The sequence below is a fragment of the Triticum aestivum genome, chromosome 5B, assembly GCF_018294505.1.
Source record: "Triticum aestivum cultivar Chinese Spring chromosome 5B, IWGSC CS RefSeq v2.1, whole genome shotgun sequence".
Lineage (NCBI taxonomy): Eukaryota > Viridiplantae > Streptophyta > Magnoliopsida > Poales > Poaceae > Triticum > Triticum aestivum.
In genome coordinates this window covers 547624190-547696278 of record NC_057807.1, presented here as the reverse complement: position 1 = coordinate 547696278, position 72089 = coordinate 547624190, and positions in this window count along the sequence as shown.

Here is a 72089-nt window from a genome sequence, read left to right as displayed (position 1 = left end):
TCTTGAGGTCTAAGGTCAAAGAAATTCAGAACTTCCCTGGAGAATTTTGAGCCAGGAGGGACAAATCCCCGGTTCATGTGATCCATGAAAACTACTACCTCCCCATCTTTGGGTTGAGGCATTTCCTCATACGGGTTAGGGGCACGATAAGACATGATCTCCCTCTTCGGCAGATGGCCGGACTTCACGAACTCGGCAAGTTTGCTTTTGGTCACTGTGGATGGAACCCAATTGCAAGTCACCGGGGCTTTGGCCGCTTTAGGAGCCATGACAACAGTGGCCTACGATAAAATAAGAAAGCTCCGGTTCAACTTTAACCCAGGAGAAATATCTAAAACTATTTAAAGTGGCGGCTTAAAGAAAAGGGGCCTAATGATATAAGGGTGATCGTGCAATAATATTTAAGCCGCTAGCAGTGTCAAGAGCAATTCAAGAATTCTTAAGATCATGAGAAGAGGGCAAGGCTTACAGTTTAGTATTTCTTATTTAAACTGGACACCTGGATAGTGGTGTTTAAAGGGCATTTTCCAGAAGAAGTTTTCCGGGTGATAGAAACAAGTTTCACAGACGACAGCTATTATTCTGGATTAAATTATTGTTCTGAAAGATGAATTTTCTAGACCTAAAAACCGGGCAGAGAAGTTCATACACTTGAAGAGGGATTCTAAACAAGGGAAATGAGATTTATTTTATGCAAGATCAACACAAACAACTACCGCAGCAGTTCTGCACAGTTTTTACGATCTAAACAAGGCATTGGAGATGAAAGCTAACGAGGGTTTGCGTCGGGCAGTGATGAACGCCGACGAACTCAGCAGATCTTCAATGTAGATCTAAGAAAAGGGGAGGAGAGGAACTCACAGATAAGGACGAGCTGCGGAGGTTCGCCGTCGATCTCTGGTCAAAGTCAGGTCGATGCAGTGGCCTGAGTCGAGGAAGACGAGCGGGTCGATGGCGACGACGGCGGAGCTCGAATGGCAAAGAGGAGAGGAAGAAGACGACTGAAAGGATAAAAAGGAAAAGACCTAAGTTGCGGCTATTTATAGGGAGAGGATAACTGAGACGGCGAGGGAAACGAGGAGATAAGAATTACTATCCAGCGGCCCCGATGCCTCGATTCTCAGGATAGTCAGTAAAGACAAAGATCCGTTGAAGACATGGCGGAATAAAAATAAGTTTTATTGAAAATGATGTCACGGTGATTTAACCCGGATCCAGATGATGACGTCACGGCGGGTTAAAATTCTTCGTGCAAGACAAAGGACTGCAGGACAGTTCATAAGGTATTTTAAGATAGACATGAACAGGTTCAAATCAATCTGGGGCCTAATGTTGGGGATATAACTATTTGTGTAAGCCGCCCAGGAGGGGCCGGGTTACGCAAAGAAGACTCACCAGAGAGAAGCCCAAGACCAAAGTATGAAGATGGCGGTTCATAGAAAGCTTAAGGCCCCACGGTCGACTTAAGGCCCGTTGTAGTAAACCGCTGTAATAATATTACTTGTATCATAAGGTAGACTTAACTAGTCACCGAGCCGGACATTGTTTATAAGCCGGCCGGGACTCTGTAAGCCGCAGGGCGTCCACCCGTGTATATAAGGGGACGACCCGCTGGCGGCTTAGGGCAAGAAACAACTCATCGAGAGCCAGGCATAGCGTATCTCGCTCCCTGGTCATCGAAACATCAATACCAACCCAACTAGACGTAGGCCTTACCTTCACCGTAAGGGGCCGAACTAGTATAAAACCTCTCGTGTCCTTTGTCCCGATTAACCCCTTCAAGCTTCCTAGTTGCGATGGCTCCACACCTATGTCCTTTCACGAGGACATCTGACGTGACAATTCCACGACAGGGAGCGTATGAGTTTCATTGCATCCTCAATGACACTCAATGCCTTGGTGCCAATTTTGTAAGTCCTTGTAGTGTTCCACAATATTCTTCTGATGCGTGGATTCTTATATTCACTGTAATTACATATAATATCTGAGAATCATGAAAACATAAATAATAGTGAGATTATATTTGTAATGCAGAGGATATTCTAATATAGAGGCGCCCCTATAAACACTTGTGTGCTACCACTGGATTCTGATGAGAGAGCTCACGTGTGTTGTAATATGGTGCGTGCATTAATATAATCTGGCACAAGTACACAAAAAATAGGCTCCAGGAGTAAGGATAGTTGGCAGATGATAAGTTCATATACTGTATAGAGAGTTTATTGCCAAACCATGATAACAAGAGCACACAGCAACTAGGCAGATCATAGTGTACATAAAAGGGGTACACCATAACCACGATATATAAATCGGGAAAGTGGAACTGGCTTGAAAATACGGTGTTGTATTGCCACTAGTAATTGAAAGCCTGTCGATCACGTACAGGCCAGCTCTATAAGCTGTTGACTGCAGATGTCCCTGCTCCCCTTCCTGACATGGAACATACTGTACGTACTAAATACAAAATAACAAAAGAGGATCATGTTAAAGAACAGAAGAGGAAGCATATTCTTGAGGTTCCACTTCATTGCATACAATGTTGGTTGCCCACTCATGATGAATCACAACGCCCAAAGAAATGCAATTCCATGTTGTCTCTCTATATGTGGCAATTTTGAACAAGAGTCATTAGGATCATATCCTGAACAAAGAGTCAACAGGTGGGGAGCGTATGAGTTTCATTGCATCCAGAATGGCACTCAATGCCTTGGTGCCAATTTTGTAAGTCATTGCAGTGTTTAGCTTCAAGAGCGGACTACCGCTAGTGCGACACACAGTAGCTACAGAGATCATAGTGTAGATATAACGGGAAAACCTTAAGCATCAGAGTAAAATTAGCGAAGTGGAACTTGTTGGAATATATGTGCTAGTATTCTTGTCTTAGGTGTGGCTAATAAAAAAGACTTATATTTAGGAACAAAGGGAGTAGAAAATATAAATAATAATGCATGTTGGGGCAACCCACGTTTCCGATAATTTTAGCCATGGGCTTGTTCATAATTTTTACGAGGGGGTGGTTGTACATTTAATGGAGGGACTTGTACCAGAACTGAACGATAGAAAGTGCGACTTGGCACACCGTAACACCACTTGGAATAAGCGGGTAGCTATCTCAAAAAACAATCAACAATTAAAAAAGGCGACCTGACACATAGTACACAATTTTTTTGAGGACATAGTACACAATTTTAAACGATTGTTTTGATGGAGTGAAAAAGGAAAACTACCCCACTACGTATAAATAGGCCAGAGCCTCCGTGCTTGCTTGCTAGGGTTGCTCTATTCACACACTCTCATCCTCTCCAGATCTAAACAAGATAGCGGTGGTAACATTGTCTTTCTCCCTTCAAAAAACACTATCTTTCTATCCTCACCGCTGGTTACAGATCCGGACGTATCCCCCTCCACCAGTGAAGGAGAGGAGGGGCAGCGTTTAGGCCGCCGTCAACAGTGAGGGAGGAGACCCACTGCCTACCGCATCGTTATCTCTGGCCGAGCACCGGCACGGGAGGTCCTCCGATCCCTTCGTCGTTGCCCTAGTGTGGGCGGATCCGGCCTCCCGCCGCCCACCTATCCACATCCCGACGAACTTCAGGTATATGTTCCTTTGAAACCGCCTTAGCTCTACTTCCCCAGCTCGCTACGTCGCTGCATGTGCATCATTTTCTACCTCTTAGCCCCTCTCGATTGGATGGTCCAACGTCACCTATTTGTTTTCTACTATTTTTAGAGGTAAAGCTACTTCATGGAGTCGAATCTTGTACTTGGTTCAAACAAGAAATAAAGTGGGGGTGGGGGAATTTAGTATGTACATCGGACTTGGTACAAACAGGAAGGAAAGGGGGTGAAAGTAGTGTCTGGTCATCAGACCGGTCTCTTGGTCGAAAAGGGAAATATAGGGGTAACGCTGTACACAGTGGTATGACCAGGACTAAATTTGCTATCCACACATAGGAGTAGGTGGCTAGAGTGAACAAAAATGGGACCAACCCAGATATGTTTCTTGGATGTTTGTTTCTCGGGGCAACAAACTATGAATCACCACTTTATGCCCCTGTTTAGGTACATGGTGCTGGACTACTGGTGCACCCACTGTCCCATGCCCTTATACCAAATATTTAGATGTTCTTAATCTAATGCCCCTGGTAAAATGAAGCCATGCCACAATTATAAGCCATGACAAGTTTAGCCAAATATTTTTGCCTGTAATTGTTTGAAACTCCGACTGTTTCCACTGTAGCTTTTTGTGCAAACAGGGATACCCATTTCACTTGGTTGCTGTTGTGACCTTTTGGTGCACTGCACAAAACACTTCTTAAAAGAAGTGACTTTTGTGCTGTTTAACTAGAATGTCAAAATGGAAAAGTTGGTTCATTTCAGTGGAACTGCACAAAGGGAGATCTGTGTTCCAATCCTCATCATCCATATTGGCACCATTACCTTCCTTTAGGTAAGAATGATATTTAATGCATTTGTGCATCTCTATTTTGCGACTACCATGAGAAGAAAATGCTATTTTTTACTAGTACACTTGTACTCCCTCACTGACAAAACCAATTCTGAAAAAGAAGGCCAATTATGTACTTGGTTTCACCAACTGGTGAGGAGAAAGATAAACAAAACATGAAGAGGAAGTAGAAGAAGAATAAACGGTGCCAAGGTGATCTTGCTGAAGCCAGAGGCCTCAGTCGAGGCCACTCAAGGGCTCCGATAACGACTACCTTATATGTGAGACGATCCTCCAGGGAGCCCTTCCACTTTTGCAAGGTCACTTAATTAATTAGGAGTACTTAAGTACCACTAATTTATTGCTGCCTAATTTTCCTGTCGGAGTTAAATAAATCTTTAGTAGCACCCTATGCTGAATCATGTACATGTGTATGTTTGTCTATGGAGGTGAATCATGTGGTGGAGCAGGGAGGGAATATCATTAGTGTCACGACATAATAGTGCTATTGTTTTGCATGTCAATTTATTGCCATTGGTTCAATGAGGCAATGTTTTGCGTATTGTCCATCATGAATTTGATGCTGCTATTAGAGTAATATGCTAATGTCTTTCTATCCTTTCTCACTAAGCTAATGAAGGTTTCACCTTGTTCCTGCTTGTGCAAACAGGGATCATTTTGTGCCAATCGTACGTTTTAGTGGAACTACACAAGACAATACAATGAACTGTATCCTAGCTAGTGCTTTAACTCTACTGGAAGTTCTTGATAATCTTTTGATATAATCTCAGCACTGCTAAACAAGAGTGATTTCAACCATACATTTGAAGTGCACCAAAATATATACTATTGAGTGATTCCAGTGAGTGCTTTATCATCTCTTATGGGACTACATGAATAAGCTTTTTTCCTCAGGTTGGTACGGGCCTAAGGCCTTCATCCATATTAGTTTGTTGTCATCTCTATTTGTATCATGCTACTGTCATGAGAAACTCCTTTATCTTTGCACGTTAAAGTTTTGCAACCTATGATATATGGCAATGCTTTGAGTGTTGAGCTAATTGGCACTGATTAAATAAACTAATACCTCTCTTTAAGCAAGACTACTATGTTGCTAACTTTACCCATTAAGATAATGAGGGTGCTTCTATTTGTTAGTGTATGTTTCATCAACTAGTCCCACCATTACAGTAATCTCACTCTCTCAATATATGTGCCAACAGGGATGCTCGATTTTGGTGGAACTGCACAAAAACTTTGGGTGCTTCATTGCCTCGACAGCTTTCGTCCTTTCCTGTTAGTCGCTAATTTGGGCCTGCTTCCTTCCTTTGATGTCAGTCGCTTCGCTTATCTCGGCTTCCAGTCAAAGGAAATAGTAATTGATATGCTACCTCACACAGGTTGGTACTGGTCTTTATCCTGATTATTGTGCTTGTCATGTATTGGTAATTTGGTATTGTGCTACTGTTTGCCGATTTTATAAAGGAGTAACTTGGAGCCTAATCTCGCAGCCGAATCATTGCATTGGGTGATTTCAGTAGAACTGCACAAAAAGATGAGCTGGACAGATACTTATGCTGCTGCTATGTACTCCAATATTTACTCAGACAAGCATTGATGTTGACAAGAAGAAGTGCCTATATTCATTCAAGTATCAACCGGCGTCAACTAGTTGTCAAACTCCAAGTATTAGGAGAGTGAACGCCAAAAATATTGCTTGGCACATAGCCCAGAAAAACACAGTCCAGTCTTTGGTTCCAACTTGTGCCTTTTGGTTATCGGCAGATATGGTAGCAAACTGTATTGCATGGAGTCTAAAGATTTCAGACATGTTGGTTGGCGCACATATTCATCTAGCACTTAATCAGTCTGCATGCCAGGGATGCTCCATTTCAGTTGAACTGAACAAAAAAATTTGGTGGTTCATTTTCTCAACCGCCTCCTTTCTTGTCTGCAATGTAGAATTTTGGCAAGCTGCAGGACCAAGATGAGCCAGTAAACTAGTTGGATGAAAGTAGTGGCCAAGTTGCTCAAACCTCCCTTGGCATGAGGCCACTATTTGAGATTGTCTGTGTTGCCTCTTATGTACTCAAAAGTTTACTCGTACAAGCATTAATTTTAGGAAGAAATACCTCCGACTGAACACCATTTACCAATCTGTACCCTAGGTAATTAAAGTTCGTCCATGGATCATATTGGCTATGATCTCAATCATTTGTATGCACAAACATACTGAACATGTGTATATCTGAATCTTTTTTTGAATTATTTGTGAATATTTTCATGTGATCTATCAATCATTTGGATGCATAGACATGGTGAAATTGTGTATATATGAATCTTTTGAGTTGTTGATTGTGAATGTTGGCTATGAATATGAATGTGTCCTGTGAACCTGAGTTTGATACGAATGTTTACCTTTTCTGTTGTACTTGTGTGTGAACTTGTTAGTATGCCTACTGTGGGATATGTGTCGTGTGGGTGTCAACGACACACCTTCTTCCCGAGAAGAATTGCACCTGCTTTGTTAGGGTAGCAACAGCGCATCAGCTCATTTTAATCTTTTTGCTCTGTCTTCCCCCTCCCCCGCCAACCCCTGCTGTAATGTTTTCGTCCTCAAAACAAACATAGTACTGCGTTGTTTTGGGGGCTTGATGAAAAATCGAGTGCTGGTTTCTGTAGGTTACCCGCCCAACAAATGGGCTGCTGGTCCACCACGGACTGAGAGGCTAAAAATACAAGTTGTATGGTGCAGAGGCAAGTAAAAAACGCCATCGAGAGCGATCCACTGAAGAAAAAAATCGCTCTGATGTGCTTCTTTAGTCGTGCTGCCGGCCCCTCTTTAATCCAGTTTGCTCGGGGATCTAGCTGGTATCATTTTTTTCCAGAGGGCGAACAAGTATCAGCTAGGCCTAGGTTTTGTATTTTAACATGCGTAGCCCACGATATACGGAGACGGTTTCAACTTATTTTTTTAGGTCCACGCCGGCCTATGGGCTTTTTCTTAAAGATAGGCGACCCAATGTATTTTTTTAATAAAACGTAGGTCTCTGTTCTATTTATTTATATATAAGAATAATAATGTTGTGTCCAATTTATGTTTTCCCTTCTAACCACATTATATATATTTATATTATTACTATTATCGTATATTTTATAGAGATTTATATATACATTATAAAAACATCCCACGTGTTATTAACTTATAAAAGTAAATGTTTAACAGAAGTTGGCAAGGAAAATCCTGGTTATTTTTGACTCACGGGCAAGGAAAATCCTGGTCATTGCGTAAAAAAGCTTGCGAAGATTTTAAGGAACAATGTAATAATAAAGCGCTCATTTTTATTTTGAGCAATAACTCGCAAATTTGTTAATTTTATATATAAAAAATGTGCCTCTCCAGTGATATTAATTGCTCCTTCTAACACAACATTATATATATAATGAGCCCAGCTAATTCGTGTATTTCAAGGAAGTGCAAATGGGCTGGAATTTCTTAGAAAATATAAATGGGCCGCATTGACGCGAAATTATTTGTTCACCCAGCCCAGCAAATGGAATGTACATTCTAGAAAACATGGGTTAAATATATGCCACATTTTTGCAGGCTGACATGTGGACAATAGGTCGAAGCCTATGCAGGACATTGTCAACTTGGTCAACAAATGATTATGACATCCACAGCCATTGGATTTATATCCAACGGTCGGCATGCACCTTCAATCTCTCGTCTTCTTTCTCCAGCGTCGCCGGGACTGCCTGGTCCAGCCTCCGGCAGCTAGCGGCTCTGCTTAGCATGCATCGCTACGAAGCGCTACCCCACCGCCGGCCAGGCTACCCTCCACCACTCCACACCTCCTATTATTCTCCACCGACTGCAACCCCATGCCACACCAGAACTAGTTATAACCTTTCTCCTCCTCTCAATCTTTGACTCCACTGCCGCGTCTTCTCATCTCCGAGTCGTTCCCGTCCAGGGCCTCGCCGTCGTCCACTGCCTCGCTGCGCTCGGTGTGGCATGGTCAACAAACGAGAGTCATCCGAAGAGGACTGTACGTGGAGAGCCTGATGGTTGGGACCCACGAGGTCCATGGTCGCAAGCAAGAAAAGTTCCTCCTTATTAAGCTGGAAAAAAAGTTTCCTCCCCCTGACAGCTGGGACCCACTGGCTGTATCTTTGCATGGAAGGAAGTTCCTCCTTGTTATGCGGAAAAAAATTATTCCTCCTGTTGACAACTGGGATCCGTCAGATTTGCTGGCTGACTTCTGGGCCTACTAAGTGGACGTGTACATAGGGCTTTGTCAACTTAATCAACAAATGACTCTAGCAGCTGGACCGTTGGATGTTAATCCAACAGCCGTGCTCCTTCTTCAACCTCTGCTCTTGCTCCTGTCTCCCGTGGGCGGCACCACGGCTGTGCTGCCGCGCACCCGAACCAGTCAAGTTTCCCACTCCTCTCCATCTGCGACTCCACTGTCATGCCTTCCCCATCTTCGGGTCGTTCCAGTCTGGGGCCTCGCCGTCGTCCACCGGCCTTGGTGCGCTCGGCACAGTGTGGTCAACGTGGTCAACAACCGAGAGTCATAGAAAGATGACTATACGTGAGAGGCTGATAGTGGGGACGCACCACACCCATGGATGCATGCATGCAACGGAACGCGGCATGGTCCACGTGGTTAAGGAACGACTTCCATCAGAAGAGTACTGTACATGGAGAGGCTGACATCTGGGTCCACGGCCGCAGCAAGGAATTCCTCCTTATTACACGGAAAATAATGATTCCTCTACCTGATAGCAGGGACCCACCGGACAGGCCACCGTATTTCACGAAAAAAACGTTTCCCCCCTGACTGCTGGGACCCACCAGCTACATCTTCGCACGCAAGGAAGTGCATCTGAAAAAAAAAACAATTCGCCATCCTGACTGCTGGGACCCATCAGCTACATCTTCACACGCAAGGAAGTGCCTAACAGTCGGGACCCACCTGGTCGAAGCGTACATAACATTGTCATTCTGGTCTTGAACGTGTACGTACATACTGGACGATGTAGAGGCGCACACGTGTCGTAGTAGAGGCGCGCACGTAGCATGTACACGTACGTACAATGGCAAGTGTGCAAGAAAGAAAATACAACCACGTAGGTACATATGGGCAGGATCTCGAACGCCTACTCGCGCATACGTACGGCCAGGGTTCGTGTACATGGCTGGGTCAGAATGGAGAAACTGCGTCGTCGTCATGTTCATGGGGAGCCAACCAGCTGGGTCGGAACGGAATCTGTTGTCGTGTTCATCGGGAGGGCTTGGACGAAACAGCCGATGGAAACAAGGCCTGGCGTACCGCAGAACAGAGGAAACGGCCTTGTGTTCGACCGGCCACATTCGAAACGGGATCCTATTCATCGGGAGGGGTCTGGTGTACCGCAAAACGGAGGAAACAGACTTCTTTTGGACCTCCTATAGTCGAAATGGGGTCTTGTTGATCGGGAGGGGTGTGGCGTACCGCAAAACGGAGGAAACGGACTTGTGTTGGAGCGCTACGGTCGAAATTGGGGTCCTGTTCATTGGGAGGGGTGTGGCGTACCACAAAACGAGACTCCACGGGGTACTGTTCATCTCCACCGTCGACCTCCTCCAGCCTCCACGGGCTACTGTTCATCCATCGTCGAGCTCCTCCAGCCACCACATGTGAATGTTCATCCACGGGCTCCTGTTCATCCAGCCTCCACCGTGCGCTCCTCCACCGGCTACTGTTCAACCAGCCCTCGCCACGGGGTCCTGTTGAACTACCCCTCCATGGGCTACTGTTCATCCAGCCCTCCACCGGCTACTGTTCAACCAGCCCTCCACCGGCTACTATTCAACCTTCCCTCCACGGGGTCCTGTTCATCCAGCCCTCCACGGGGTCCTGTTCATCCACGCCCAACCGGCTCGATCGATCGGGGTCCTGTTCATCTAGCGGGAACACCACGGGGTCATGTTCATCCAACCCCCATCGGGAACTGTTCATCCAAAGCCCCCAACAACACTCACTGTTCATCCAGAGGCAGCATTGATCGGCTTCAGTTAGCAGCAGTAGCGAAGGAATCGCTCGATCAGGTTAAGTTAACAGCCATCGATCGATCGCTCGGGTTCAGTAACACGTAGCCTGCAGTGCAATCGCTCGGGTCCAGTAGGCGAACGCCTCGCTCAGGTTCAGTTAGATCCCAACGCCTCGCACCCACGCGCGTGCATATACGAGAGAAACATGCAAACCTCCGTGCATCACTCGGCCCCGACCACCCACCGTAACCGAGAATACCCGATATTTTCCTCGCCCACGCTTCTACCATGGTTTTTTCCGTCATGGACGGCCCAAAGAATGTCATGCAGCTGCATCTCCGGCCCGCCCAGGATGAAAAGCCCATTTTCTGTCATGATTTTTTTCATAGAAGTAGGAGCCCACCACACCTAGGATGATACCGGGTTTTTTCACAATTATCGTCACAGAAGTGTCATAAGTATGACAGGAAAAAAATTTGTTCGGCCCAAAATGTCACGAATGTGTCTTTTTTTTGTAGTGTATGGCATTTCCATAACCATTCTTAGATATATTGCCATGCAACTTTCCATCGTTCCGTTTATTATGACACGCTCCATCATTGTCATATTGCTTTGCATGATCATGTAGTTGACATCGTATTTATGGAAAGCCACCATTCATAATTCTTTCATACATGTCACTCTTGATTTGTTGCACATCCCGGTACACCTCCAGAGGCATTCACATACAGTCATATTTTGTTGTAAGCATTGAGTTGTAACTTTTCGAGTTGTAAGTAAATAGAAGTGTGGTGATCATCATTATTAGAGAATTCTCCCATGTGAGGAAATAAAAAACAGAGGCCAAAGAAGCCCAAATAAAAAAAAAGAGGCCAAAGAAGCCCAAATAAAAAAATGAGAGAAAAAGAGAGAAGGGGCAATGTTACTATCCTTTTTCCACACTTGTGCTTCAAAGTAGCGCCATGATCTTCATGATAGAGAGTCTCTTATTTTGTCACTTTCATATACTAGTGGGAATTTTTCATTATAGAACTTGGCTTGTACATTCCAGCGATGGGCTTCCTCAAATGCCCTAGGTCTTCATGAGCAAGCAAGTTGGATGCACACCCACTTAGTTTCTTTTGAGCTTTCATACACTTATAGCTCTAGTGCATCTGTTGCATGGCAATCCGTACTCACTCACATTAATATCCATTGAGGGGAATCTCCATAGCCCGTTGATATGCCTAATTGATGAGAGACTATCTCCCTCCTTTTGTCTTCTCCACAACCACCATTCAATTCCACCCATAGTGCTATGTCCATGGCTCACGCTCATGTATTGCGTGAAAGTTGAAAAGGTTTGAGAACATCAAATTATGAAACAATTGCTTGGCTTGTCATCGGGGTTGTGCATGATTTGAGTATTTTATGTGACGGGGATGGAGCATATCCAAACTATATGATTTTGTAGGGATAAGCTTTCTCTGGCCATGTTATTTTGAGAAGACATAATTGCCTTGTTAGTGTGCTTGAAGTATTATTGTTTTTATGTCAATATTAAACTTTCGTTTTGAATCTTTCGGATCTGAACATTCATGCCACAATAAAGAGAATTACATGGATAAATATGTTAGGTAGCATTCCACATCAAAATATCTTTTTTATCATTTACCTACTCGAGGACGAGCAGGAATTAAGCTTGGGGATGCTTGATAAGTCTCCAACGTATCTATAATTTTTGATTGTTCCATGTTATTAAATTATCTATTTTGGATGTTTAATAGACATTTATATGCTATTTTATATTATTTTTAGGACTAACCTATTAACCGAGAGCCCAGTGCCAGTTTCTGTTTTTTGTGCCTATTTTAGAGTTTCGCAGAAAAGGAATACCAAACGGAATGAAACTTTCGCAATGATCTTTCTTGGACCAGAAGCAAACCAGAAGACTTGGAGATGAAGTCGGAGACGCAACGAGGCGGCCATGAGGCAGGAGGGCGCGCCCCCTACCTCGTGGGCCCCTCGTGGGTCTCCTGACCTAGTTCCTTCACCTATATATACTCTTATACCCTGGAAACATCCAGGGGAGTCGCGAAACCACTTTTCCACCTCCGCAACCTTCTGTACCCGTGAGATCCCATCTAGGGGCCTTATCCAACGCCCTACCGGAGGGGGATTCGATCATGGAGGGCTTCTACATCAACACCATTGCCTCTCCTATGAAGCGCGAGTAGTTTACACAGACCTACGGGTCCATAGGTAGTAGCTAGATGGCTTGTTCTCTCTCTTTGATTATCAATACCATGTTCTCCTCGATGTTCTTAGAGATCTATCCGATCTAATATTCTTTTGCGGTGTGTTTGCCGAGATTCGATGAATTGTGGATTTATGATCAGATTATCTATGAATATTATTTGGTTCTTCTTTGAGTTCTTATATGCATGATTTGATATCTTTGCAAGTCTCCTTGAATTATCGGTTTAGTTTGGCCTACTAGATTGATCTTTCTTGCAATTGGGAAAGTGCTTAGCTTTGGGTTCAATCTTGTGGTGCCCTTTCCCAGTGACAGTAGGGGCAACAAGGCACGTATTGTATTGTTGCCATCGAGGATAAAAAGATGGTGTTTCATCATATTGCTTGAGTTAATTCCTCTACATCATGTCATCTTACTTAAAGCATTATTATGTTCTTCATGAACTTAATACTCTAGATGCAGGCAGGAGTCGGTCAATGTGTGGTGTAATAGGAGTAGATGCAGAATCGTTTCGGTCTACTTAACACGGATGTGATTCCTATGTCCATGATCATTGCCTTAGATATCGTCATAACTTTGCGCTTTTCTATCAATTGCTCGGCAGTAATTTGTTCAACCGCCGTAATATTTGCTATCTTGAGAGAAGCCACTAGTGAAACCTATGGCCCTCGGGTCTCTTTTCCATCATATAAGTTCTCTTTTACATCATACTACTTTTCGATCTACTATCTTTCAATCTTTACTTTCGAATCTATAAACCAAAAATACCAAAAATGTTTACTTTACCGTTTATCTATCTCTACCAGATCTCACTTTTGCAAGTAATTGTGAAGGGATTGACAACCCCTTTATCGCGTTGGGTGCAAGTTGTTGATTGTTTCTGCAGGTATTCAATGACTTGTGTGTTGTCTCCTACTGGATTGATACCTTGGTTCTCAAACTGAGGGAAATACTTATGCTACTTTGCTGCATCACCCTTTCCTCATCAAGGGAAAAACCAAAGCAAGATCAAGAGGTAGCAATCCACATTAAACTTTAACACATCCAGGGCGGCAGGGACCAGTGTTGTTGATTCTCGACTCACTTTGGCAATTTGCAGAAGTAGCCCTAGTATTCCGCAACAATGCATGCATCTCTAAAAGCAAACTGGCCGGCTTCTATCGGCTTCTCCCCTTCCCGCACCTTGTTCTGCTAAGACCACCACTGCCACCACATAACAATGATTTGCATATGTTCTTTCTCTGAAAGCTGCCACAACATATCGAGGGTATAGCCAACAGAAGCACATTCAGCAAGTTGTTGTCTGACATGTTTCAGGTTCAATTTTTTCCACACATGTTTGACCTCATGGCATTCAACAAACAGGTGGTTCCCTGACTCGTTGGTCGAGTTGCATAGAAAACATGTATGGTCCTCAATATCCATTCCCCTCCTACATAAAATGTCCTTAGTGGCTAGTGTATTATGCACCATTTTCCACAGCCATGGGCAAGGAATCCTCCAAATTCTTTTCCATTTCGCTTCGCCTCCCTCATTTAAGTTACCCACCACCTATGGCACACCACCATGGCCTTCAACTTGGTGCTCGGAAAAGACTCTCTTTAGCATGTAGGCCCGTCTAAGTGAGAAAACGCCCTTGGTATCAAAATGCCAGGCCAGGCTCCATCCCGCAGTGACATTTGAAGGATTAACATGGCACCCTCCTCCCAAAACATATCTCTGATGAGTTCCACGTCCCACTTCCCAGTAAGCTGGTCGATAAGCTCTGAGACCCTGGTTAACAAATTACCCCCTCCAGGTGTTATAACCCTCCTCGACCAGGCTCTAGGGATCCACGTATCATCCCAAATATGTATATTTTTCCCATCTCCCACGCGCCATATCACACCTTGCTTGACCAGTTCAATACCATGAGTGATGCTTCGCCATGCATATGACATATTTGCATTCTGGCCCACCTCCAACACAGTGCAGTTTGGATAGTATTGGGCCTTCATGAGATGTGCACATAAGATCTCTGGTTGTTGGATCGGTCGCCACACTTGACGGGCCGGCATGGCAATATTGAAGTAGTGAATGTCCCTGAACCCGAGCCCTCCTCTGCCCTTTGAGCTTGTTAGTTTCAGCCATCCTACCCATTGGATCTTATTCTCATTCTCCTGTTAGCTCCACCAGTAATGGGTGATCATAGGACTCAGCTCCTCATAGAAGGTCTTGGTGAGATAGAACACTGACATCGCAAAGGTTGGGATCACCTGCGCCACACCCTTGACCAAAATCTCCTTGCCTTGTCGAGACAAGGTTTTTTCGTTCCACCCTTGCATGTGATTCCAGATGGAGTCTTGATACGTCTCCAACGTATCTATAATTTTTGATTGTTCCATGCTATTATATTATCTGTTTTGGATGTTTAATGGGCTTTAATATGCTCGTTTATATTATTTTTGGGACTAACCTATTAACCGGAGGCCTAGTGCCAGTATCTGTTTGTTTGCCTATTTTAGAGTTTTGCAGAAAAGGAATACCAAACAGAGTCCAATGGAACGGAACCTTCGCGAGGATCTTTCTTGGACCAAATGCAATACATAAGACTTGGAGTTGAAGTCTGGGACTCTACGAGGAAGCCACAAGGCAAGAGGGCGCACCCCAACCCTCATGGGCCCCTCATAGCTCCACCGACGTACTTCTTTCTCCTATATATACTCTTATACCCTAGAAACATGAGGGAAGCCACGAAACCACTTTTCCACCGCCGCAACCTTCTGTACCCGTGAGATCCCATCTTGGGGCCTTTTCTGGTGATCTGCCGGAGGGGGAATCGATCACGGAGGGCTTCTACATAAACACCATTGCCTCTCCGTTGAAGCGTCAGTAGTTTACCACAGACCTTCGGGTCCATAGTTATTAGCTAGATGGCTTCTTCTCTCTCTTTGATTCTTAGTACAAAGTTCTCCTCGATGTTCTTGGAGATCTATTCGATGTAATATTCTTTGCGGCGTGTTTGACGAGATCCAATGAATTTTGGATTTATGGACTTGATTATCTATGAATATTATTTGGTTCTTCTCTGAATTCTTATATGCATGATTTGATATATTTGCAAGTCTCTTCGAATTATCGGTTTAGTTTGGCCTACTAGATTGATCTTTCTTGCAATGGGAGAAGTGCTTACCTTTGGGTTCAATCTTGCCGTGTCCTTTCCCAGTATCAGTAGGGGCAGCAAGGCACATATTGTATTGTTGCCATCAAGGATAAAAATATGGGGTTTATATCACATTGCTTGAGTTTATCCCTCTACATCATGTCATCTTGCTTAATGCGTGAACTTAATACTCTAGATGCATGTTGGATAGCGGTCGATGTGTGGAGTAATAGTAGTAGATGCAGAATTGTTTCGGTCTACTTGACATGGACGTGATGCCTATGTTCATGATCATTGCCTTAGATGTCTTCATAATTACGCGCTTTTCTATCAATTGCTCGACAGTAATTCGTTCACCCACCGTAATACACGCTATCTTGAGAGAAGCCACTAGTGAAACCTATGCCCCCCATGTCTCTTTTCTATTATATTACATATCTTTTATTTACATCACATCTCAGTTACTATTTTGCAATTTTTACTTTCCAATCTATACAAACAAAATACCAAAAATATTTACTTTACAATCTTTATTAGATCTCACTTTTGTGAGTGACCGTGAAGGGATTGACAACCCCTTTTTATCACGTTGGTTGCAAGGTTCTTGATTGTTTGTGTAGGTACTAGGTGACCTGTGTGTCGTCTCCTACTGGATTGATACCTTGGTTCTCAAAACTGAGGGAAATACTTATGCTACGTTGCTGCAGCACCCTTTCCTCTTCAAGGGAAAACCAACGCATTCTCGAGAGGTAGCGAGAAGGATTTCTGGCGTCGTTGCCGAGGAGATCTATGCCAAGTCAAGACATATCAACTACCCATCATAAACTCTTCTCCCTCGCATTACATTATTTGCCATTCACCTCTTGTTTTCCTCTCCCACACTTCTTTGCCCTCTTTCCGTTCGTCTCTTATCGCTTGCTTCTTGTGTGCTTGTGTGTTGGATTGATTGTTTGTCACGATGTCTCAAGATAATACTGAATTGTGTGACTTTTCCAATACCAACAACAATGATTTTATTAGTACTCAGATTGCTCCTACTACCGATGCTGAATCTTGTGATATTAATACCGCTTGAATCTTGTTATGAAAGATCAATTTTCTGGCCTTCCTAGTGAAGATGCTGCAACCCATCTAAACAACTTCGTTGATTTGTGTCATATGCAAAAGAAGAAAGATGTGGATAATGATATTGTTAAATTGAAGCTATTTCTGGTTTCTCTTAGAGATCGTGCTAAAACTTGGTTCTCTTCTTTGCTTAAAAATAGTATTGATTCATGGAATAAGTGCAAAGATGCTTTTATCTCTTAAGTATTTTCCTCCCGCTAAGATCATCTCTCTTAGGAACGATATTATGAATTTTAAGCAACTTGGTCATGAGCATGTTGCACATGCTTGGGAGAGGATGAAATTAATGATACGTAATTGCCCTACACATGGTTTGAATTTGTGGATGAATATACAAATTTTTTATGCCGGATTGAATTTTGCTTCTAGAAATCTTTTAGATTCGGCCGCGGGAGGCACTTTTATGGAAATCACTTGAGGAGAAGCTACTAAACTTCTAGACAATATTATGGTTAATTATTCTCAATGGCACACCAAAAGATCCACTAGTAAAAAGGTTCATGCGATTGAAGAAATTAATGTTTAGAGTGGAAAGATGGATGAACTTATGAAATTGTTTGCTAATAAAAGTGTTTCTTCGGATCCTAATGATATGCCTTTGTCCACTTTGATTGAGAATAATAATGAATCTATGGATGTGAATTTTGTTGTTAGGAACAATTTTGGTAACAACGCGTATAGAGGCAATTTTAATTCTAGGCCGTTTCCTAGTAACTCCTTTAATAGTTATGGTAATTCCTACAACAATTCTTATGGAAATTTTAATAATATGCCCTCTGATTTTGAGAATAGTGTTAAAGAATTTATGAGTTTGTAAAAGAATTTCAATGCTTTGATTGAACAAAAATTGCTTAAGATTGATGAGTTGCTAGAAACGTGGATATAATTTCTCTTGATGTTGATTCTTTGAAACTTAGATCTATTCCACCTAAGCATGATATCAATGAGTCTCTCAAAGCCATGAAAAATTTCATTGATGAGTGCAAAGAAAGAACTGCTAAGATGCGTGCTAAAAAAGATTGCTTTATGAAAGCGTGTTCTTCTAGTTTTCACGATAATAATGATGAAGATCTAAAAGTGATTGATGTGACTCCCATCAAATCTTTTTTCCAATAATAATCTTGATAAATATGGGACTGTAGATGAGTCAACTTTAGTTAAAAGCGTCCCAATGATTCGGAGTTTTTAGATCTAGATGCAAAAATTGATAAAAGTGGGATTGAAGAGGTCAAAACTTTACATAGCAATGAACCCACTATTTTTGATTTCAAGAGATTTAATTATGATAATTGCTCTTTAATAGATTGTATTTCCTTGTTGCAATCCGTGTTAAATTCTCCTCATGCTTATAATCAAAACGAAGCTTTTACTAAACATATCGTTGATGCTTTAATGCAATCTTATGAAGAAAAGCGTGAACTAGAAGTTTCTATCCCTAGAAAACTTTATGATGAGTTGGAACCTACTATTAAAATTAAGGTTAAAGATTATTAATGATATGCCTTATGTGATTTGGGTGCTAGTGTTTCCACGATTCCAAAAACTTTGTGTGATGTGCTAGGTTTCCGTGAATTTGATGATTGTTCTTGAAATTTGCATCTTGCGGATTCCACCATTAAGAAACCCATGGGAATGATTAATGATGTTCTTATTGTTGCAAATAGGAATTATGTGCCATATATTTCATTGTTCTTGATATAGATTGCAATCCTACATGTCATATTATTCTTGGTAGACCTTTCCTTAGAATGATTGGTGCAATTATTGACATGAAAGAAGGAGATATTAGATTCCAATTTCTGTTAAGGAAAGCCATGGAACACTTACCTAGGAAGAAAATTAAATTGCCTTATGAATCTATTATGGGAGCCACTTATCTATTGCATACCAAAGATGGCAATACCTAGATCTATTCTTGTTTTTATGCCTAGCTAGGGGCGTTAAACGATAGCGCTTGTTGGGAGGCAACCCAATTTTATTTTTGTTCTCTTTTCTTTTTTCTCCTGCTTAGTAATACATAATTCATCTAGCTTATATTTATATGTGGTTTTATGTTTTAATTAGTGTTTGTGCCAAGTATAACCTTTGGGAAGACTTGGGTGAAGTCTTTGCGATCTTGCTATAAAAAACAGAAACTTTTGCGCTCACGAGATTAGCTGTTATTTTTTACTGGAGAGTGATTTGAGGTTGATTATTTTTTCAGATGATTAATAGACAAATTAGTCACGTCCAGAAATTTATTTCATAATTTTTAGAGTTACAGGAGTATTCTAATGTTACAGATTAATACAGACTATTCTGTTTTCAACAGATTCTGTTTTTTTGTGTGTTGTTTGCTTATTTTGATGAATCTATGAGTAGTATCGGGGGGTTATGAACCATACATAAGCTGGAATACAGTAGGTTTAACACCAATATAAATAAATAATGAGTTCATTACAGTACCTTAAAGTTGCGGTTTATTTTCTTATACTAACGGAGCTCATGAGATTTTCTGTTAAAGTTTTGTGTTGTGCAGTTTTCAAGTTTTTGGGTAAAGATTTGATGGATTTTGGAATAAGGAGTGGCAAGAGCTTAAGCTTGGGGATTCCCAAGGCACCCCAATATAATTCAAGGACAAGCAAAAGCCTAAGCTTGGGGATGCCCCGGAAGGCATCCCCTCTTTCGTCTTCGTCTATCGGTAACTTTACTTGAGGCTATATTTTTATTCACCACATGATATGTGTTTTGCTTGGAGTGTCTTGTATGATTTGAGTCTTTGCTTTTCAGTTTACCACAATCATCCTTGCTGTACACACCTTTTGGAAGAGACACACATGAATCAGAATTTATTAGAATACTCTATGTGCTTCACTTATATCTTTTGGGCTAGACAATATTGCTCTAGTGCTTCACTTATATCTTTTTAGAGTATTATGGTGTTTTTTTATAGAAATTATTGATCTCTCATGCTTCACTTATATTATTTTGAGAGTATTTTAGAACAGCATGGTAATTTGCTTTGGTTATAAAATTAGTCCTAATATGATGGGCATCTAAGATGGGTATAATAAAAACTTTCATATAAAGTGCATTGAATACGATGAGAAGTTTGATTCTTTATGAGTGTTTTGAGATATGAAGATGGTGATATTAGAGACATGCTAGTAGAGTAGTTATAAATTTGAGGAATACTTGTGTTAAAGTTTGTGATTCCTGTAGCATGCACGTATGGTGAACCGTTATGTGATGAAGTTGGAGCATGATTTATTTATTGATTGCCTTCCTTATGTGTGGAGGTCGGGATCGCGCGATGGTTAACTCCTACCAACCCTTCCCTAGGAGCATGCATCTAGTACTTTGTTTTGATTACTTGTAGATTTTTGCAACAAGTATGTGAGTTCTTTATGACTAATGTTGAGTCCATGGATTATACGCACTCTCACCCTTCCATCATTGCTAGCCTCTCTAGTACCGCGCAACTTTAGGTTGTACCATACACCCACCATATACCTTCCTTAAAACAGCCACCATACCTTCCTATTATGGCATTTCCATAGCCAGTCCGAGATATATTGCCATGCAACTTTCCACCGTTCTGTTTATTATGACACGCCTCATCATTGTCATATTGCTAGCATGATCATTGAAGGAAATATGCCCTAGAGGCAATAATAAAGTTATTATTTATTTCCTTATATCATGATAAATGTTTATTATTCATGCTAGAATTGTATTAACCGGAAACATAATACATGTGTGAATACATAGACAAACATAGTGTCACTAGTATGCCTCTACTTGACTAGTTCGTTTATCAAAGATGGTTATGTTTCCTAGCCATGGACAAAAGAGTTGTCATTTGATTAACAGGATCACATCATTGGAAGAATGATGTGATTGACTTGACCCATTCCGTTAGCTTAGCACTTGATCGTTTAGTATGTTGCTATTGCTTTCTTCATGACTTATACATGTTCCTATGACTATGAGATTATGCAACTCCCGTTTACCGGAAGAACACTTTGGGTGCTACCAAACGTCACAACGTAACTGGGTGATTATAAAGGAGTACTACAGGTGTCTCCGAAGGTACATGTTGGGTTGGCGTATTTCGAGATTAGGATTTGTCACTCCGATTATCGGAGAGGTATCTCTGAGCCCTCTCGGTAATGCACATCACTATAAGCCTTGCAAGCAATGTGACTAATGAGTTAGTTGCGAGATGATGTATTACGTAACGAGTAAAGAGACTTATCGGTAACGAGATTGAACTAGGTATTGGATACCGACGATCAAATCTCAGGCAAGTAACATGCCGATGACAAAGGGAACAACGTATGTTGTTATGCGGTCTAACCGATAAAGATCTTCGTAGAATATGTGGGAGCCAATATGAGCATCCAGGTTCCGCTATTGGTTATTGACCGGAGACGTGTCTCGGTCATGTCTACATAGTTCTCGAACCCGTAGGGTCCGCATGCTTAAGGTTTCGATGACAGTTATATTATGAGTTTATGAGTTTTGATGTACCGAAGGAGTTCGGAGTCCCGGATGAGATTGGGGACATGACGATGAGTCTCGAAATGATCGAGACGTAAAGATCGATATATTGGACGACTATATTCGGAGTTCAGAAAGGTTCCGAGTGATTCGGGTATTTTCGGGGGTACCCGGGAGTTACGGGAATACGAGGAAGAAGCAATGGGCCTCATGGGCCAAGTGGTGGAAGAGAGAAGGCAGGGCGCGTGGCCCCCTAGCCCAAACCGAATTGGACTAGGGGGTCGGCCCCCCTTTCCTCCTTTTCCTCCCTCTCCTTCCTTCTCCTTCTACTTCCCTTCCTTCCCCTCTCCTAGTTGGACTAGGAAAGGAGGGACTCCTACTCCCGGTGGGAGTAGGACTCCTCCCTGGCGCGCCCTCCCTTGGCCGGCCGCCCCCTCCCCCTTGCTCCTTTATATACGGGGGCAGGGGGGCACCCCATGACACACAAGTTGATCTTTGTGATCGTTCCTTAGCCGTGTGCGGTGCCCCCCTCCACCATATTCCACCTCGGTCATATCGTTGTGGTGTTTAGGCGAAGCCCTGCGTCGGTAGAACATCATCATCGTCACCATGCCGTCGTGCTGGCGGAGCTCATCCCCGACACTTTGCTGGATCGGAGTCCGGGGATCGTCATCGAGCTGAACGTGTGCTGAACTCGGAGGTGCCGTACGTTCGGTACTTGGATCAGTCAGATCGTGAAGACGTACGACTACATCAACCGCGTTGTCATAACGCTTCCGCTTACGGTCTACGAGGGTACATGGACATTACTCTCCCCTCTCGTTGCTATGCATCACCATGATCTTGCGCGTGCGTAGGATTTTTTTTTGAAATTACTACGTTCCCAACAATCATGTAGTTGACATCGTATTCGTGGCAAAGCCACCATTCATAATTATTCATACATGTCAATCTTGAATGATTGCACATCCCGGTACACCGCCGGAGGCATTCACATAGAGTCATATTTTGTTCTAAGTATTGAGTTGTAATTCTTGAGTTGTAAGTAAATAAAAGTGTGATGATCTTCATTATTAGAGCATTGTCCAGTGAGGAAAGGATGATGGAGACTATGATTCCCCCACAAGTCGGGATGAGACTCCAGACTAAATAAAAAAAAGAGGCCATAAAAAAGAAAAAAGAAAAGGCCCAAATAAAAAAAGAGAGAAAAAGAGAGAAGGGGCAATGCTACTATCCTTTTACCACACTTGTGCTTCAAAGTAGCACCGTGATCTTCATGATAGAGAGTCTCCTATGTTGTCACTTTCATATACTAGTGGGAATTTTTCATTATAGAACTTGGCTTGTATATTCCAATGATGGGCTTCCTCAAAAGTGCCCTAGGTCTTCATGAGAAAGCAAGTTGGATGCACACCCACTTAGTTTCTTTTGTTGAGCGTTCATAAACTTATAGCTCTATTGCATCCGTTGCATGGCAATCCCTACTCACTCACATTGATATCTATTGATGGGCATCTCCATAGCCTGTTGATACGCCTAGTTGATGTTAGACTATCTTCTCCTTTTTGTCTTCTCCACAACCACCATTCTATTCCACCTACAGTGTTATGTCCATGGCTCACGCTCATGTATTGCGTGAAGACTGAAAAAGTTTGAAAATATTAAAGTATGAAACAATTGCTAGGATGAAACCGGGGTTGTGCATGATTAAATACTTTGTGTGATGAAGATATAGCATAGCCAGACTATATGATTTTGTTGGGATAACTTTTTTGTCCATGTTATTTTGAGAAGACATGATTGCTTTGTTAGTATGCTTGAAGTATTTTTTTTATGTCAATATTAAACCTTTGTCTTGAATCTTTCGGATCCGAACATTCATGCCACAATAAAGAAAATTACATTGATAAATATGCTAGGTAGCATCCCACATCAAAATTTTTGTTTTTATCATTTACCTACTCGAGGACGAGCAGGAATTAAGCTTGGGGATGCTTGATACATCTCCAATGTATCTATAATTTTTGATTGTTCCATGCTATTATATTATATGTTTTGGATGTTTAATGGGATTTAATATGCTCTTTTATATTATTTTTTGGACTAACCTATTAACCGGAGGCCCAGTGCCAGTTTCTGTTTTTTGTGCCTATTATAGAGTTTTGCAGAAAAGGAATATCAACTGGAGTCCAAATGGAATGAAACCTTCATGAGCATCTTTCTTGGACCAAAAGCAATCCAGAAGACTTGGAGTTGAAGTCTGGGACTCTATGAGGAAGCCACGAGGCAGGAGGGCGCATCCAGGGGTAGGCGCGCCCCCACCCTCGTGGGCCCCTCGTAGCTCCACCGACGTACTTCTTTCGCCTATATATACTCTTATACCCTAGAAACATCATGGGGAGCCACGGAACCAGTTTTCCACCGCCGCGACCTTCTTTACCCATGAGATCCCATCTTGGGGCCTTTTCGGCGATCTGCCAGAGGGGGAATCGATCATGTAGGACTTTTACATCAACACCATTGCCTCTCCGATGAAGCGTGAGTAGTTTACCACAGACCTTCGGTCCATAGTTATTAGCTAGATGGCTTCTTCTCTCTCTTTGCTTCTCAATACAAAGTTCTCCTCGATGTTCTTGGAGATCTATTCGATGTAATATTCTTTTGCGGTGTGTTTGACGAGATCTGATGAATTGTGGATTTATGAACTTGATTATCTATGAATATTATGAAGGAAATATGCCCTAGAGGCAATAATAAAGTTATTATTTATTTCCTTATTTCATGATAAATGTTTATTATTCATGCTAGAATTGTATTAACCGAAAACATGATACATGTGTGAATACATAGACAAACATAAAGTCACTAGTATGCCTCTACTTGACTAGCTCATTAATCAAAGATGGTTATGTTTCCTAACCATAGACATGTGTTGTCATTTGATTAATGGGATCACATCATTAGGATAATGATGTGATTGACATGACCCATTCCGTTAGCCTAGCACTTGATCGTTTAGTATATTGCTATTGCTTTCTTCATGACTTATACAAAGTTCCTGCAACTATGAGATTGTGCAACTCCCGTTTACCGGAAGAACACTTTGTGTGCTACCAAACGTCACAACGTAACTGGGTGATTATAAAGGTGCTCTATAGGTGTTTCCAAAGGTACATGTTTGGTTGGTATAATTCGAGATTAGGTTTTGTCACTCCGATTGTCGGAGAGGTATCTTTGGGCCCTCTCGGTAATACTCATCACCTAAGCCTTGCAAGCATTGTAACTAATGAGTTAGTTATAAGATGATGTGTTACAAAACGAGTAAAGAGACTTGCCGGTAACGAGATTGAACTAGGTATTGGATACCAACGATCAAGTCTCGGGCAAGTAACATACCGATGACAAAGGGAACAACGTATGATGTTATGCGGTTTGACCGACAAAGATCTTCATAGAATATGTAGGAACCAATATGGGCATCCAGGTCCCGCTATTGGTTATTGACCGAGAATGGTTCTAGGTCATGTCTACATAGTTCTCGAACCCGTAGGGTCCGCACGCTTAACGTTACGATGACAGTTTTATTATGAGTTTATAAGTTTTGATGTACCAAAGTTCGTTCAAAGTCCCGGATGTGATCACGGACATGACGAGGAGTCTCGAAATGGTCGAGACATAAAGATTGATATATTGGATGACTATATTCGGACACCGGAAGTGTTCCGGACGTTTTCGGAGAAAACCGGAGTGCCGGAGGGTTACCGGACCCCCCCCCCCCCCGGGAGAGGTAATGGGCCACATGGGCCTTGGTGGAAAGAGAGAGGGGCGGCCAGGGTGGACCGCGCGCCCCCTCTCCCTCTAGTCCGAATTGGACTAGGAGGGGGGGGGGGGGGCGCCCCCCTCTTTCCTTCCCCTCTCTCCCGCTTCCTTTCCCCTCCTAGTAGGAGTAGGAAAGGGGGAGTCCTACTCCTACTAGGAGGAGGACTCCTCCTCCTTGGCGCGCCCACAAGGGCCGGCCGGCCTCCCCCCTCCCTCCTTTATATACGGGGGCAGGGGGCACCCCAGGACATAGAAGTTGATCTACGGATCGTTCCTTAGCCGTGTGCGGTGCCCCCCTCCACCATATTCCACCTCGGTCATATCGTCGCGGAGTTTAGGCGAAGCCCTGCGCCGGTAGAACATCATCATCGTCACCACACCGTCGTGCTGATGGGACTCATCCCCGAAGCTTTGCTGGATTGGAGCCCGGGGATCGTCATCGAGCTGAACGTGTGCTGAACTCGGAGGTGCCGTACGTTCGGTGCTTGGATCGGTCAGATCGTGAAGATGTACAACTACATCAACCGCGTTGTCATAACGCTTCCACTTACGGTCTACGAGGGTACGTGGACGAACACTCTCCCCTCTCGTTGCTATGCCATCACCATGATCTCGCGTGTGCGTAGGAATTTTTTTGAAATTACTACGTTCCCCAACAGTGGTACCAGAGCCTGGTTTTATGCATTGATGTTATATGCACGAGTAGAACACAAGTGAGTTGTGGGCGATATAAGTCATACTGCTTACCAGCATGTCATACTTTGGTTCAGCGGTATTGTGAGATGAAGCGGCCCGGACCGACATTACGCGTACGCTTACGCGAGACTGGTTTCACCGTTGCGAGCACTCGTGCTTAAAGGTGGCTGGCGGGTGGCTGTCTCTCTCACTTTAGCTGAATCAAGTGTGGCTACACCCGGTCCTTGCGAAGGTTAAAACAACACTAACTTGACGAACTATCGTTGTGGTTTTGATGCGTAGGTACGAACGGTTCTTGCTAAGCCCGTAGCAGCCACGTAAAATTTGCAACAACAAAGTAGAGGACGTCTAACTTGTTTTTGCAGGGCATGTTGTGATGTGATATGGTCAAGACGTGATGCTATATTTTATTGTATGAGATGATCATGTTTTGTAACCGAAGTTATCGGCAACTGGCAGGAGCCATATGGTTGTCGCTTTATTGTATGAAATGCAAACGCCCTGTAATTGCTTTACTTTATCACTAAGCGGTAGCGATAGTAGTAGAAGCAATAGATGGCATAATGACAACGATGCTACGATGGAGATCAAGGTGTCGCGCCGGTGACGATGGTGATCACGACGGTGCTTCGAAGATGGAGATCACAAGCACAAGATGATGATGGCCATATCATATCACTTATATTGATTGCATGTGATGTTTATCCTTTATGCATCTTATCTTGCTTTGATTGACGGTAGCATTTTAAGATGATCTCTCACTAAAATTATCAAGAAGTGTTCTCCCTGAGTATGCACCATTGCCAAAGTTCGTCGTGCCCAGACACCACGTGATGATCGGGTGTGATAAGCTCTACGTCCATCTACAACGGGTGCAAGAAAGTTTTGCACACGCGGAATACTCAGGTTAAACTTGACAAGCCTAGCATATGCAGATATGGCCTCGGAACACGGAGACCGAAAGGTCGAGCGTGAATCATATAGTAGATATGATCAACATAGTGATGTTCACCGTTGAAAACTACTCCATCTCACGTGATGATCGGTTATGGTTTAGTTGATATGGATCACGTGATCACTTAGAGGATTAGAGGGATGTCTATCTAAGTGGGAGTTCTTAAGTAATATGATTAATTTAACTTTAATTTATCATGAACTTAGTCCTGGTAGTATTTTGCAAATTATGTTGTAGATCAATAGCTTGCGTTGTTGCTTTCATATGTTTATTTTGATATGTTCCTAGAGAAAATTGTGTTGAAAGATGTTAGTAGCAATGATGCGGATTGGATCCGTGATCTGAGGTTTATCCTCATTGCTGCACAGAAGAATTATGTCCTTAATGCACCGCTAGGTGACAGACCTATTGCAGGAGCAGATGCAGACGTTATGAACGTTTGGCTAGCTCAATATGATGACTACTTGATAGTTTTGTGCACCATGCTTTATGGCTTAGAATCGGGACTTCAAAGACGTTTTGAACGTCATGGACCATATGAGATGTTCCAGGAGTTGAAGTTAATATTTCAAGCAAATACCCGAGTTGAGAGATATGAAGTCTCCAACAAGTTCTATAGCTAAAAGATGGAGGAGAATCGCTCAACTAGTGAGCATGTGCTCAGATTGTCTGGGTACTTCAATCGCTTGAATCAAGTGGGAGTTAATCTTCCAGATAAGATAGTGATTGACAGAATTCTCTAGTCACCATCACTAAGTTACTAGAACTTCGTGATGAACTATAGTATGCAAGGGATGACGAAAACGATTCTCGAGCTCTTCGTGATGTTGAAATCGACGAAGGTAGAAATCAAGAAAGAGCATCAAGTGTTGATGATTGACAAGACCACTAGTTTCAAGAAAAGGGCAAAGGGAAAGAAAGGGGAACTTCAAGTAGAATGACAAGCAAGTTGTCACTCCCATGAAGAAGCCCAAAGCTGAACCAAAGCCTGAAACTGAGTGCTTACACTACAAAGGAAATGGTCACTAGAAGCGAAATGCCTTGAATATTTGGTGGATAAGAAGGATGGCAAAGTGAACAAGGGTATATTTGATATACATGTTATTGATGTGTACCTTACTAGTGTTTATAGTAACCCCTGAGTATTTGATACTTGTTCGGTTGCTAAGATTAGTAACTCGAAACAGGAGTTACAGAATAAACAGAAACTAGTTGAGGGAGAAGTGACGATGTATGTTGGAAGTGGTTCCAAGATTGATATGATCATCATCGCACACTCCCTATACTTTCGAGATTAGTGTTGAACCTAAATAAATGTTATTTGGTGTTTGCGTTGAGAATAATTGTTGTTCTGTTTAAATGAATAAAACCTTTGATGGTCATACACCCAATGAAAATAGTTTGTTGGATCTCGGTCGTAGTGATACACATATTCATAATATTGATGCCAAAAGATGCAAAGTTGATAATGATAGTGCAACTTATTTATGGCACTGCCGTTTGGGTCATATCGATGTAAAGCGCATGAAGAAACTCCATAAAGATGGATTTTCGGAATCACTTGGTTATGAATCATTTGATGCTTGCGAACCGTGCCTTTTGGGCAAGATGACTAAAAACTCCGTTCTCCGGAACAATGGAACAAGCTACTAACTTATTGGAAATAATACATACCGATGTATGCGATCCAATGAGTGTTGATGCTCGTGGCAAGTATCGTTATTTTCTGGCCTTCACAAAATGATTTGAGCAGATATGGGTATATCTTCTTGATGAAAAATAAGTCTGAAATAATTGAAAGGTTCAAAGAATTTCAGAGTAAAGTGGAAAAATCATCGTAACAAGAAAATAAAGTTTCTACGATCTGATCGCGGAGACGAATATTTCAGTTACGAGTTTGGTCTTCAGTTAAAACAATGTGGAATAGTTTCACAGCTCACGCCACCTGGAACACCACAACGTTATGGTGTGTCCGAAGGTCGTAACCACACTTTATTGGATATAGTGCGATCTATGATGTCTCTTATCGGTTTTACCACTATCGTTTTGGGGTTGTGCATTAGAGACAGCTGCATTCACGTTTAAAAGGGCACCATCTAAATCCGTTGAGACAACACCGTATGAACTATGGTTTGGCAGTAAACCTAAGCTGTCGTTTCTTAAAGTTTGGAGTTGCGATGCTTATATGAAAAAAGTTTCAACCTGATAAGCTCAAACCCAAATCGGAGAAGTGCGTCTTCATAGAATACCCAAAGTTAACTATTGGGTACACCTTCTATCACAGATCGGAAGGCAAGTTATTCATTGCTAAGATGGATCCTTTCTAGAGAAAAAGTTTCTCTCGAAAGAAGTGAGTGGGAGGAAAGTAGAACTTGATGAGGTAATTGTACCTTCTTCCTTATTGGAAAGTAGTTCATCACAGAAATCAGTTCCAGTGATTCCTACACCAATTAGTGAGGAAGTTAATGATGATGATCATGAAACTTCAGATCAAGTTGCTACCAAACCTCGTAGGTCTTCCAGAGTAAGATCCGCACCAGAGTGGTACGGTAATCATGTTCTGGAAGTCATGTTACTAGACCATGATGAACCTACGAACTATGAGGAAGCGATGATGAGCCCAGATTCCGCGAAATGGCATGAGGCCATAAAATCTGAGATATGATCCATGTATGAGAACAAAGTATGGACTTTGATTGACTTGCTCAATGATCAGCAAGCCATGTTAAATAAATGGATCTTCAAGAGGAAGACGGACACTGATAGTAGTGTTACTATCTACTAAGCTCGACTTGTTGCAAAAGGTTTTCGATAAGTTCAAGGTGTTGAATACGATGAGATTTTCTCACTCGTATCGATGCTTAAGTCTGTCTAAATCATGTTAGTAATTGCGACATTTTATGAAATCTGGCAAATGGATGTCAAAACTGCATTCCTTAATGGTTTTCTTAAAGGAGAGTTGTATATGATACAACCAGAAGTTTTTGTCGATCCGAAAGGTGCTAACAAAATGTGCAAGCTCCAGCGATTCATCAATGGACTGATGCAAGCATCTCAGAGTTGGAATATACGCTTTGATAAGTTGATCAAAGCATATAGTTTTGTACAGACTTACGGTGAAGCCTGTATTTACAAGAATGTGAGTGGGAGCACTACAGCATTTCTGATAAGTATATGTGAATGACATATTGTTGATCGGAAATAATGTAGAATTATTCTGCAAAGCATAAAGGAGTGTTTGAAAGGATTTCTTTCAAAGAAAGACCTCGGTGAAGCTGCTTACACATTGAGCATCAAGATCTATATAGATAGATCAAGACGCTTGATAAGTTTTTCAATGAGTACATACCTTGATAATTTTTTTGAAGTAGTTCAAAATGGAACAGTCAAAGAAAGAGTTCTTGCCTGTGTTGCAAGGTATGAAATTGAGTAAGACTCAAATCCCAACCACAGCAGAAAATAGAAAGAGAATGAAAGTCATTCCCTATGCATCAGTCATAGGTTCTATAAAAGTATGCCATGCTATGGACCAGAACTATTGTATACTCTGCCCTAGTTTGGCAAGGGAGTACAATAGTGATCTAAGAGTAGATCACTGGACATTGGTCAAAACTATCCTTAGTGGAATAAGGAGACGTTTCTCGATTATGGAGGTGATAAAAGAGTTCGTCGTAAAAGTTACATCGATGCAAACTATTACATTGATCCAGATGACTCTAAGTCTCAATCTGGATACATATTGAAAGTGGAAGCAATTAGCTAGAGTATCTCCGTGCAAAGCATTGTAGACATAGAATATTTGCGAAATACATACGGCTCTGAATATGACAGACCCGTTGACTAAGCTTCTCTCACGAGCAAAACATGATCATACCTTAGTACTCTTTGGGTGTTAATCACATAGCAATGTGAACTAGATTATTGACTCTAGTAACCCTTTGGGTGTTGATCACATGATGATGTGAACTATGGGTATTAATCACATGCAGATGTGAATATTGGTGTTAAATCACATAGCGATGTGAACTAGATTATTGACTCTAGTGCAAGTGGGAGACTGAAGGAAATATGCCCTAGAGGCAATAATAAAGTTATTATTTATTTCCTTATTTCATGATAAATGTTTATTATTCATGCTAGAATTGTATTAACCGGAAACATGATACATGTGTGAATACATAGACAAACATAAGTCACTAGTATGCCTCTACTTGACTAGCTCATTAATCAAAGATGGTTATGTTTCCTAACCATAGACATGTGTTGTCATTTGATTAATGGGATCACATCATTAGGAGAATGATGTGATTGACATGACCCATTCCGTTAGCCTAGCACTTGATCGTTTAGTATGTTGCTATTGCTTTCTTCATGACTTATACATGTTCCTGTAACTATGAGATTATGCAACTCCCGTTTACCGGAGGAACACTTTGGGTGCTACCAAACGTCACAACGTAACTGGGTGATTATAAAGGAGTACTACAGGTGTCTCCAAAGGTACATGTTGGGTTGGCGTATTTCGAGATTAGGTTTTGTCACTCCGATTGTCGGAGAGGTATCTCTGGGCCCTCTCGGTAATGCACATCACTATAAGCCTTGCAAGCAATGTGACTAATGAGTTAGTTGCAGGATGATGCATTATGTAACGAGTAAAGAGACTTGCCGGTAACGAGATTGAACTAGGTATTGGATACCGACGATCGAATCTCGGGCAAGTAACATACCGATGACAAAGGGAACAAAGTATATTGTTATGCGGTTTGACCGATAAAGATCTTTGTAGAATATGTAGGAGCCAATATGGGCATCCAGGTTCCGCTATTGGTTATTGACCAAGAATAGTTCTAGGTCATGTCTACATAGTTCTCGAACCCGTAGGGTCCGCACGCTTAAGGTTTCGATGACAGTTATATTATGAGTTTATGAGTTTCGATGTACCGAAGGAGTTCGGAGTCTCGGATGAGATCGGGGACATGACGAGGAGTCTCGAAATGGTCGAGACGTAAAGATCGATATATTGGACGACTATACTCGGAGTTCGGAAAGGTTCCGAGTGATTCGGGTATTTTTCGGAGTACCGGAGAGTTACGGGAATTCGCCGGGGAGTATATGGGCCTTATTGGGCCATACGGGAATAGAGGAGAGAGGCCGAAAGGAAGGAGGCGCGCAGCCCCCCTCTGGTCCGAATTGGACAAGGGGTGCGGCCCCCCTTTCCTTCCTCCTCTCCCCCTCTTTCCCCCTTCTCCTACTCCAACAAGGGAGGTGGAATCCTACTAGGACTAGGGAGTCCTAGTAGGACTCCACACTTGGCGCGCCCCCTCCTAGGGCCGGCCACCTCCCCCCTTGCTCCTTTATATACGGGGCAGGGGGGCACCCCATGACACACAAGTTGATCTACGGATCGTTCCTTAGCCGTGTGCGGTGGCCCCCTCCACCATATTCCACCTCGGTCATATCGTCGCGGAGTTTAGGCGAAGCCCTGCGCCGGTAGAACATCATCATCTTCACCACGCCTTCGTGTTGACGGAACTCATCCCCGAAGCTTTGCTGGATCGAAGCCCGGGGATCGTCATCGAGCTGAACGTGTGCTGAACTCGGAGGCGCCGTACGTTCGGTGCTTGGATCGGTCGGATCGTGAAGATGTACGACTACATCAACCGCGTTGTCATAACGCTTGCGCTTACGGTCTACGAGGGTACATGGACAACACTCTCCCCTCTCGTTGCTATGTCATCACCATGATCTTGCGTGTGCGTAGGAATTTTTTTGAAATTACTACGTTCCCCAACAGTGGCATCCGAGCCAGGTTTTATGCGTTGATGTTATATGCACGAGTAGAACACAAGTGAGTTGTGGGCGATACAAGTCATACTGCTTACCAGCATGTCATACTTTGGTTCGGCGGTATTGTTGGATGAAGCGGCCCGGACCGACATTACGCGTACGCTTACGCGAGACTGGTTTTACCGCCGTGCTTTGCACACAGGTGACTAGCGGGTGTCAGCTTCTCCAACTTTAGTTGAACCGAGTGTGGCTACGCCCGGTCCTTGAGAAGGTTAAAACAACACCAACTTGAAAAACTATCGTTGTGGTTTTGATGCGTAGGTAAGAACGGTTCTTGCTCAGCCCGTAGCAGCCACGTAAAACTTGCAACAACAAAGTAGAGGATGTCTAACTTGTTTTTGCAGGGCATGTTGTGATGTGATATGGTCAAGACGTGATGAGATATAAGTTGTTGTATGAGATGATCATGTTTTGTTGAAGTTATCGGCAACTGGCAGAAGCTCTATGGTTGTCTCTTTGTTGCATAAGATGCAAGTGCCAAATAATTGCTTTACTTTATCGCTATGCGATAGCAATAGTTGCAAGAGCAATAGTTGGCGAGACGACCATGTGACGACACATTGATATAGATCAAGATGATGAAGATCATGGTGTCGTGCCGGTGACGATAGAGATCATGACAGTACTTTGGAGATGGAGATCAAAGGCGCAAGATGATCATGGCCATATCATGTCACATATTTTTATTGCATATGATGTTTATCTGTTATACATCTTATTCTGTTTTGTTTGACGGTAGCATTATAAGATGATCTCTCACTAATTATCAAGAAGTGTTCTCCCTGAGTATGCACCGTTGCCAAAGTTCGTCGTGCCCAGACACCACGTGATGATCGGGTGTGATAAGCTCTACGTCCATCTACAACGGGTGCAAGCCAGTTTTGCACACGCGGAATACTCAGGTTAAACTTGACGAGCCTAGCATATGCAGATATGGCCTCGGAACACGGAGACCGAAAGGTCGAGCGTGAATCATATAGTAGATATGATCAACATAATGATGTTCACCATTGAAAGCTACTCCATTTCACGTGATGATCGGTTATGGTTTAGTTGATTTGGATCACGTGATCACTTAGATGATTAGAGGGATGTCTTTCTAAGTGGGAGTTCTTAAGTAATATGATTAATTAAACTTAAATTTATCATGAACTTAGTCCTGGTAGTATTTTGCAAATTATGTTGTAGATCAATAGCTTGCGTTGTTGCTTTCATATGTTTATTTTGATATGTTCCTAGAGAAAATTGTGTTGAAAAATGTTAGTAGCAATGATGCGGATTGGATCCGTGATCTGAGGTTTATCCTCATTGCTGCACAGAAGAATTATATCCTTGATGCACCGCTAGGTGACAAACCTATTGCAGGAGCAGAGGCAGACGTTATGAACGTTTGGCTAGCTCAATATGATGACTACTTGATAGTTCAGTGCACCATGCTTAACGACTTAGAATCGGGACTTCAAAGATGTTTTGAACGTCATGGACCATATGAGATGTTCCAGGAATTGAAGTTAATATTTCAAGCAAATACCTGAGTTGAGAGATATGAAGTCTCCAACAAGTTCTATTGCTAAAAGATGGAGGAGAATCGCTCAACTAGTGAGCATGCGCTCAGATTATCTGGGTACTACTATCGCTTGAATCAAGTGGGAGTTAATCTTCCAGATAAGATAGTGATTGACAGAATTCTGTAGTCACCACCACCAAGTTAGTAGAAGTTCATGATGAACTATAATGCAAGGGATGACGAAAACGATTCCCGAGCTCTTCGTGATGCTGAAATCGACGAAGGTAGAAAATCAAGAAAGAGCATCAAGTGTTGATGATTGACAAGACCACTAGTTTCAAGAAAAGGGCAAAGGGAAAGAAAGGGAACTTCAAGCAGAATGGCAAGCAAGTTGTCACTCCCGCGAAGAATCCCAAAGCTGGACCAAAGCCTGAAACTGAGTGATTATACTGCAAAGTAAATGGTCACTAGAAGCGGAAATGCCTTGAATATTTGGTGGATAAGAAGGATGGCAAAGTGAACAAGGGTATATTTGATATACAAGTTATTGATGTGTACCTTACTAGTGTTTATAGTAACCCCTGAGTATTTGATGCTTGTTCGGTTGCTAAGATTAGTAACTCGAAACAGGAGTTACATAATAAACATAGACTAGTTGAGGGTGAAGTGACGATGTGTATTGGAAGTGGTTCCAAGATTGATATGATCATCATCACACACTCCCTATACCTTCGGGATTAGTGTTAAACCTAAATAAATGTTATTTGGCGTTTGCGTTGAACATGAACATGATTTGATCATGTTTATTGCGATACAGTTATTCATTTAAAGTCAAAGAATAATTCTTGTTCTGTTTACATGAATAAAACCTTCAATGGTCATACACCCAATGAAAATAGTTTGTTGGATCTCGATCGTAGTGATACACATATTCATAATATTGATGCCAAAAGATGCAAAGTTAATAATGATAGTGCAACTTGTTTGTGGCACTGCCGTTTGGGTCATATCGGTGTAAAGGGCATGAAGAAACTCCATAAAGATGGATTTTCTAAATCACTTGGTTATGAATCATTTGATGCTTGCGAACCATGCCTTTTGGGCAAGATGACTAAAACTCCGTTCTCTGGAACAATGGAACGAGCTACTGACTTATTGGAAACAATACATACCGATGTATGCGGTCCAATGAGTGTTGATGCTCGTGGCGGGTATCGTTATTTTCTGACCTTCACAAGATGAATTAAGCAGATATGAGTATATCTACTTGATGAAACATAAGTCTGAAATAATTGAAAGGTTCAAAGATTTCAGAGTGAAGTGGAAAAATCATCGTAACAAGAAAATAAAGTTTCTACGATCTGATCGCGGAGACGAATATTTGAGTTACGAGTTTGGTCTTCAATTAAAACAATGTGGAATAGTTTCACAGCTCACGCCACCTGGAACACCACAACGTTATGGTGTGTCCGAAAATCATAACTGCACTTTATTGGATATGGTGCGATCTATGATGTCTCTTATCGGTTTTACCACTATCGTTTTGGGGTTGTGCATTAGAGACAGCTGCATTCACGTTAAAAGGGCACCATCTAAATCCGTTGAGACGACACCGTATGAACTATGGTTTAGCAGTAAACCTAAGCTGTCATTTCTTAAAGTTTGGAGTTGCGATGCTTATATGAGAAAGGTTTTCAACCTGATAAGCTCGAACCCAAATCGGAGAAGTGCGTCTTCATAGAATACCCAAAGGAAACCGTTGGGTACTCCTTCTATCACAAATCCAAAGGCAAAACATTCGTTGCTAAGAATGGATCCTTTCTAGAGAAGGAGTTTCTCTCGAAAGAAGTGAGTGGGAGGAAAGTAGAACTTGATGAGGTAACTGTACCTGCTCCCTTATTTGAAAGTAGTTCATCACAGAAATCTGTTCCTGTGACTACTACACCAATTAGTGAGGAAGTTAATGATGATGATCATGAAACTTCAGATTAAGTTACTACAAAACCTCGTAGGTCTTCCAGAGTAAGATCCGCACCAGAGTGGTACGGTAATCCTGTTCTGGAAGTTATGTTACTAGACCATGACGAACCTACGAACTATGAGGAAGCGATGATGAGCCCAGATTCCGCGAAATGGTTTGAGGCCATGAAATCTGAGATGGGATCCATGTATGAGAACAAAGTGTGGACTTTGGTGGAGTTGCCCGATGATCGGCAAGCCATATTGTATAAATGGATCTTCAAGAGGAAGACAGATGCTGATAGTAGTGTAACTATCTACAAAGCTAGACTTGTCGAAAAAGGTTTTTGACAAAGTTCAAGGTGTTGAATACAATGAGATTTTCTCACTCGTATCGATGCTTAAAAGTCTGTCCGAATCATGTTAGCAATTGCCACATTTTATGAAATTAGGCAAATGGATGTCAAAACTACATTCCTTAATGGATTTATTAAAGAAGAATTGTATATGATACAATCAGAATGTTTTGTCAATCCTAAAGGTGCTAACAAAATGGGCAAGCTCCAACGATCCATCTATGGACTGGTGCAAGCATCTCAGAGTTGGAATATACGCTTTGATAAGTTGATCAAAGCATATAGTTTTATACAGACTTGCGGTGAAGCCTGTATTTACAAGAAAGTGAGTGGGAGCACTACAACATTTCTGATAAGTATATGTGAATGACAATATTGTTGATCGGAAATAATGTAGAATTTTTCTGGAAAGCATAAAGGAGTGTTTGAAAGAAGTTTTTCAAAGAAAGACCTTGGTGATGCTACTTACACATTGAGCATCAATATCTATATAGATAGATCAAGACGCTTGATAAGATTTTTCAATGAGTACATACCTTGATAAATTTTTGAAATAGTTCAAAATGGAACAGTCAAAGAAGGAGTTCTTGCCTGTGATGCAAAGGTGTGAATTTGAGTAAGACTCAAGACCCGACCATGACAGAAAATAGAAAGAGAATGAAAAGTCATTCCCTATGCCTCAGTCATAGGTTCTATAAAGTATGCTATGCTGTGAACCAGACCTATTGTATACCTTGCTCTAAGTTTGACAAAGGAATACAATTTTGATTTAAGAGTAGATCACTGGACAACGGTCAAGAATATCCTTAGTGAGGACTAAGGAGATGTTTCTCGATTATGGAGGTGATAAAAGAGTCCGTCGTAAAAAGTTACAACGATGCAAGCTTTTACACTGATCCAGATGACTCTAAGTCTCAATCTGGATACATATTGAAAGTGGGAGCAATTTGCTAGAGTAGCTCCATGCAGAGCATTGTGGACATAGAATATTTTGCAAAATACATACGGCTCTGAATATGACAGATCCGTTGACTAAACTGCCCTCACAAGCAAAACATGATCATACCTTAGTACTCTTTGGGTGTTAATCACATAGCAATGTGAACTAGATTATTGACTCTTGTAAACCCTTTGGGTGTTGGTCACATGACGATGTGAACTATGGGTGTTAATCATATACAGATATGAATATTGATGTTAAATCACATGGCGATGTGAACTAGATTATTGAATCTAGTGCAAGTGGGAGACTGAAGGAAATATGCCCTAGAGGCAATAATAAAGTTATATTTTATTTCCTTATATCATGATAAATGTTTAGTATTCATGCTAGAATTTTATTAACCGGAAACATAATACATGTGTGAATACATAGACAAACATATAGTCACTAGTATGCCTCTACTTGACTAGCTCATTAATCAAAGATGGTTATGTTTCCTAACCATAGACATGTGTTGTCATTTGATTAATGGGATCACATCATTAGGAGAATGATGTGATCGACATGACCCATTCCGTTAGCCTAGCACTTGATCGTTTAGTATGTTGCTATTGCTTTCTTCATGACTTATACATGTTCCTGTAACTATGAGATTATGCAACTCCCGTTTACCGGAGGAACACTTTGGGTGCTACCAAACGTCACAACTTAACTGGGTGATTATAAAGGAGTACTACAGATGTCTCCAAAGGTACATGTTGGGTTGGCGTATTTCGAGATTAGATTTTGTCACTCCGATTGTCGGAGAGGTATCTCTGGGCCCTCTCGGTAATGCACATCACTATAAGCCTTGCAAGCAATGTGACTAATGAGTTAGTTGCAGGATGATGCATTATGTAACGAGTAAAGAGACTTGCCGGTAACGAGATTGAACTAGGTATTGGATACCGACGATCGAATCTCGGGCAAGTAACATACCGATGACAAAGGGAACAAAGTATGTTGTTATGCGGTTTGACCGATTGCACGCTTAAGGTTTCGATGACAGTTATATTATGAGTTTATGAGTTTTGATGTACCGAAGGAGTTCGGAGTCCCGGATGAGATCGGGGACATGACGAGGAGTCTCGAAACGGTCGAGACGTAAAGATCGATATATTGGACGACTATATTCGGAGTTCGGAAAGGTTCCGAGTGATTCGGGTATTTTTCGGAGTACCGGAGAGTTACGGGAATTCGCCGGGGATTATATGGGCCTTATTGGGCCATACGGGAATAGAGGAGAGAGGCTGAAAGGAAGGAGGCGCGCAGCCCCCCTCTGGTCCGAATTGTACAAGGGGTGCGGCCCCCCTTTCCTTCCTCCTCTCCCCTCTTTCCCCCTTCTCCTACTCCAACAAGGGAGGTGGAATCCTACTAGGACTAGGGAGTCCTAGTAGGACTCCACACTTGGCGCGCCCCCTCCTAGGGCCGGTCACCTCCCCCCTTGCTCCTTTATAAACGAGGGCAGGGGGGCACCCCATGATACACAAGTTGATCTATGGATCGTTCCTTAGCCGTGTGCGGTGCCCCCCTCCACCATATTCCACCTCGGTCATATCGTCGCGGAGTTTAGGCGAAGCCCTGCGCCGGTAGAACATCATCATCGTCACCACGCCGTCGTGTTGACGGAACTCATCCCCGAAGCTTTGCTGGATTGGAGCCCGGGGATCGTCATCGAGCTGAACGTGTGCTGAACTCGGAGGTGTCGTACGTTCGGTGCTTGAATCGGTCGGATCGTGAAGACGTATGACTACATCAACCGTGTTTTCATAACGCTTCCGCTTACGGTCTACGAGGGTACATGGACAACACTCTTCCCTCTCGTTGCTATGTCATCACCATGATCTTGCATGTGCGTAGGAATTTTTTTGAAATTACTACGTTCCCCAACAAGAACTAGTATTGAGAGATGGCAAAATAAGATCAGACTGGACCAAAATGTCTGGGTATAATAATCACTTGATTCAACTGGGAGTTAATCTTCTGATGATAGTGTCATTGACAGAATTCTTCAATCACTGCCACCAAGCTACAAGAGCTTCGTGATGAACTATAATATGCAAGGGGTGAACAAGACTATTCCCGAGCTCTTCGCAATGCTAAAAGCCGCGGAGGTAGAAATTAAGAAGGAGCATCAAGTGTTGATGGTTAACAAGACCACAATTTTCAAGAAAAAGGGCAAAGGGAAGAAGAAGGGGAACTTCAAAAAGAACAGCAAGCAAGTTGCTGCTCCAAGAGAAGAAACCCAAGTCTGGACCTGAGCCTGAAACTGGGTGCTTCTACTGCAAGCAGACTGGACACTGGAAGCGGAACTGCCCCAAGTATTTGGCGGATAAGAAGGATGGCAAAGTGAACAAAGGTATATGTGATATACATGTTATCGATGTGTACCTTACTAATGCTCGCAGTAGCACCTGGGTATTTGATACTGGTTCTGTTGCTAATATTTGCAACTCGAAACAGGGACTACGGATTAAGCGAAGATTGGCTAAGGACGAGGTGACGATGCGCGTGGGAAATGGTTCCAAAGTCAATGTGATCGCGGTCGGCACGCTACCTCTACATCTACCATCGGGATTAGTTTTAGACCTAAATATTTGTTATTTGGTGCCAGCGTTGAGCATGAACATTATATCTGGATCTTGTTTGATGCGAGACGGTTATTCATTTAAATCAGAGAATAATGGTTGTTCTATTTATATGAGTAATATCTTTTATGGTCATGCACCCTTGAAGAGTGGTCTATTTTTGTTGAATCTCGATAGTAGTGATACGGATATTCATAGTGTTGAAACCAAAAGATGCAGAGTTGATAACGATGGTGCAACTTATTTGTGGCACTGCCGTTTAGGTCATATCGGTGTAAAGCGCATGAAGAAACTCCATACTGAATGGCTTTTGGAATCACTTGATTATGAATCACTTGGTACTTGCGAACCGTGCCTCATGGGCAAGATGACTAAAATGCCGTTCTCCAGAACTATGGAGCGAGCAACTGATTTGTTGGAGATCATACATACTGATGTTTGTGGTCCAATGAATGTTGAGGCTCGCGGCGGGTATCATTATTTTCTCACCTTCATAGATGATTTGAGCAGATATGGGTATATCTACTTAATGAAACACAAGTCTGAAACATTTGAAAAGTTCAAAGAATTTCAGAGTGAAGTGGAAAATCATCGTAACAAGAAAATAAAGTTTCTACGATCTGATCGTGGAGGAGAATATTTGAGTTACGAGTTTGGTCTACACTTGAAACAATGCAGAATAGTTTCGCACCTCACGCCACCCGGAACACCACAACGAAATGGTGTGTCCGAACGTTGTAATCGTACTTTACTAGATATGGTGCGATCTATGATGTCTCTTACTGATTTACCGCTATCGTTTTGGGGTTATGCTTTAGAGACGGCCGCATTCACGTTAAATAGGGCACCATCAAAATCCGTTGAGACGACGCCTTATGAACTGTGGTTTGGCAAGAAACCAAAGTTGTCATTTCTTAAAGTTTGGGGCTGCGATGCTTATGTGAAGAAACTTCAACCAGATAAGCTTGAACCCGAATCGGAGAAATGTGTCTTCATAGGATACCCAAAAGAGACTATTGGGTACACCTTCTATCACAGATCTGAGGGCAAGATTTTTGTTGCTAAAATCGGATCCTTTCTAGAGAAGGAGTTTCTCTCGAAAGAAGTGAGTGGGAGGAAAGTAGAACTTAATGAGATAACTGTATCTACTCCCTTATTGGAAAGTAGTTCATCACAAGAACCGGTTCCTGTGACAACTACACCAACTAGTGAGGAAGCTAATGATATTGATCATTTAACTTCAGATCAAGTTTCTACTGAACCTCGTAGGTCTACCAGAGTAAGATCCGCACCAGAGTGGTATGGTAATCCTATTCTGGAAGTCATGTTACTTGACCATGATGAACCTATGAACTATGAGGAAGCGATGATGAGCCCAGATCCCGCAAAATGGCTAGAGGCCATGAAATCTGAGATGGGATCCATGTATGAAAACAAAGTATGGACTTTGGTTGACTTGCCCGATGATCGGCAAGCCAGTGAGAATAAATGGATCTTTAAGAAGAAGACTGACGCTGATGGTAATGTAACTGTCTATAAAGCTCGACTTGTTGTGAAAGGTTTTCGACAAGTTCAAGGGGTTGACTACGATGAGACTTTCTCACCAGTAGCGATGCTTAAGTCTGTCCGAATCATGTTAGCTATTGCTGCATTTCATGATTATGAAATCTGGCAAATGGATGTCAAAACTGCATTCTTGAATGGATTTTTGGAAGAAGAGTTGTATATGATGCAACCAGAAGGTTTTGTTGATCCAAAAGGTGCTAACAAAGTGTGCAAGCTCCAGCGATCCATTTATGGACTGGTGCAAGCATCTCAGGGTTGGAATAAACGTTTTGATAGTGTGATCAAAGCATATGGTTTTATACAGACTTTTGGAGAAGCCTGTATTTACAAGAAAGTGAGTGGGAGCTCTGTAGCATTTCTGATTTTATATGTAGATGACATATTATTAATTGGAAATGATATAGAATTTCTGGATAGCATAAAGGGATACTTGAATAAAAGTTTTTCAATGAAAGACCTCGGTGAAGCTGCTTACATACTGGGCATCAAGATCTATAGAGATAGATCAAGACGCTTAATAGGACTTTCACAAAGCACATACCTTGACAAAATTTTGAAAAAGTTCAAAATGGATCAGGCAAAGAAAGGTTTCTTGCCTGTGCTACAAGGTGTGAAGTTGAGTCAAACTCAATACCCGACCACAGCAGAAGATAGAGAGAAAATGAAAGATGTTCCCTATGCCTCAGCCATAGGCTCTATCATGTATGCAATGTTGTGTACCAGACCTGACGTATGCTTAGCAATAAGCTTGGCAGGAAGGTACCAAAGTAATCCAGGAGTGGATCACTGGACAGCAGTCAAGAACATCCTGAAATACCTGAAAAGGACTAAGGATATGTTTCTCGTATATGGAGGTGACAAAGAGCTAGTCGTAAATGGTTACGTTGATGCAAGCTTTGACACTAATCTGTATGATTCTAAATTGCAAACCGGATACGTGTTTTTATTAAACGGTGGAGCTGTAAGTTGGTGCAATTCTAAACAAAGCGTCGTGGCAGGATCTACATGTGAAGCGGAGTACATAGCTGCTTCTGAAGCAGCAAATGAAGGAGTCTGGATGAAGGAGTTCATTTCCGATCTAGGTGTCATACCTAGTGCATCGGGACCAATGAAGATCTTCTGTGACAATACTGGTGCAATTGCTTTGGCAAAGGAATCCAGATTTCACAAGAGGACCAAGCACATCAAGAGACGCTTCAATTCCATTCGGGACCAAGTCCAAGTGGGAGACATAGAGATTTGCAAAATACATACGGATCTAAATGTTGCAGACCCGTTGACTAAGCCTCTCTCACGAGCAAAACATGATCAACACTAAGACTCCATGGGTGTTAGAATCATTACTATTTAATCTAGATTATTGACTCTAGTGCAAGTGGGAGACTGAAGGAAATATGCCCTAGAGGCAATAATAAAGTTATTATTTATTTCCTCATATCATGATAAATGTTTATTATTCATGCTAGAATTGTATTAACCGGAAACATGATACATGTGTGAATACATAGACAAACATATAGTCACTAGTATGCCTCTACTTGACTAGCTCATTAATCAAAGATGGTTATGTTTCCTAACCATAGACATGTGTTGTCATTTGATTAATGGGATCACATCATTAGAAGAATGATGTGATTGACATGACCCATTCCGTTAGCCTAGCACTTGATCGTTTAGTATACTGCTATTGCTTTCTTCATGACTTATACATGTTCCTGTAACTATGAGAATTATGCAACTCCCGTTTACCGGAGGAACACTTTGGGTACTACTAAACGTCACAACGTAACTTGGTGATTATAAAGGAGTACTACAGGTGTCTCCGAAGGTACATGTTGAGTTGGCGTATTTCGAGATTAGGTTTTGTCACTCCGATTGTCGGAGAGGTATCTCTGGGCCCTCTCGGTAATGCACATCATTATAAGCCTTGCAAGCAATGTGACCAAATGAGTTGGTTACGGGATGATGCATTACGAAACGAGTAAAGAGACTTGCCGGTAACGAGATTGAACTAGGTATTGGACACCGACGATCAAATCTCGGGCAAGTAACATACCGATGACAAAAGGAACAACGTATGTTGTTATGCGGTTTGACCGATAAAGATCTTCGTATAATATGTAGGAACCAATATGGGCATCCAGGTTCCGCTATTGGTTATTGACCGAGAATAGTTCTAGGTGATGTCTACATAGTTCTCGAACCCGTAGGGTCCGCACGCTTAACGTTTCGATGACAGTTTTATTATGAGTTTATAAGTTTTGATGTACCGAAGTTTGTTCGGAGTCCCGGATGTGATCACGGACATGACGAGGAGTCTCAAAATGGTCGAGACATAAGGATTGATATATTGGACGACTATATTCGGACATCGGAAATGTTCCGGGTGATTTCGAAGAAAACCGGAGTGCCGGAGGGGTTACCGGAACCCCCCGGGGAAGTATTGGGCCTTAGTGGGCCTGAGGGGAGAGAGAGGGCTCCATCCCAGGAGGTGGCGCGACCCCTCCCATGGGGAGTCCGAATTGGACTAGGGGAGGGGGGGGGCGGCCCCTCTTTCCCTCTCCCTCTCCCTCTCTTTCCTTCCCCCTTCCTCCTTCCTAGTTGGATTAGGAAAGGGGAGTCCTACTCCCACTAGGAGGAGGACTTCCCCCTCCTTGGCGCTCCCCAAGGGCCGGCCGGCCTCCCCCCTTGCTCCTTTATATACTGGGGCGGGGGGGGGGGGCACCCCAAAGACACACAAGTTGATCTACGGATCGTTCCTTAGCCGTGTGCGGTGCCCCCCTCCACCATATTCCACCTCGGTCATATCGTCGCGGAGTTTAGGCGAAGCCCTGCGCTGGTAGAGCATCATCATCGTCACCACGCCGTCGTGCTGACGGAACTCATCCCCGAAGCTTTACTGGATCGGAGCCCGGGGATCGTCATCGAGCTGAACGTGTGCTGAACTCGGAGGTGCCGTACGTTCGGTACTTGGATCGGTCGGATCCTGAAGACGGACGACTACATCAACCGCGTTGTCATAACGCTTCCACTTACGGTCTACGAGGGTACGTGGACAACACTCTCCCCTCTCGTTGCTATGCCATCACCATGATCTTGCGTGTACGTAGGAATTTTTTTGAAATTACTACGTTCCCCAACACAAACAACTTTTTGGTTATCCGGAAGCTAGCACAGTGGCCCTTGATGAATCTATTTTTGGAGATATACCACAACTCCAGGTAGAGGAGAATGATATTCTATCTGCACCATTTACTGAGAAGGAGGTTCTGAATGCCATCTCACAAATGAAACTGAATAAAGCACACGGACCAGATGGGTTTCCAGCTGAGTTCTATAAGAAATGTTGGCATATTATTAAGGATGATCTTATGCCTATGTTTCATGACTTCTTTAGCAGTCATCTTGAGCTATTTCATCTTAACTTTGGTCCGATTACGTTGTTGCCAAAGAAAGAAGAAGCAGTTCGGATCGAATAATTTAGGCCAATATGTCTTCTTAATGTGAGTTTCAAAATTTTCACAAAGGTTGGTACCAATAGATTGACACAAATTGCTCATTCAGTGGTACAACCGAGTCAGACAGCGTTCATGCCAGGGCGACACATACTTGAAGGGGTGGTCTTTTGCATGAAACTCTTCATGAAATCCATTCGAAGAAGCTAGATGGGGTTATCTTCAAAGTGGATTTTAGAAGGCATATGATAAAGTTAAATGGCCTTTCCTTTAGCAAGCAATGCACATGAAAGGATTTAGTGAGTCTTGGCGGAACCAAGTGGGTTCTCAAGTCTAGAATGGTAGTGTCGGAATCAAGATCAACGGTGATATCAGTCATTACTTTCAGACACATAAGGGTTTGAGACAAGGCGATTCCATGTCTCCTCTCTTGTTTAATATAGTGGTCGATATGTTGGCCATTCTTATTGGCAGAGCCAAACAGCATGGTCAAGTGGAGGGCTTAGTTCCTCATTTGGTCGATGGAGGAGTATCCATCTTGCAGTATGCTGACGACACTGTCCTATTCATGGAACATGACATTGCTAAAGCGCGCAATATGAAACTTATATTATGCCTCTTCGAACAATTGTCTGGTTTAAAGATAAACTTTCACAAGAGTGAGTTGTTCTACTTTGGGAAGGCCAAAGACAAGCAAGACACATATAGGCAATTGTTCGGGTGTGTATTAGGGTTTTTACCATTTAGTTATTTGGGCATACCAATTCACCACTGTAAGTTGTCTAATAAAGAATGGAAGTGTATCGAAGATCGAATTGAGAAAAAACTGAGTTGTTGGAAGGGCAAGCTTATGTCTTATGGAGGTCGATACTGACAAGTATGCCGATGGTCCTACTATCTTTCTTCGAAATTCTGAAAGGGGTACGAAAGCGACTTGATTTCTTTAGGTCTCGTTTCTTCTCGTAGTCAGATGAGGCCAAAAGGAAATACCGACTAGCGCGATGGGACATCCTTTGCCGGCAAAAGACTAGGGGGTCTTGGTATTGAGAACTTAGAAATCAGGAATAAATGCCTTATGAGCAAATGGCTCTACAGGTTCGAGACAGAGCCGGAGGGCATATGGGCATAGATTTTGCACAATAAATATCTGCAGTCGAAAACGCTCGCCCAGGTTACCATGAGACCAATTGACTCGCCATTCTGGAAAGGGCTTATGCGAACGAAGGATTTGTTCTTTCATAGGGTCAAATTCTTGGTTGGCAATGGGATGTCAACAAGATTTTGGGAGGACACGTGGTTAGGAGAGACACCCCTGGCCGTACAATATCCCATCCTTTATAACATTGTGCAACGCAAGGAGGATTACATAGGCACAGTGTTCCAAACGATTCCCTTTAATATTCAATTCAGACGTGTGTTAGTTGGTGAGCGATGGACTGCCTGGTTGCACTTGGTTCGGAGATTAATAGATGTTCAACTTTCCGACCAGCCAGATTCAATGCAATGGACACTAGCTAAGAATGGGGTTTTTACGGTGAAATCTTTCTATATGGATTTGATTAATTCTGGCCCAATCTCAAGATCGTTGCATATTTGGAAGATTAAGGTTCCCTTGCGTATTAAAATTTTTATGTGGTTTGTCCAAAAGCAAGTAATACTCACCAAGGACAGGTTAATCAAGAGGCGATGGGTAGGTAGTTCACGTTGTTATTTTTGTGATCATGATGAAACAATACAACACTTATTCCTTGAATGCCCACTCGCCAAATTGCTTTGGAGAACCATTCATATAGCCTTCAACATTAATACTCCAGTTGACATTGGATCGTTGTTTGGAATGTGGTTAGCTGGGGTCGAACATACTACTGCAGCTCGTATTCGGATTGGAATATGTGCGCTTTTGTGGGCTATATGGAACTATAGAAATGATTTGATTTTTAACAGACAACACAATTTAACTTTCTTGCAGGTTATCTTTAGAGCTACCGCATGGATCCGTACGTGGTCCTTACTCACTCCTATGGACTCCAGGGAGCCTTTGGTTACTGGGTGCAACCAATGAGATATGGTAGCATGGGCTATATTCAACCGGTTCGGATGGCGGTTGCATAACAGGATAGTACTCTGGGGAGCTTATCCTTTGTTTTGCCTTACCGGCTGTGATTTGGAGCATGTACTTTCATTTTCTTTGTTTTGCTCCGCTTGCAAGCTGTAATACCTTTATGACTTTGTGCTAGTTCGAGACTTTTTAATAAGATAGCTGCATGCATCATTATGATTGAGAGGCCGGGGGTACGCCTCCATTTCCAAAAAAGACATTTATTTGCTTTCTTGTCTAACTTTATCTGCAGGACCGTCGGGTGGCTCTAACATATCAGGGTATGTGGTGCTAGGAGACGACACTCGTTTAAGAGCATCTCCAGTCACGTCCCCAACAGGCCCCCCTCCAAGCCGTTTTTAGCGTCGGCGCCCAAAAAACGACCCGGTCGCGCCTCCAGGAGCCCGTTTCTCGCTGGTTTGGGCCGAAAGTAGTGCCGGTGGACCCAGGCTGAACCCGGCGCGCTGGGGGCGCCGGGGAAACCAATTTTGGCACAAACGGGAATGGTCCTGCCGAGTCAGCGACACGCCGCTTCGTCGTCCTCATCAGCTCGGCTCCCGCGGGAACCAATGCCAAGGCTGCCACGCCGGTCAGCCTCCATCGATACCTCATGGGCGGTGCAGTGAAGGCGCCGCGACGCGCATCTCGCCCGCTCTCGCCACGCGTTGACCGGCATGCAGATTCTCACCGCCCAGCTTCGTCTATAAAAGCCGACCTCCCCGCCGGTGAACGCCACAGTCGCCACAAACTAGCCTTCTCTCTCGCCTCAACTCGGCACAGAAACAACTCTCCCTCCTCTTCCCTGCCGGCGAGCAATGGCTGGGTGATATCCCGGCGACGCCGCGATAGCGAACGGTTTCGGCCGCCGCCATCTCCACGAGCCTGAGGCGCGCCTCCTCTACGAGGCCGACTATCCGGCGCCCTAGACATGCGGGTGCCGGGCACGTGGAAGTTGAGCGCCGCCGACGTCCCGGTACCCCCCGTGCCCACTGGGGCTGAACTACGGGTCGAGATCGCCCGCATCCGTTCGTCGCTGCTGGAGGCGCAGTGGAATGAGCCGAGGTACGCCGCCGACAGCCACACACTATGGACGATGTACTGCGAGCGCTGCCGTGAAGAGGAGATTGCCTCCACCAACGGCACCGTCCCCCATGGCCGATACAACACCGACGGACGGCGCGAATGGTGGGACGTGCCCGGCCGCACCCTCGAGGCCGTCCTCGGCTACATTGAAACCAGCAACATGCCGCGCCTCGAGTACCCGGCGCGCCCGTCCTTCTCTCGCCGCCGTGGCAGCTCCTGGACGCCGCAGCGAATGGGGTCGACGACCTCCTCATCGCCGGGCTCCAGTTCGCTCTCCTCCGGGTTGCCGGCGCTACGCCTCATCAAGCTGGAGCCACATGAGACATCGCTTGGGCGCTGCACCCGCAGTGGCAATCTCGTCATCAACGAGGGCGGCCTCCCCTCCGCGCTCTCCCTCCGCCTAGTCCGGCCGAAGACCGGGCCGGGTTGCCCCCCGAGCTCGCGGCGATGGCCGCCGCCGACGAGACCGCCCTCAAGTGGGCGAAGAAGGACTACGTCCGCGAGCAGGTGGCGCGCCAGCGCCGGCCCTATGAGGAGATCAAGGCCCAGCGCCGCGGTCGCGAGGAGGGGCGGCCGTCGTCATCCTTGACAGCGATGAGGAGGACGCGGCCAGACCGTCCAACACCCCGCGCGTCGGCGACCCTGGTCAAGGGTGCAGCAGGGACGGCGGCGGCGGCTCCGGCGACGACGACGACGCGAAGACGGTGGCGACTACACCTGGTCCTACAGGCTCCTCGGCATGTAGAAGGCGGGCGGCGGCGTAGTAGGGCTAGGGGTAGTTCGTTTGTTTTCTGTTTCTCTGCACAAATTTGAATGAAAAATCGCCGAGTTTGTGCCGAATTTCAAATCAAATCGTCTTGTTTACGCCGAGTTGGGGGCGGCCACTGGGAACGCAATCGCCCCCACACCTATAGTACGCGCCGGCTCGGCCCTAGATGGCGCTTTTTCGGCGGGAGGCCGAACGGCTGGAGATGCTCTAACCCTGCCGCAGGAGAAGATAGTCGTGGAGAAGGTGAACGCGATTCACTCCGAGGCGCCCATCTACGTGGCCGTCATTGATAAGAACAGTTATTTTTCCCTAGTAAGTTGTGAAACCTGAATTAGTTTCCTGAAATCCATCCATGAATCCGAATTGTAGCGACTACTATTGTACTACTTCTTATTTATCTGTTGCACTTGCAAAAAAAAAGTAGGACATGGGCAGAGCGGGCCATGCTGCTGCTGCTGACGGCCACATTCCCGAGGGGAACCAAACGCTGACGTTCCGTCAGGCCGGGTGGAGCAAGGCATGGCGTGTTGAGGTGCGCGACGGGCGGAGGCTCCCTGCGGGAGGGTGGTGCGAGTTCGCTGTCGACAACCGCCTGCAGACCGGAGATCTCTGCCTGTTGGAACCGCTGAAGGATCAGATGCTTGCCATGGCTGTCCATGTCATCCGACTTCACCAGAACTGCTAGCTTAGTAGCTTCTGTGTGAGACAGTGAGAGGCTTCACCTAATGGTTCGTTGGCCCTTTCTGATAGCTTTAGTGATAGTGTTCGTTCAGTGATGCACCAATACATTTCTTGGATTACTGGTTGATCCTTTTGCTTCCAAGGAAAAGCTTTGGTCATGGCTTGCCTCCGTGTGACGAAGTAGTACTATGTACTACTGGTTAAGCTACATCACGTAACCTTTGTTGTACTAGATGACCAGTTGCGCCAATGGCGCAAAGGCCGGCAGCAAGCCAAGTATTGTAAGAGTGGTGATAGGAAAACTCAATCAAATAATGAACCTTACTGTCTCCGTTCATGACTATTGTTTCTCCTAGAAGTGCTAAATGATCGTATATCCCTTGAGTGGAAGGTGGACGCTGCCAGGTAGGATGCCTCTTCCTTGCTTAGCATATTTGTTGTTGTTGGTGAGTACTCGATGTTTGAAACAGAGAAAGTAGTAAAAACAAATAATTAGAGATAAGGATGGCATTATGCATATTAATAGATAGATGAGGAACAACAACAGAGGTTATATAGGTAAAAGCATAGGTGGTAGCTGTTCAAAAGCAATAGATAGCAACATCCAAAAACAGGGGAAGGTTTCATCCTATTACAGAGCTTGATTAGTAGTCCTTAGAGTGCTAGATGATATTTAGATACGACTTCCATTGTTGTTGATGGTTCATCTAAAGGCAATGCACGATGAGAACCATGCGCTGCTTTGTGGTGACCTTGAAACGAAAGGCACAAATGTCTCCTTCATGGATTTTTGCAAGGCAGCGAAACTCAGACCAGTTGGTTGTTACGGTGGCTCTCTTGCCGGTTCCTAGCATGATGCGACAATTGGCGTATAGATCACTGTTTGCAAGCCTGGCCTTGAGTGTATCATAATCTGGGTCAATGTAATCTTTAGTTTGCTTTCAGTGTAGTGGACCTGAAAATACTGATGAGGAAAAGGAATTAATTGAATGGATTGGAGAGTGTCTTGTCACTGAGAAGGTTTAAATATAGATAGTGAGAACAGTTATCAGTAAATAATGGCAGGAAGCAAAAGAAGGGTGCAGAGCATGCTACACTCCTTCCTATGTGGAGTATAAGATGTAAATTAGTTTTTTTGTATGTATGGTACTCTAGTGAAGGAGAACAAATATAGGAAGAAAGAAAACATGTACATCAGACTATATGAATATTAGTTTCTAAAGTTACATGTAGCAAGTTGATGAGAATTGTTGTGCTGGTGCTAATAGCAGTGTATACAGTTTTTTCAATATTTCACAATAAAGTCAATTTGGTGAATCAAAAGCATACTGCAGGTTGTACTTCTGATGATTAGTCAGGTAAGTAGTTTAGCTGTGAGGCATAAGTAAAGATAATTCTTTTTTCAATGAAGTGGAAGGAAGGAGTTTACCATCCCTTGGCCTGGCTTTACGAATGTTTTGTTGATGGTGCAGACATAGTATTTGGTATTTGGTTTTTTGCGACGGAAAATGGAAAACAACTTCTTCACATGGTGCTGATAGAGCTTCACTTGGTTGCCCTAGTGACAGTACCTTTCAAGCTCTCCGCAGTATTGGATAGCAGGGGTGACCCTGAATTTAGTTTCGTTTTGGTAAGATCAAAATGAAGCAGCAATTGTAAGAAGGCTGAATACTATTTATTGCTAGGAAACTAAGCTTTCATCAAGAGAAAAGTAGAATTAAGCTTTAAACCTATGGCAGGAAGAATATAGTAAGCAGGTTAGTTAAGTTGAGCATTATTGATCGGCATGATATATGATTTTTTGGTTCTAAGGCAGAAAATTGGCATCGGAGAAGTATAACAGATCATAAACACTATGAGGTCATTTTATTTTAAATGAAGAATATCATAACAGGATAATAAGCATTATAGCCTGGCATTGGCTCACCGCGAATGATATACTCCGGATGCTCATATTCTTCACCCTGTATAAGTATCGTGAGAACTGTTAGTGGGAGAAATCAGAAACTTGTTTGCGGGCAATAGCAATTGTGAGCGTACAGTTAAATTATGCAGTACCTAATGTAAATGACTGCATATCCTAGTTACATAAGCTGAGCGATCAAAGCTATATATCTATATGGTGCATCTATGCCTATGTAGCTTTGCTTATCATGAACAGATATCATGCCTTTCTTTTGTCCTATGAACCTACCATGCAATGTGATATATAATGCTATGTATGAGCAGCATACCAAAATATCTATTCCCTTATGCTTCAAGGATTTTATGATCAGTCTCTCAATATTCTTACTTGCATGCTTTGAAAACATAGTTTGCTCTCGCCCTTTGCACCATCGGCGCAACAAGTGCATCCCATAATCCAAAGGTTTATTTTTACATGGTAGTGTATAAAATTTAGCTCCCTTTTTACCCGACAGTCTGACAAATTTGCTTCTTTTTAGCTCCATCTTCTGATTCGAAATGCAATGAAAAAAATGCCCAAAACATTGGAGGCACTGAGGCAATTGTTATCTCATATCTAACAGCATATGCCAATTGGTCACAAGAGGTTTATAAGTTGAAACTACCTCAATCTAAATGGAGTAAATTAGCCTTTATAAAAGTGGTAAGAAGTAATTTGCGCTCTTTATAGCTTGGATCTTGTGCTTATACATCAAATATATCACAAATGAACCTCAGAAAAAACATAGCACTGATGAACATAGTGTGATGCATCTACAGAGTTTATACAACTACCTCAGATAAGGCAAGTTAAGTTGCTTGACATTTCAAGTTTCTATAAGGGCATAATGTAGCATAATCAAAACCTACCGATAGGCACCATTTGCATATACAGGCTTTATACAACTACAGAGAACTGAAATAAAGCAAGTTTGGTTATTTGATTTTTCAAGTACAGCAAGGGCGAAGTTTAGTAGAATCTTGCAGGACCAAAAGTATACGACAAAGCAACAGTCAATCAGTTATGAGTAATGAACTAACTGGCAATTCATTTGCATATACAGGTTTTATACAACTACAGAGAACAGAAATAAAGCAAGTTTAGTTATTTGATTTTTCAAGTATAGGAAGGGCCAAATTTAGTAGAATCTAGCAGAACCAAAAGTATACGACTATGTAACAATCAATCAGTTATGAGTAATGAACTGACAACTCAATATATTCATCTAAAATGAAAGAAGGGTTTAGGGAACCAATATTTAGGATAAAGTGTCGTATTGTAAGGTTAGTCATATATTTTTGGAGAACGAAGATAAGTCGATTTCTTCATGAAACCATATAATCAATAAAATTTGTCCCTAACCTTTTTGCACAAAGATAAAGATGCATACTTGTTGTTTAGAAGGTGGAGTGAATTATCGGCGATGAAGCGCACAGTCTCCAGTTTTTCATGGGAAAACATCCTGCAGAGCCCCACAGTATCGTCGACTGTGCGACAAAGAGACCATCCTCGAATGAGGTACCGTCCGGCATGATGTCTACAGGGAAATCACATCGCACGTGCCTCTCGGTGTCCTTCTATCTATACAAACAGAGAAGACCATGGTGAATTAAGAAAAATACCAATGCATGTAGTTGGTTAAATGAAACTCACAACATTAGTGGTTATCAAAGGATCACCTATCCACAATTAGTTCTCTAAGCTCAAATGTTGTAAGTAAATTCTCAAAATATACCCTTAATGTCCCTGCCTTAAGGGAAGTCAATGCTCTGCTGAGAATTGTGATGATAGAATAGGTGATAAGAGAAAATTGGACATGAAGTGAAAAGAAGACAAGACATATCAAGCTTAGACTATCCTCCCTAGTACCGTGGCACACAACATTTCATCAACCTCTACAATGCGATTTGCTACAGGTGAAGAATCAAGTATCAATTCCGAAACTGCTTTCAATTGTTTTCAATTGTGATTGGTTTTGGGTGGATTCTTCTAATGAGAAAGTTTCACATCGATCTAACAACATCTGAATAAGCAGAGCAGACTGAAATAAATAATACTTTGATAGGCAGCAAAAGAAACTGTAATAAAAGTAGTGTTTACTAAGTGCTGACCGAAGATGAAAACATTCATATAACCAGTCGTTCCACACACACGTAAATCTTCTGGATGTAGAACGACTGGTTATATTAATGTTTGTTGAGTGAAACTGAGCCAGAACGGATGCTCCACCGCCCTATATTTTTTCCTGGCTGTACTATCATAAAAGTTCTCAATCGTATATATGACCCCTTTTTGGAACTCATTTTCATAGATACACATCCTATGTGTGGGGATCGTTCCTTCCATTGTGTTGCCCTGAAAAGTTGTACATAGACTGAATCATATAATCTGCTGCAATAGATGTGAGATTGTAGTTCGGTTATGAATTTTACCTTGTGATCAACCATAAGGAAATTTGGACCATGTAACACAATATAATCCATATTAGAGTGTTCCCACATTCTCATGATACGAACGGTGAGCTTCATCTACTATAAGTGTCTGGCTATATACAATGATCCCTCCATGAGCAAGATTTGGCACCTATGTATAAAATAACTTCAGATACATAGTCAATGCACAATCTTTTATAATTTTGATAAAAAATACAGTACTGCAAGTTTGGTAAACCCAAGAAGATTTGAAAATATAGGGCTCGAATTATTACTATAAATGAGCTTATAAATCAGCATAGTCATCTCCTGGGTTGGCAAGGACCATCAGGGAACAAAGAAAACCTTAGTCACAGTGGGAGGAGGAGAGGCGAGTACTTCTTGGGGTAGCCAGTGGCCCCGATGTAGGAGGAGTCACCGCTTTGGAGCATACGCGGACATGATGCACGCAAGCACAGAGTAGGCACCATGATGGACCCCATGAAACCATATGCCTCCAAGGGCTTGGAATGGCAACATCTTGTTGCTGCAGAATGACTTTGCGTTCAGCAGGATCCAAGCATGACCCCTTGATATGATTATGCTTGTAAACAGGAAAATCTTGGACAAATGCTAGATAGCCAAGCTGAAGTTACTCGTCTAATGGAATATGTCAGTGTCAAGAGAGAATTAATTTCTGTCATCTGAAATGGGGCAAAACATACTTCTTAAATCCTGAAGAATACTTTTCAAGTGTTGATTCTGTATGTATTCTCATAGCTTACTGAAGCTTCACTTTTTTTCTCTGATGTCATAACCCTAATTCTTTTGTAATATGTTCAGGCATTTACTGAAAATCAAACTATCTATGATTTATAATACTTGCCCAAATAACTTGATGCCCCTTATGTGGCCTGAATTGTCCAGTACCCTTGCTAAATCTGTTTTGTAAGTTATCTCACCCCATGGTGCATCATCACAAAATATCTTCAATAAAGAACAATGCCTCACATTGAAAAAGTCACGCTACTATTGCTCTTTACTACAATACACATTTTTGTTTACTGTTCCGAGTATGAAATGCACTATTGATGAAATGTATGCAGTGAGATATATAGTAGAAGATGATTTGCATTTGGCCATATCTATGACTAAACGAAAGCGAAACTTGGCTCAGCCTGAATAATTCTATTACTTATCGAAAGACAGTACAAAGTTCCAACAAATACAAACTCCCTGGTGTTAGAGGGTTCCAAAATAATCCACCTAAAGGGGAACGGGCAGTTGTATAGAATGAGAAGAGAGAAAAAACCTATGAGCGCTCAGGGAGCTGCCATACATGTAAAATTTAAGAGAAGACTGGTAAGTTCTCTAAATGTTCAGTTCTTGACAAAAAAGGATGAAACAACATGTCATTCATAATGCTTACCCTAAGCTGGACCGGAAATAATAAACAGATCCACTATAAATAACAAAGCTCATGGAGATGGATCTAGTAAAACAACAAAGAGGCAGCCAGTAATATGTGGGGCATAAAAGACTATGCGGCACATGACAACCAGAGCAGCAAAGAAGAAACATGGCTTATTCTCTTACCTATTCTGAATTTTTATGATCTCAAATCTGTAAAGAACACATTTTTTGAAGTTCATGAGCCACCATTGTAACCAATGACTACATAAGTCCTTCCATAATGCCATTAACTAAATTATGCCATGACGTGATGTATAATATATATATAGGACAAAAGGTATTCAGACTTGAACAAGAATATGACTGGAACGGAAGAGGGATTAGTTAAAAATAGAAATCTAATTAAGCGATTTTTGTTGGCATGGCCACAACATACGTACTGACAGTGCAGATCGTGCTCCAGGCAGAGGTCGAGGAAGAGCTCCTTTCAAAAGAACTGCTTAAGGGCAAGAGCTAAATGTCAGGAATAAAAAGGAGCAGATAATGAAGCATAAATTAGTTGGTCCTCTAGTGGTTGTCAAAAGCACAAAGATTACCATGCATACACTAATCATTTGAATTTATGCCTCAAAGATAAATAAAGAACAAAATCTTCAGCACAACCACAATTTCTACCTCCTCCCCAAAACAAAGCATCTGAAGCTATATTAATATGCAAGCCTAGATTTCCATGTACTCTGGTATGGTGAAAACAACCATATCGAAGATGAACCTGAATCATCATATTCAGTGGAAAAATATTACAACTAGCTCATACAGAGGCATGCCCAACATCTTCTGTTCAGATGACTAACACCAAAATGCAGGAACAAACATGATTGTATTCAAGATCTTCATTTACAAATCTAGACTTTGTTAGTAAATAGGAGTACAAAATCATGCCATGTGCTCTATTACACAGAAAAAAATCAAACATCAAAATCCAGGAACAAACATGATTGTACTCAAGAGAGAGAGTGAATTCACCATGTTCTTCTTCATTGGGTAGCTGCCATGACCCTGTCCAGATCGATTGAAGAAACTTGGATGGCCGCCATCTGCCCGATCGACGAGCGCCCCCAGCTTCTCCCCCGTGCACGAGCCTGCCGGGCCCTTCTCTTCCATGGAGGTCGCTGCCGTTCTAGTCGATGCCCCACAGGCCGCTGCTGCCCTTCCATCCACCGCTACGCACGCCAGGCCCCCGTCGACGGCGACCGTCGTCTTCATCCATGCCGTCAACACCTGCCTTGACCCGGCCCCTACTCCCGCCGCCGCTCGCCACTGCTGCGACCGTCCCGCTGGGCATGGATGGGACAGGGGAGCGCATGGGAGGAGGAGAGATGCGGACGGGAGCTGGAGGGGGACACGAGGCTCGAGGGCAACATCAAGGAAAGGAGAGGAGGAAACTGCGGCGGCAGGAGAGGAGGCGGGGGTCGTGGGTTAGGTCATGGGCATCACTACCTTTTATCCTCCCTTTCATCTCGCTACAGCGCTGCTCGCTCGCTCGCTTCTCTGCTCGCGCGCGCACGCGCAGGATGCAATGGGCCACAAAACCGGGCCCATGCGTCATTGACAGAGGCTAGGCAGGGAACGCGGTGAAACCGAACACGATTTCCAATTGCTGGCCGCGTGGATGGCCTGAGAGGGGCTGCTATCCTAGAGGGTGTTTGGATACTCTCTAGTCATGTGACTAGTAGTAGTTAGACTAGAAGTTTTTAGTCAGGCCCTGTTTGGAAGGTGACTACTACTAGTCAGCATTAAATGTCTCAGTATTAAATGTACCTTGTGCAACACCAATTAGAGGAGAAAGAGGGGGATTTTAGTCAGTAAAAGTCAGGGGTGTTTGGAGGTTTACTGACTAAAGGTGACTACTACTAGTCTCTAGTCAGTAAAAATTGGGGATGGGGTGACTAGGGACTAAACTAGTTTTAGTCACCCACTAGTCAGGGGTGTTTGGAGGTTTACTGACTAAAGGTGACTACTACTAATCTCTAGTCTCTAGTCTCTAGTGATCCAAACACCCTCCTAGCGTCCTTTATAAGTTAAATTATTGCCCAGATTTAAGGGATGCTTTTGTCTCGTGACATGCCTTGATGCAATCGATGTTGGAAGAACTATGCTAGATGCTTTATGTGACCCATTATCACACAGAAAGAGTGTCTGTCGCTACTACCCCTTCCGGTTTATCACATAGATGGAGAGACTGTTATCCTGCTTGTGCGTATTTTAGAAAGAAAATAAATCATATGCATGATGTATGGAGTTCCTAGAGGTGAAATGCTCAAGACGAATTTTATGATAATCTCCTAGTGCAACCAACACGAGGCAGACGATTGGTAACTAGCTAGCCACGGTTGGTGGAGCACATAATTATGATTCTATTTAATTGGCTAAAAATACTCTATCTGTAACTAGCTAGGCATGATTTGCAGAAAAGGAATTGTATTCATTCATCTTCTGTGACGTCCTTTTACAAGCCATACCACTGCATGTACGTTGCCCATAAATGGATGGCTCCTCCAAGTAGCATGTTCAAGGCAATGCCAGTTTCCTTCACCTGCTAAGAGGAGAACATGAGAGAGGAGAGTAACTTGTACGTCCTAGTGATCACCAAGTGCGCCGTGAACGTCTCAATATACCACTATTTGATTTTTCACATTATGAATGGGATGCATTAGGAAGTTGAGTTGAACACCAAGCATCCAAGCACGCTTCAAGTGCTGGTTTTCCCTCCTTGTGTTAGTCTTTGTTTCTGCACAACCTCCTCGTGATGTACTGGTTATGATAATCTCAGCTTGATGTATGGAGTTCAACTATGGAGTATGGAGTTCCTAGAGTCAAAATGCCCAACACGAATTTTATGATAATCTCCTAGGGCAACCAACATGAGGCAGACGACCATAACTTATCAAACACCCTATAAAACAGCTTCAAGCAGTATACATCTTTTTGGGACGTTGGATCTTTAGAGATGAACGGTCAGTATTCATTTCAGGGTACCATAAAAGAGCTCCTATAAAAACCTGTCAGAAGACTATGCTTCCATCGGTCTGGTCCTGCACAACTAGTAAAGCTCTTCACATCCGATGGCCGCTATTCTTCTTTCCTCTTTCCTTTCCAATCTTACGCTAATTACAGCAGGTATGGCTCGTATTGTAGCTAAGGTATTGCGGCTCCGACCATCTACCTATGTTATAGCCTATGTTTAGTGCTCAATGCATATCCCTCAAGTGTGCCCAACCAAGGACCATCATCAGCGGGGAGCCACCCCTAATTCATAACACCTATAGCAAATAAAGACATGCATGCTGATCGTTGCGGTACATCAACCTATGTTAACTTCGAACCACATTCGGTAATTTATAGGCCTTGTATTTCTAACATGCCGCGGGACCATTTCTCCATCCACTTTGATGCTCCATTTACTCATGGTTGCCTTGCCTTTAAGTTGTGTCTCCTTCCGTCCTCTGCTCTCACTCTATACTCGTTCTCACAATCTTAATAGGATCACATTGTGTGCCACAGGGAGTTCAAAATGTTATTAGGTTTTCCATTCTATATGATCCATCAGTCAAAAAATAATAGTACCATGTGAACATGTATCTAGGAGTATGGAAGTACCATGAATCTAATAGTGGAGATCCTACAGCGAACAATTAGGGGGTTTGCTTTTTGCGGATTGTGGCACCTACCTCCACATCAACTCAATCATGCTAGCTCAAAGTTTGGCTAGTAACTATCATTTTAAAAATGAATTCTGACAAAGATCTCGTTAACCATATGAGGCTTGTACCAACTTTTCACCCTAGAAAATAAATAATTGCGTTCAACCACTTTGCAACTAATAAGAGATAAATAAATAAGCAAATACAAAATGAGCTGCAACCTTGCAACCGACCTCTGCAACAAGGAGCATTTGCATACAAAATAACCATATGAGGCACGTACCAACTAATAACCCTTTGTTTTAAAAAGAAAGCATCTTTGTAACCGACCTCTGCAACAAGGAGCTTTAAGAACAACTATTGTATCACCCACAAAAAAAAACTATTGTATGGAAAACACAAATTAGCTGCAACTAATACTATGACAAAAGGCTCTGCTTATTTTCATAACTAAAAAACACAACTAAACTCAAAGAAGGGGCATGGTAATAATTCGAACAATTTTATCCCTACGTCGGATCGGTAGCTCTTCTTAATAAGCAAATACAAAATGAGCTGCAACCTTGCAACCGATCTCATTTCTCACTCCTTCGAAATAGAATAACACCTAAATTGCCACTTTATGTGCCACGGGGAGTTCAAACATTTTATAGCGCCTGTGTCTCTATGATTTCCTAATCGCCTCGACTTGTAGGTGACCATGACATGTCTTTGTTCAAGTCGGATGGGCAGTTCAATATTTACATTTGGCCTATGTCTGTTGTACCTGACACCCAACTTGTAGCAGTAAGTAATCATTGTATAGCAACTTCACATGACTATGTAACACCACGTCCATCCACCCACCCTCCATTGAGCTTTAAATCACCCAATGTTCACTACACGCCCATCTACCGTATGCGGATCATATCATTAGCCAGTGGAGTAATCGTTGCCCCCGAATTAATAACACATGCATGTTCTGGTCGTTGTGCTACTGAAAAGGGATGTGAGATTGTTTGCAGTACACTTGACGTCGACAACTTCTAAATCATCGAGATCCGTTTTTCTACTCGCGTCCCTAGTTGCTACCTACTACCTTGAGTTCCATCATGTGTCTAAGTTAAGAAAATTTGCATCCATGATGAGGAACAAATTTGGCTGGATTGAGATGCGGATCAGATCAATACACTACACCACCCTTATCCTCATCTCCACCATCATTTTGGTAGTGCATCAACACCCATATCTGTCCTTGGCTTTAAGATCCACATGTCCCCATGTCTTAAAAGGAGCCCCAACCTCTCTCTACGTCTTCATCCTCGCGTTCCTACTTGTTCACTCGTGATTGGCATGCAATTAACTTGTGTCCCATTTCCTTTTGTGATCTCATTTCTCACTCCTTCTAAATAGAATAACACCTAAATTGCCACTTTATGTGCCACGGGGAGTTCAAAACATTTTATAACGCCTGTGTCTCTATGATCCATAATTTCCTAATGTTGTTGACGCTTAAGAGTGGGAGGCACGGGGAATTTTACAACAACTATTTCTTTCACAATATCGTCAATCTAAGAATGAAGATCTTTGAAAGAGCAAGGCGAGGTTGCCTTTTTGGTGAATGCGGCGACTGACCACCACGGCCAGCACAATCACGTAGCCTCAAAGTTTGGTTGTTCAAAACTTTGGAGGAGTATCCACAGTATTGTACCAAGATTTACTATTCTTCTCAAAAGATAAATCATGTTCAACCACTGTGCAACTAAGAAGAGCAGAAATAAATCAGCGAACATAGATTAAGATTAAGGCAGCATTGCTGTTTAGTACTCCCTCCGTTTTTATTTAGTTCACATATTAGTTTTGGTCAAAGTCAAGCTTTACAAACTTTGACCAAGTTTATAAACAAAAATATTAAGATATACAATAACAAATCAACAACATTAGATTTATTATTGAATGTATTTTCACATCGTATAGATTTATTATGATAAATGTCTATATTGTTTTTTATAAACTTGGTCAAACTTTACGAAGTTTGACTTCAGTCAACTCTAATATGCAGAGTAAATAAAAACAGAGGAAATAGTTGATAGCTGCGAAGCACATACAATTATTTGGTCTTGCCAATAATTGTGTCATGAAAGTCGCGTCTCGCCTCGCCCCAGATCCATGAAAGTCGTGTCTCGCCGCAGGCTAACCCTGGCGCCGTGCGGCCAGCCGGCGGCCGGGGGATCTAGTGGCTCGCGCTTCTCCTGTCTTGCTCGAGAGGATGCACACGTGGAGGAAAGTCTGGTGCAGGTGGCCGTCGCTCTTGACGTGCCTCAGGGGTCTTCGGCTGGGGATGCGCCGCTGGACAGTTTTTTCACGCCGTCGAGGAGGCCACGTCTGAGGAAGTCTGTCGAAGAGATACCGGAGGCGTTTTTTGGGGATAAGTATATTTTTCGTCCTTGAATTCTTCCGAGAGTTTAGATATCGTCCCTGAACTTTAAACCGGAAAGTTTTCGTCCCTCAACTATCAAAACCAGATAGTTTTCGTCCCTCGTGCCGTTTCAGGCGGTTTTCGTCTGACATGATCAGTAACCCGGTGAACAGTAACTTTGCGAAAAAATATTAAAAAAATTCTGAAAATTTGTGGGATCAAAGTTCCTCGGTGTGCGCAAGGTGCGTACCAATTTTTGTGCTATTTAGACATTCCAGGAGCTCATGCCAAAGGAAAAACCATAAATATGTACGTCGATAAACAGTAATTCGAAAAAAAAGAAAACAAATCCAAAAAAATATGAAAAATGTTGACATCCAAGAAGCTTGGGTGCTCAATGTGCCTGCAAATTTCATGGTGTTTGGACATTGTGGGAGCCCGTGGCAAAAAAAAACAAAAATTGGCTCGGGAAGAAACTTTGAAAAAGTGAACTATTTTGTTTTTTTTTTGCTAGAGCTCCTCGTATGTCATTTGAGCACGGGAATTTGCACGCACCTTGCACAATCAAGCATCTTTGATGCCAAAAAATTTCATATTTTTTTTGATTTTTTTACTATTTTTTCTAATTTACTGTTCATTAGCGTGCATATTTACAGTTTTTTATTTGTCATGAGCACCTGGAATGTCCAAACAATATAAAATTTTGTACGCATGCGCACGCGAGGAACTTTGATCTCACAAATTTTCAGATTTTGTTTTGCTATTTTTTCGAAATTACTGTTCATGCCGGACAAAACCGCCCGAAGCGGCGTGAGGGACGAAAACTATCCGGTTTTGATAGTTGAGGGATGAAAACTATCTGGTTTTGAGTTGAGGGACGATTTCTAAACTCTCGGAAGAGTTCGAGGATGAGAAATATACTTATCCCGTTTTTTTTGGGGCTGACATTGGATTTCCTACGTCTGCTTCTCAGGTTTGGGACAGATCGCCAGCTGGATCTTCGTCTCGTCGCGAATCTATTTTGAGGCGTGCGCCCTTGTGTGGAGTTTGGACTCCGGAAGGACCCTCTCGAGTCTCGACGTCGGCCATGCTGTCGGCCGAGGGCGTGCAAGCGCCGCAGCCGTCTCGTGTCAGCGGACGTAACCGGCTGTTGGTCAAACCGTGGCATGGCCCGGTTCGCCGCCACGACTGTATCCACAGAGGATTCTCGCCGATCTGATGCCGCTATCGGTCGTTGGAGTACCTCTCTCACGGCCGGCGTCGGCGCCGTGGTCGTCAACAACGCCCGCGGCAGTGGTCCTGCCAAGCACCGGGGACCTGGGACCTGGGAACCACTGTGTTCCAGCCGACGACAACTAATCTGCCAAGCATCCTGGTCGAGGTACTGCCGCTGCTGGGGGCCCTAGGTCGGTTGTTTGGTGCGGCAAGTGTTGCTCGGAAGGTGTGGTTCCCATGTACTCCCTCCGTCCAAAAATACTTGTCATCAAAATGAATAAAAGGGGATGTATCTAGAATAGTTAGCCACGCCCCTTCTACCTTCGGTGCCTACACCTTCGACTCATTTGACGCGGACTCGGTGTGTGGTGCAACTGCCTTCACCGACACTTGAGGCGGTCTCAGGGACACCCTCCTCTTTGCCTCAGCGTTGCATGTCTCTTAGCATGCACCCATCACCGGGTTCCACGTCATTGTCGTTGCCTACGCCGCCTTTAATTTGCCGCAGCAATCTCCCTGCAATGATCTCGCTGAGATTGTCCCGTGCAGTGGCCAACCGGCCGGTCTCCGCTGAAACACAGCGGCCAGCCGGCCACCACTCCGTCGGAGCTGATGGCGCGGCCGTCACCTATGAGGATTCGATGCCTAGAGCCACGCGTAGGTCGGCGTTCCTCAACCTCGACTTCGGAGATACTCTGTCCCGAAAATCTTCTTTATCATTTGATAATTCAAGTGTTGCTTCAAAGAGTTACGTTAGGACATAACGAGAAGGAGGTGCAAATTTATGTTAGGGCTATTAAACATTTTGAGTTCGACTGGCTTAAGGTTTCTCCAAAGTTGTTGAATTTGTCGGACCCTCTTTCGTCAGATGAGGAGAATGCTGATGTCGAACATGGTGGCAAGCTTCTCTCCCATTTGGTTAATGGTGCGATGGAAGTATACTTGGATGATCCTGTATGCGATACCATGCTATATGAGCTCGTCACATTGGAAAGAAAAAACAAGTCTACTTAAGTGAAGAAAAGTGGACGTCCATCTATGAGGGCAAATGTTTTTGGTTCATCATGAGAGGAGTGTTTGGAAATATTAGAGGTCTTGGTGACTTGGCTAAGCACAAACACATTGCCGATTGTGTAAGGGGTCGTGCATTAGACTTCATGGCCATAACTGGTAAACATGATTTCCAAACACATGATCTAGACCATTTTTCGTGTGGCTATGATTATGTATGGCATATTTTTACCCCAGCCGGGAGGTCTGGTGGAATTTTTCTTGCCATCCAATCGACATCCTTGGAGCTTTTGTCCATGTTGAAGGGTGAATATCACATTAGGTTTCATCTTCGAAGTAAGTTTGACAATTTTCTATGGAGTTTAATGGTCATATATGGCGCTGGTCAAGAGGATTTTTTTTCTTAAGGAACTTGTTAACCATGACGGGATAAACCCCATCCATGTTAATTGGGGGAATTTCAACATCCTTCGATATCAACAGGAAAAAAACAATGGTCGGTTTGAAAGTCGGTGGTCTTTCCTGTTGGATGTTGTTTTGGATCTGCGAGAGCTCACTATGTCTAGCCATCAGTTCACATGGGCCAATAACCGGACAATTCCCACTTACGACAACTTGGCCATGTGCTAGTGACCACCGACTAGGAAGAAAAGTTTCATCTTCCTTCGGTTCAGGCACAAGAAACAATTAATGCCTTATCGGACAATCCTCCGTTGCTAGCCGATTTTCGTCAAACCACTCCAAGTACTAAATTCGAACTAGGATGGCTTACTCAAGAAGGATTCTATCACTTGGTTAAGAAAGTTTAGGCGCGTCATCACCGAGCAATATGCCCATTCAACGATGGGATAATAGAATTCGCGTCGTGCGATGATTCCTTCATGGATGGGCTAAACAAACTGTATGTATTTACAAATAAGAAAAATTGAGAGACTCCACCTTTGACACCCTTGATAAAACCGCAGAGGTGAGGCCCCTATCTGCCATTGAGACTGAGCTTAAAAGCCTACTAAATGAGTAGAGTGTCTGCCTTTTACGCAAGGGAGGGATCAAATGGTACCAACACTGGGGAAGATAGTACAAAATACTTTCAAATATTGGCCAATGCTAGACATGGAATGAAACGTATTCTTGCTCCCGACTAGGATGAGGGCCATATCAAGGGGGGCGCCCCGTTTAGAAACTTTATTACTAAATATTACAAAGATCCTTTTGGACTTTTAGCTTATAATTCATTTTCGCTAGACAAGTCTATAACTAATGACATCCCTGAAGTCTCAGAGGTAGAAAATGAGTTTTTAACTACTCTGTCCTCTGAGAAGGAAATTCGACACACATTCTTTTAGATTGAACAAACAAGGCTGCAGGGTCAGATGGTTTTCTGGTTGAGTTCTATCCATTTTTCTAGGAAGTGATTAAGGCGGACATGGTACAGTTGTTTAACCAATCGCATACTAAGAACCTTGACATCTCCCATTTAAACTTTGGGGAAATTTTTCTTCTACCCAAGGCAAGGATGTAAGTCGTATTCAACAATATCCACCGAGTTGCCTTCTAATATTAGTTTTAAAATCTTCACAAAGGTTCCAACTAATCGATTGAATAGGGTGGCTGGCCATGTGGTACACCTCACTCAAACTGCATGCATGCAAGGTCACAATATTCCTAATGGAGTTGTTGTGCTGCGTGAAACCTTTCATGAGGTTCACCAGAAAAAATTGAGCAGGTCGTCATAAAAATTGGCTTTGAAAAATCCTATGATAATGTGAAGTGGCCCTTTCCTTTTCAAACTCTCTGCATTAAGGGTTTCTTGCCACAACAGTTTCGTCTTGGGGGGGGGGGGGTAGTGATACCGTTGAGGGGACTAAGGTGTCTGGGCATACTACCGGTGTTGGGGAACGTAGTAATTTCAAAAAAATTCCTATCCACACGCAAGATCATGGTGATGCATAGCAACGAGAGGGGAGAGTGTTGTCTACATACCCTTGTAGACCGAAAGCGGAAGCGTTAGCACAACGCGGTTGATGTAGTCGTACGTCTTCACGGCCCGACCGATCAAGCACCGAAACTACGGCACCTCCGAGTTCTAGCACACGTTCAACTCGATAACGTCCCTCGGACTCCGATCCAGCCGAGTGTCGAGGGAGAGTTCCGTCAGCACGACGGCGTGGTGACGATCTTGATGTTCTACCGTCGCAGGGCTTCGCCTAAGCACCGCTACGATATTATCGAGGTGGACTATGGTGGAAGGGGGCACCGCACACGACTAAGAGATCCAAGGGATCAATTGTTGTTGTCCCTAGAGGTTCCCCCTGCCCCCATATATAAAGGAGCAAGGGGGGAGACGGCCGGCCTAGGGAGGAGGCGCGCCAAGGTGGGAGTCTTTCCTTGTTGGAGTAGGAGAGAAGGAAAGAGGAGGAGAGGGAAGGAAAAGGGGGCTGTTTCCCTTGTCCAATTCGGACCAGAGGGGGGGCGCAGGCCTCCTTCCTTTTGGCCTCTCTCCTCTATTCCCGTATGGTCCAATAAGGCCCATATACTCCCTGGCGAATTCCCGTAACTCTCCGGTACTCCCAAAAATACCCGAATGACTCGGAACCTTTCCGAACTCCGGATATAGTCGTCCAATATATCGATCTTTACGTCTCGACCATTTCGAGACTCCTCGTCATGTCCCCAATCTCATCCGGGACTCCGAACTCCTTCGGTACATCAAAACTCATAAACTCATAATATAACTGTCATCGAAACCTTAAGCATGCGGACCCTACGGGTTCGAGAACTATGTAGACATGACCGAGACACGTCTCCGGTCAATAACCAATAGCGGAACCTGGATGCTCATATTGGCTCCCACATATTCTACGAAGATCTTTATTGGTCAAACCGCATAACAACATACGTTGTTCCCTTTGTCATCGGTATGTTACTTGCCCGAGATTCGATCATCGGTATCTCAATACCTAGTTCAATCTCGTTACCGGCAAGTCTCTTTACTCGTTATGTAATGCATCATCCCGCAAATAACTCATTAATCACATTGCTTGCAAGGCTTATAGTGATGTGCATTACCGAGTGGGCCCAGAGATACCTCTCCGACAATCGGAGTGACAAATCCTAATCTTGAAATACGCCAACCCAACAAGTACCTTCGGAGACACCTGTAGAGCACCTTTATAATCACCCAGTTACGTTGTGACGTTTGGTAGCACACAAAGTGTTCCTCCGGTAAACGGGAGTTGCATAATCTCATAGTCATAGGAACATGTATAAGTCATGAAGAAAGCAGTAGCAACATACTAAACGATCAAGTGCTAAGCTAACGGAATGGGTCAAGTGAATCACATCATTCTACTAATGATGTGATCCCATTAATCAAATGACAACTCTTTGTCCATGGCTAGGAAACATAACCATTTTTTATTAATGAGCTAGTCAAGTAGAGGCATACTAGTGACACTATGTTTGTCTATGTATTCACACATGTATCATGTTTCTGGTTAATACAATTCTACCATGAATAATAAACATTTATCATGAAATAAGGAAATAAATAATAACTTTATTATTGCCTCTAGGGCATATTTCCTTCAGTCTTCCACTCACACTAGAGTCAATAATCTAGTTCACATCGCCATGTGATTCAACACTATATTCACATCTATATTTGATTAATACCCATAGTCCACATCGTTACGTGATCAACACCCAAAGGGTTTACTAGAGTCAATAATCTAGTTCACATCGCTATGTGATTATCACCCAAAGAGTACTAAGGTATAATCATGTTTTGCTCGTGAGAGAAGTTTAGTCAACGGGTCTGTCATATTCAGAGCCGTATGTATTTTGTAAATATTCTGTGTCTACAATGCTTTGCACGGAGCTACTATAGCTAATTGCTCCCACTTTCAATATGTATCCAGATTGAGACTTAGAGTCATCTGGATCGGTGAAAAAGCTTGCATCGATGTAACTCTTTACGACAAACTCTTTTATCACCTCCATAATCGAGAAACATCTCCTTAGTCCTCACTAAGGATATTCTTGACCGTTGTCCAGTGATCTATTCTTAGATCAAAATTGTACTCCTTTGCCAAACTCAGAGAAAGGTATACAATAGGTCTGGTACACAACATAACATACTTTATAGAACCTATGACTGAGGCATAGGGAATGACTTTTCATTCTCTTTCTATTTTCTGCCATGGTCGGGTTTTGAGTCTTACTCAACTTCACACCTTGCAACACAGGCAAGAACTCTTTCTTTGACTATTCCATTTTAAACTACTTCAAAATCTTGTCAAGGTATGTACTCATTGAAAAATCTTATCAAGCGTCTTGATCTATCTCTATAGATCTTGATGCTCAATATGTAAGCAGCTTTATTGAGGTCTTTCTTTGAAAAACCCCTTTCAAACGCTTCTTTATGCTTTCTAGAAAATTCTACATTATTTCTGATCAACAATATGTCATTCACATATACTTATCAGAAAGGCTGTAGTGCTCCCACTCACTTTCTTGTAAATACAGGCCTTTCTAAAAGTCTGTATAAAACCATATGCTTTGATCAACTCATCAAAGCGTATATTCCAACTCTGAGATGCTTGCACCAGTCCATTGATGGATCGCTGGAGCTTGCACATTTTGTTAGCACCTTTTGGATCGACAAAACCTTCTAGTTGAATCATATACAACTTTTCTTCCAGAAATCCATTCAAGAACACAGTTTTGATATCCATTTGCCAGATTTCATAAAATGTGGCAATTCCTAACATGATTCGGACAGACTTAAGCATCGTTACGAGTGAGAAAATCTCATCATATTCAACACCTTGAACTTGTCGAAAACCTTTCGCAACAAGTCGAGCTTAGTAGATAGTAACACTACTATCAGTGTCCGTCTTCCTCTTGAAGATCCATTTATTTTCTATGGCTTGCCGATTATCGGACAAGACAACCAAAGTCCACACTTTGTTCTCATACATGGATCCCATCTCAGATTTCATGGCCTCAAGCCATTTCACGGAACCTGGGCTCATCATCGCTTCCTCATAGTTCGTAGGTTCATCATGGTCTAGTAACATGACTTCCAGAACAGGATTACCGTACCACTCTGGTCCGGATCTTGCTCTAGAAGACCTACGAGGTTCGGTATCAACTTGATCTGAAGTTTCATGATCATCATCATTAACTTCCTTACTAATTGGTGTAGGAATCACTGGAACTGATTTCTGTGATGAACTACTTTCCAGTAAGGGAGAAGGTACAATTACCTTATCAAGTTCTACTTTCCTCCCACTCACTTCTTTCGAGAGAAACTCCTTCTCTAGAAAGGATCCATCTTAGCAACGAATATCTTGCCTTCGGATCTGTGATAGAAGGTGTACCCAACAGTTTCCTTTAGGTATTCTATGAAGACACACTTCTCCGATTTAGGTTCGAGCTTATCAGGTTGAAACTTTTTCACATAAGCATCGCAGCCCCAAACTTTAAGAAATGACAACTTTGGTTTCTTGCCAAACCACAGTTCATAAGGCGTCATCTCAACGGATTTTGATGGTGCCCTATTTAACGTAAATGCAGTTGTCTCTAATGCATAAGCCCAAAACGATAGTGGTAAATCGGTAAGATACATCATAGATCGCACCATATCCAATAAAGTGCGGTTATGACGTTTGGACACACCATTACGTTGTGGTGTTCCATGTGGCATGAGCTGTGAAACTATTCCACATTGTTTTATATGAAGGCCAAACTCGTAACTCAAATATTCTCCTCCACGATCAGATCGTAGAAACTTTATTTTCTTGTTACGATGATTCTCCACTTCACTCTGAAATTCTTTGAACTTTTCAAATGTTTCAGACTTGTGTTTCATTAAGTAGATATACCCATATCTACTTAAATCATCTGTGAAGGTTAGAAAATAACGATACTTGCCACGAGCATCAATACTCATTGGATCTCATACATCAGTATGTATTATTTCCAACAAATCTGTTGTTCGCTCCGTTGTTCCGGAGAACGGAGTCTTAGTCATCTTGCCCATGAGGCATGGTTCGCAAGCATCAAGTGATTCATAATCAAGTGATTCCAAAAGCCCATCAGCATGGAGTTTCTTCATGTGCTTTACACCAATATGACCTAAACGGTAGTGCCACAAATAAGTTGCACTATCATTATTAACTTTACATCTTTTGGCTTCAATATTATGAATATGTGTATCACACGATCGAGATCCAACAAATCATTTTCATTGGGTGTATGACCATAGAAGGTTTTATTCATGTAAACAGAACAACAATTATTCTCTAACTTACATGAATAACTGTATTGCAATAAACATGATCAAATCACATTCATGCTCAATGCAAACACCAAATAACACTTATTTAGGTTCAACACTAATCCCGAAAGTATAGGGAGTGTGCGATGATGATCATATCAATCTTGGAACTACTTCCAACACACATCGTCACCTCACCCTCAACTAGTTTTTGTTTATTCTGCAACTCCCATTTCGAGTTACTACTCTTAGCAACTGAACCAGTATCAAATACCAAGGGGTTGCTATAAACACTAGTAAAGTACACATCAATAACATGTATATCAAATATACCTACGTTCACTTTGTCATCCTTCTTATCCGCCAAATACTTGGGGTAATTCCACTTCCAGTGACCAGTCCCTTTGCAGTAGAATCACTTAGTCTTAGGCTTAGGTCCAGACTTGGGCTTCTTCACTTGAGCAGCAACTTGTTTGTTGTTCTTCTTGAAGTTCCCCTTCTTCCCTTTGCCCTTTTTCTTGAAACTAGTGATCTTGTCCACCATCAACACTTTGATGTTTTTCTTTGATTTCTACCTTCGCTGATTTTTGCATCGCGAAGAGCTTGGGAATTGTTTTCGTCATCCCTTGCATTATGGTTCATCACGAAGTTCCAGTAACTTGGTGATGGTGACTAGAGAACTCTGCCAATCACTATCTTATCTGGAAGATTGACTCCCACTTGATTCAAGCGATTGTTAGTACTCAGACAATCTAAGCACTTGATCACTAGTTGAGCAATTCTCCTCCATCTTTTAGCTATAGAACTTGTTGGAGACTTCATATCTCTCAACTCGGGTATTTGCTTGAAATATTAAGTTCAACTCCTGGAACATCTCATATGGTCCATGACGTTCAAAATGTCTTTGAAGTCCCGATTCTAAGCCGTTAAGCATGGTGCACTAAACTATCAAGTAGTCATCATATTGAGCTAGCCAAACATTCATAACGTCTGCATCTGCTCCTGCAATAGGTCTGTCACCTAGCGGTGCATTAAGGACATAATTCTTCTGTGCAGCAATGAGGATAAACCTCAGATCACGGATCCAATCCTCATCATTGCTACTAACATCTTTCAACACAATTTTCTCTAGGAACATATCAAAATAAACATATGAAATCAACAACGCAAGCTATTGATTTACAACATAATTTGCAAAATACTACCAGGACTAAGTTCATGATAAATTTAAGTTCAATTAATCATATTACTAAAGAACTCCCACTTAGATAGACATCCCTCTAATCCTCTAAGTGATTACGTGATCCATATCAACTACACCATGTCCGATCATCACGTGAGATGGAGTAGTTTCAACGGTGAACATCAATATGTTGATCATATCTACTATATGATTCACGCTCGACCTTTCGGTCTCCGTGTTCCGAGGCAATATCTGTTATATGCTAGGCTCGTCAAGTTTAACCTGAGTATTCCGCGTGCGCAACAGTTTTGCACCCGTTGTATTTGAACGTAGAGCCTATCACACCCGATCATCACGTGGTGTCTCAGCACGAAGAACTTTCGCAACGGTGCATACTCAGGGAGAACACTTCTTGATAATTTTAGTGAGAGATCATCTTAAAATGCTACCGTCAATCAAAGCAAGATAAGATGCATAAAGGATAAACATCACATGCAATCAATATAAGTGATATGATATGGCCATCATCATCTTGTGCTTGTGATCTCCATCTCCGAAGCACCTCCATGATCACCATCGTCACCGGCGTGACACCTTGATCTCCATCGTAGCATCATTGTCGTTTACGCCATCTATTGCTTGTACGACTATCGCTACCGCTTAGTGATAAAGTAAAGCAATTACAGGGCG